The sequence below is a fragment of the Halichoerus grypus genome, chromosome 4 (genome assembly GCF_964656455.1).
Source record: "Halichoerus grypus chromosome 4, mHalGry1.hap1.1, whole genome shotgun sequence".
In the NCBI taxonomy this organism is placed as follows: Eukaryota; Metazoa; Chordata; class Mammalia; order Carnivora; family Phocidae; genus Halichoerus; species Halichoerus grypus.
In genome coordinates, this window is record NC_135715.1 from 40,633,289 (window position 1) to 40,705,377 (window position 72,089).

The window sequence follows — 72,089 nt, forward strand, 5'->3', positions numbered from 1 at the left end:
ACCACCTGCAGGGCTGGCTTCATGAGCATGAGACCTGTGCAGTGGTACAGGGATTCATGCTCTGAAGGTCTAATGCTCCTGGTCTAATGCTCTGCTGTCTCCTCCTTGGAATTCTTAATAAATTTATCTTTGAACTTTTGTGCTATAAGTTCAATGGGACAATGGAGCATGTGTGAGAGCAGAAAAGATACAGGCATTATGTATTTATTGCTGTTCCTTGCTGCCCTATTCACATAGAGAATGTCCAATGTCCCAAGAGCATAAAATTACAGTAGATTCATGATGCATCTAGGTTCAATAAGACTCTAAGCAAGTGCAAAGGAAGCTTGTTTAAATTGACTATTGATTAAATGAAAGCAATGACAGCCTTAAGAGGTTGCAACTTTCACTTTGAACAAGAACTCCTTCAAATGCAAAAAAAAAAAAAAAAATAGTCATTGGTGTTCTAAGAAACATAACCACTCAAGAAACCCTATCATATCATTTATTTATTGTATTACTCCCTGTATTATCCAACCACTTACATAGAAAATGATAACACAGAAGGAAAGGGAAATATAAGGCAGCCCACATTTCCTTTTCCTTTCAATCCTTATTCATCAGTAAGCCACATGTAGAGAGTGTTGGTAGAATGTGCACATGTCAAAAAGTAATAATCAACTGAGTTAGTTTTGCAGTGTTTCCACTGTCTGTTAAGAACAAAATACAAATGCATGTATGCAGTACAAAAAAAACCAAATTGTGTAATTTCATATGTGATTTAGATGCCCTTATATTTGAATTTTAACCCAGTATTGTACATCATATAAAGAGGAATGGAAAAATTTATGCTAAAATATTTAAAATTTTATTTTTTATTTAATTAGATTAAACATCAAATAAAACCCACCATGTCCAGATGTCCCGTTGTGTGTGAAAGAGAGATGTAAAAAAAAAAAGGAAAGCACTTCAAACTATAGTACCTTTTTTTTTTTTTTTTAAAGATTTTATTTATTTATTTGAGAGAGAGAATGAGATAGAGAGAGCATGAGAGGGGGCAGGGTCAGAGGGAGAAGCAGGCTCCCTGTTCAGCAGGGAGCCCGATGCGGGACTCGATCCCGGGACTCCAGGATCATGACCTGAGCCGAAGGCAGTCGCTTAACCAACTGAGCCACCCAGGCGCCCCTATAGTACCTTTAACGGTAGTTTTTTTTTTTTTTTTCCTACTTTTTGAACAAGGGGTCCAGCACCTTCATTTTGCACTGGGCCCTGTGAATTATGTGGCCAGCACTTATGACCTTATCTGTTAGCCTCCACTGTTAGGACTCAAGTGAGAATCCCACATGCTTGAAGACAAGTCCTCCCTTGACTTCCATGCTTTCTTTGACTAAATCAAGGGAGATCCAAAGTGCTTCAAATGGGGAAGAAGCTAAGAGTCAACTACTGGTTAGTTGGACTCCACACAGCCAATGTGAGTGTTCTGTGAGCCTCACCCATCTTGAATGACCACCACTCTTTGTCCCCTACCTTGCACTAACAGATTCCCCTGTATGATCTGCCTTGTGGAGTAGTAATCTCCTATTAGTTTTAATTCATGTTTAAAACTTAATTTTAGGGCTCCTTCCTTATCCCCCCATTCTAATCCCTACAATGGTCTATACACTTTTCTTTTTTTTTTCTAAAAATATTTTAATGAAAAAGTTATCTCTCTGTAAACATTTCATTATACTACAAATGAAACATTTGAATCCATTGCAGACCACCTCTTAAGTCTTAAAAATCAGGGTAAAACATCGAAATTTAAAAGTAATCTTGAATATTATACAGGCTAACAATCCTTATACATTAATTGATGTCTCAAGTAGTTGAATAATTCGCAAGTATACATGTTCTTTTCTAATCCCATCTACCACTCTCCATAACTACTGAGCTTAACTGCTGTAACTACTAAAACTGTAAACTAGAATTCATGTTTGGTAACTGAAAAATAGTCTCCTTCCTCAAATTCTTCTGGCAATATTCCCTTTACTTTCTGGTCCTGAAAACTGGGTCTTTTCAGAAGATACTGCTTTCCATTAATTACCGTAAGTGGTAGCCTCTTTTGTTTCCATAACCCTTTGCACCAGTAGGACTGTAAATGGGGAAGTTTGTCTTAGACCATTCTCTTCTTGTCTTCCCTACTGACCTAACATATAATTAGACTTGTCCCACCACTTTCCCTCCTTTTTGCAGTACTCCACAGATCTCTCTCCTGCTTTACCTTTTGAAGATTTTAGCTCTAGGATCATTTTCACCTTCTCTAACACAACATCACTCATGTACTAATTGCTGGTTATTTAATCCATGTTGTCAGTAAGACCCTTTCTAATAAGCTTGTTCTCCTTCCACTTTAGCCACTCATCTTCCCCATGGTCATCCTACGCGAGGCATTGTCATTACAAGTATGGTAATTTGACTTCCTATATAGTATTGATTTAAAGTATCTCATTCCAAAGCCACTACCTTCTATCTTCCAAGCTCACTCACTCTAGGAAAACTCTCAATTATCCTTGGTCTCTACCAAGGAATCTGCTGATCTAACAGCCTTTTCTTTCTCATCTACCTCTTCAACCAACCTGAATTCCATACTTAATTATTATTAACTCCCTAACATAATTCCCGGACATCCTTGCTCCAAGTATTACATGTTATGGAGATATTAAGTCATTTTATTTTGAATCAATGAATATCTATAACCAAATAATTTTCAACAAAATTTTGACATGTTTTAAAAACACAATTTATGGCTTGATCTTTTTAAAAGTTGTAAGGAAACTAGGAAGCTCTGGAAAGAGTAAATATGCAGGATTTAGTTATGAATTGACCCATTTATAAAATCGTATTCAATTAATATTCAAATTATATCAATGGGAGATTTTTATAGATAAAATCAATTAAACCAAATAATATTCAAAGGCAAATTATGGAGCAAATGAGCATGTTCAACAATAAGATTATCATTTGGAATTCTTTGTTAACTTAGGAAAATTCACATATTTCATTTTCCAATTAAGCAGCATACATACAGACAAGCCTAAGGCCATGATCCCCTTAGCAGCTCATTCCACTCAGAGCACCAAGAAAACAGACAGGCTGTTCATTCCTTTTAACATCTCTTGTATAGAGCATAGCAGCCGCTGCTGTGACAGGCTGTCTGTCTTGTCATTTCTTTATGTATTCATTTTTACAGCTGCAAACAGAGTCTATTCTTGCAAGTAAGAATTTGCATAGAAATTCATCTGAATAAAGCAGGCCTCAAATATTGATATTAATCCATATACAAAGCTTTTACATTATTTTTGAACAAGTGTTTTGTTTTTGAAAATTAATTACTTTGTACAGTAATCACATGTAGTGCAAATTAAAAAAACTTGAGTTACAAAATATTTATAAAATTAACTGAATAAGAAGTATTATCAAAGATTACATGGCACTTTTATATATATATAATATATACTATATATTAAATATATTAAACATATTGTTGTTAGGAAAAACCACTTGAAGCTTGATTTTACCTCATTAAAAGAACAAGAAAATAAATGGGCACAAGTAGATAATGAAGCAAAATTATTTTTATTATCAAAAAAGAAAACCTGAAGTCTTAGTAACTATACTAAAGTGTTCTAATTCTCATTTAGAGAACTATTTCCATTAGAGATAAAATAATACACTATTAAGCATCTTTATTATGCTAGAATTCAATAAAATTTAGATAATGACCAATATCCCACCATCCAGTGATGCCATGTTGTAAGAGCAGATAAGTTAAGAATATATAACTTTGAGAGAAGTCATCAATATTTTAAATTATTTTCTTAAAAGTAAAAAGAGGTCTCAGTAAAATGTGTATGAAAGTAAAATAATGCTGTGACAAAAAATGTTACTTCTGCATTCAGGTCTGCACACTGCATCTTCATTTGCCGAGTTCAGCATGCAGAGTAGTGCAATCTAATCAAAAGAGTGCTGGATTTCAAGTCAGCAGACATTGATGCTACCATAAGCTTTGGGTCTAAAAATACCAATCTGTAAAAATTATATAATATCATCACCTTTTACACTTATTTTAAAAATAAATAGTATAGGTCAACTAATCTTTGACAAAGCAGGAAAGAATGTCCGATGGAAAAAAGACAGTCTCTTCAACAAATGGTGTTGGGAAAACTGGACAGCCACATGCAGAAGAATGAAACTGGTCCATTTCCTTACACCATACACAAAAATAGACTCAAAATGGATGAAAGACCTAAATGTGAGACAGGACTCCATCAAACTCCTAGAGGAGAACACAGGCAGCAACCTCTTCAACCTCAGCCGCAGCAACTTCTTCCTAGAAACATCGCCAAAGGCAAGAGAAGCAAAGGCAAAAATGAACTATTGGGACTTCATCAAGATAAAAAGCTTTTGCACAGCAAAGGAAATAGTCAACAAAATCAAAAGACAACCGACAGAATGGGAGAAGATATTTGCAAATGACATATCAGATAAAGGGCTAGTATCCAAGATCTATAAAGAACTTATAAAACTCAACACCCAAAGAACAAATAATCCAATCAAGAAATGGGCAGAAGACATGAACAGACATTTTTCCAAAGAAGACATCCAAATGGCCAACAGACATATGAAAAAGTGCTCAGCATCGCTTGGCATCAGGAAACTCCAAATCAAAACCTCAATGAGATATCACCTCACACCAGTCAGAATGGCTAAAATTAACAAGTCAGGAAATGATAGATGTTGGCAAGGATGCGGAGAAAGGGGAACCCTCCTACACAGTTGGTGGGAATGCAAGCTGGTGCAGCCAATCTGGAAAACAGTATGGAGGTTCCTCAAAAAGTTGAAAATAGAGCTACCCTACAACTCACCAATTGCACTACTGGGTATTTACCCCAAAGATACAAATGTAGTGATCCGAAGGGCTACGTGCACCCCGATGTTTATAGCAGCAATGTCCACAACAGCCAAACTATGGGAAGAGCCAAGATGTCCATCAACAGATGAATGGATAAAGAAGATGTGGTGTATAGATACAATGGAATATTATGCAGCCATCAAAAAAAAAAAGAAATCTTGCCATTTGCAACGACATGGATAGAACTAGAGGTATTATGCTAAGCGAAATAAGTCAATCAGAGAAAGACAAGTATCATATGATCTCACTGATATGAGGAATTCTTAATCTCAGGAAACAAACTGAGGGTTGCTAGAGTGGTGGGGGATGGGAGGGATGGAGCGGCTGGGTGATAGACATTGGGGAGGGTATGTGCTATGGTGAGCACTGTGAATTGTGTAAGACTGATGAATCACAGACCTGTACTTCTGAAAGAAATAATACATTATATGTTAAAAAAAAAAAAGAAAAGATAGTAGGAAGGGAAAAATGAAAGGGGGGGACTTGGAGGGGGAGACGAACCATGAGAGACTATGGACTCTGAGAAACAAACTGAGGGTTTTAGAGGGGAGAGGGGTGGGGGGATGGGTTAGCCTGGTGATGGGTATTAAGGAGGGCACGCATTGAATGGAGCACTGGGTATTATATGCAAACAATGAATCATGGAACACTACATCAAAAACTAATGATGTAATGTATGGCGACTAACATAACATAATAAAATAAAAAATAAAATAAAAATAAAATAAAAACAAAAGAGTGCTCCTTGTGAGAAAAAAATAGTATATTTTATATATTATTTAATATACTATACTATTATAAAAATAATAGTATATTTATTATTCAGTATTCAATTTTAGAATGGAAAGAAAGAATCTGGGATCACTTAATCCATTATCTTAATAAGAAGACACTACCATATTAGTTGGATGGAGATTGGAGGGGAAAGCAGGGGGACAAGGGGGGACAGAATTTAAATTTTGTCAATCAGAGCCTAGAGCACTCTCTATTTTATACCATTATTTAAATATTATCTTCTACAATGTAGAAGTTACACCCTGTAACTAAAAAAAAAAAAGCAATGATTATAGAAGGATAATTTCTAGCAGATGGAACTATAACCTGTAAACACATTCATTATTTAATCCTGAATGGATTTAATTTTACACATATTAAAATTATAAAATTTGGGGCGCCTGGGTGGCTCAGTTGTTAAGCGTCTGCCTTCGGCTCAGGTCATGATCCCAGAGTCCTGGGATCGAGCCCCGCATCGGGCTCCCTGCTCCGCGGGAAGCCTGCTTCTCCCTCTCCCATTCCCCCTGCTTGTATTCCCTCTCTCGCTGTGTCTCTCTCTGTCAAATAAATAAATAAAATCTTTAAAAAAAAAAAAATTATAAAATTTGACAAAAACTATGATATCTGAGACCTGACAAGTTAGGGTGAAATAACCATATCATAACCACAAATTATGATGAAATGTGATTAGTCATGGTATGTAACCCAGTGGAGCAGATTTAGAAAAGTACTTATTAACTTTTTCCAAATATCTTAACACATTCAGACTAATGAGGATGAGTTGATGGAATTAGTAATTTGTTACACAGTGAAGATTATAAAGATGACGACCCCTACATTAGACAAAGATATGTAATCTAAATCTGAAACCATCCTTGAAAGCTAAAAGTCCTTGGGAGGAACCAATAAGTACACAGCAGAAATTTTCTAAAAACATTAGCCGTTAAATACCTGTAAAGTCCATACTACCTAACAATGTATAATGATTAACAACAGACTTTATACAAATCTTCACTTTCTTAAATTCTAGGCAATATCACTTCTTTGTGATATAACTTAGAATGTATACAAAATGATGTTATATAAAGGTATATTTGTAACTGGAATTATGATTAGATCAGTGGTACTAGGAAATGGTTCTTATACGTGGTAAGGTATTTGGTATCTTAAAATGATAACGTAATTGTCTGGTTTGTAATAAATTTAGAAGACATTAAGATGTCTGACAGTATTGCATTACATGACCCCATGGTCCTGCAAGCTCAATTGTCATATAAGGGTTTTATATTCCTTTAAGATATCTTATTTTAAACAACACAATGATTAAGAAAGATAGAAAGATAATAACTATTATTAGTATTTTCCATCACTTAAAATATGTTTATGAATTCAACCTGAAGAAAATTACTAAAATTTTAAAAAGGAAGGAAAGAGCAAATGAGAAAAGAGAAGAAATATATAAAATAATAATTCCAACAACATTTCCTTTTGGGAAATACGAAATAGTCTAAATCTGAAGCAAGAGTGAAATGGAGAAGTAAATTTTGTGGTTTCTTTATATTAAAATACGATGCAGCTTTTAACAATAATCATTAAATATTGTTGAGTAGTGACTCTATTACTACTAAAGTTAAATTATATTTCATATTGCTATTAAAGTTTTATGTACTATTTATATATTATTATTAAAGTTGAATATATATATGTATATGTGTGCATGTGTGTATATATATGTGTGTGTGCATGTGTGTGTATGTGTATATAGTTTTTGCCCTGGCGAGGCTGTTCCTCTTTCTACATTCTCCACTAAAAATTTTTTTAACTTTTATTTTCCACAAGTGTAAAATTATTTTAGATTTCCTTGCAATTTACTTCTAGTCATTTGTTCACAATTGGATTACTGGATCAAAATTCTAAGGATTATACTCAATCTCCAAAGGTTGTTAATTGGAATAATACCATCTGAAGCAACATTATACATGTTACACAGTAATGGATCAATGAATGTTTTAGCTCCTAATAAAATAAAGATTTTCTAGTTGTGAAAATAAGAGAATTTATATGCACTTAACATATAAGCATATTAATTTCTTTTTTTTTTAAGATTTTATTTATTTATAAGACAGAGAGAAACACAGCAAGAGAGGGAAGACAAGCAGGGGGAGCGGGAGAGGGAGAAGCAGGCTTCCCACAGAGCAGGGAGCCCGATGCGGGGCTCGATCCCAGGACTCTGGGATCATGACCTGAGCGAAAGGCATATGCTTAACAACTGAGCCACCCAGGAGCCCCAAGCACATTAATTTTCTAAAATCAAGTCTAGAGAAACTATAAAAACCTGTAGTTTTTTTAAAAGACTAAAGAATTTTCATAACTATCTTGAGCTAATTTCAGAAAATAACGGAAGGTTTTAATCCTCGGTGATGTTTAAGATTCATAGATAAATAAGAATTAATTTAGTTGATCCTAGCTTCCAAAGTTACCAATTAATTTCAATTATTCATTACAATTTTACTCCTAACAATGAACTTGATTCTTCCATCGGCATTAACTTCTTTTTTCTACAGGCTTGGGAGACCCCTTTCTTCCACCTTCTCATTCCAAAAACCTGTCATTTCTGCTTTGTCCAGCACTAGCTATATCCAAGAGGCTAGGTGCCAAGAAGTTCATTTTGGCTCTGGGTCATATATTTTCTGCATATAAAATGGTCCAACTCTTAGGAGAGAGACAGCATGCTCCTAGGCCCACTTCTCAATGCCTAAGGTAAATTGCTTTATGCTCTGCCTAAAAAATGTAGCCCACGTTAAAAGAAATATATGACAATCAGTGTACATTTAAAAATCTTTTTTCTTCTCCACTGGAATTTCAGGAGGCAACTTAAAAAAAAGGGAAAAAACGAAAAATAAAATTCTGAGTTCTTCCTATGTACCACATTATCATAGACCATTTAAATTCAATACTTAATACTTAGTTCTCAAAATCACAATATGAGGCATAGAACTGTACATTATGGATAGAAAATCTAAGGCCCACAGAATTTATGAAATCTGTCTAGATGACACAACTAGTATATGATACACTATAATAATTATACTAAACAGATGTAATATCATAATAGGTGTAATATGATAACAAGATATCAGAAAAAGTACAATATAATACTAATTATATATAAGATAATAATGTGTAATTAGCTCATACCTTCCTAATTGGAATGAAATATTTTGACATGTCCATTATATCTTAACTTAGTTTTCACATTGTTTCTGTACGTGAACCCAAGTAACTATAAGCTAATCTCTGAATTATTTGTTAAAGTCAGTAATTCACTAAAAATGTGCATTTCTCCTGAATGAAAAAATAGGAGGGTATGTAAGTTTCAAAATTATCATAAATAGGTGTCACTGTTAAAAATTATTACAATTTTGTAGAAACACCAATTTATAACATATTTTCAGAAATCTAAAGATTTTTCCCAATTAGCTATGAGGTATTCTCTCACTGTACTTGATCATGTAAAGAATGAAGAACAGGCACAAGTTGTATAAATTGTGCTCTGTGCAAGGATGGCCAGCCAAAGGGTTTAGTAATAGGTCTTCCTGTGAAATTATATGGCGTTACATCCATAAAGAAGGGCCACTTTTTAAAAAATCATTTACAAAAGGTCACATCTTGCAGATATGTACCTACAAAGCCTGAAACCTTCTAAACATTTTTTTTCTAATTTTAATGAGGCACCATAGGGCCTCGAAACAAATTCAATAAAAAAATTGTATTTTTCATGAATTCTTTTATGAAAACTGGACAGTTGGGGTATTTAAAATCACAGAGATTTTCTTTGCAAGTTATCACTGTGTGTGCAAGGAATTGCTGCTGTGCCCATCTTGTACAAAGCCCCCTGAGTATGCCTTTCACCAACTAACTAAAAATGGTGGTAAAATATATTGCAAAATCTTTTTTATTGAAACACTGAGAACACCAGAAAGCAAGAAAACCTCAGGGCCAAATATGAAGTGAATTGTTAATCTAGAGAGGCAAACTAAAATTTAAACCAATGCTGGCCCTGGAGGCATGCACCAGCCCTGGTGATACTGAGATTCTATTTCTTATGGACAAAATGCAGGGAAAAAAGACAAAACCCAGTACTCACTCAAGTTGGGCAATTTGAAGCAATCCCCAGTATAAATCTGGAATCAAATAGACCTATCATATGAGAATGACCTGGACACGAAAAGACTTGTGAGTTTCAAGCTTCTTGCACAGTCATAGAAAAAATAAAATCAGAAGCTCTGAAAAGCATTACCACAAGCCAGCCTGTCCACACTTTTTAAAAAGATTTTATTTGACAGAGAGAGAGAGCACACAAGCAGGGGGAGTGGCAGGCAGAAGGAGAGGGAGAAGAGGGAGAAGCAGGCTCCCAGCTGAGCAGTGAGACCAAGGTAGGGCTCCATCCCAGGACCCTGGGGCTCTATCCCAGGACTCCAGGATCATGACCTGAGCCGAAGGTGACTGAGCCACCCAGGAAACCCCCCATCCACATTTTTGAAGCCTAAATTCCCAATATCAGTCTAGTCTAAGTAACCTCAAACTGAAATTTTATTTTGGGTAATCTACAGTTACATGGCTGAAACAGATGAGAATATTCATTTGTATGTACCTTCAACTCAGATAACATTTCAAGTAAAATAAGTTCAAAGACAAAAATTAAAATAAGAATTTATAGGGAAGGAAAACAAGAGAAACCACAATCAGACACTTTTTTTTAATACTGGAATTTTTAGAAACAATACAACACAAGTATGTTGTGTTTAAATATTATTTAAAGAAATAAAAAGGAGTGGGAAATAGATAACACTTTATTATTTTATTTTTACAGATACAAAATTTAGCAAGCAAATTTCAACAAATAATTGAATAAATCTAGAAATACAGTATTGAAATGAATAACTCAGATGATGGGTAACACATTACTTTAGACAAAGAGGAGTTTAAAAAAATGAACTAGTATTTAGAACTGACAAAATTATTCAAAATGCAACAGAGACCAATCAAAAACAGGCATTTGTTAAGAGACACAAAGGGCAAGCAAGAAATCTAAGATACACTGAACTGGATTTCTAGAAATCATTAACCATTTCTTCAAATTGATAAAAGACTTTAGTCTTCATAGGAAGGACAATGATATTGATATAGAAAAATTAGAAGATATTTGTAGTTCAAATGAAATTCGGACCAGAGAGTATAAAAGCAGAGAACAAAGAATAGATTTCCTAAAAAAATAAAAAAATCATCGACCAACACCAACAGTGGAAGTTATAAGTCACGAGAATGTCTAAAATCTACAACAAAAATAACTATTAACCAAGAATCATATATCACACACATTCTATCTTTTTAAATATGACAAAATAAAAAAAATTCAGAAAACAGTGCTTTTGTCAAAAGGCCAATAAGTTCTAATGGATGTGATTTAGACGGAAAGAAATAACCCCAGAAATAAGTTCTATGATGCAAATAAGAATGAAAATAAAACAGACTAGAACAGAATAAAATAAAATATAAAATAAAATATTTAGGAAGTCTGTCACTAACGAAATATAAAATAATAATATAAATATAAAATGATAATATAAATATAAAATATTGTAAAATAAAATTATTTTATATTATATGATGTTATTAATAAAATAATAATTATTTTCATATCTAATTTGCAAGTTCAACAAAAAGACTAAAGAAAAATACTTGACTTAATATCATTCACATTGGAGGAATAGTGTGCTGAGTTAAATGACTATGTTTTTTACAATTTGAGAAGGAACAAATTTTAATCACTCTTAAGCTGAGTGTACATTAAAAAAATATAATTACTAAAAATAGAAAAAGTAGGTATAACTATAAAGTGGTTGGAGAAAAAAATGGGATGAGAAAAAAATATGAGAGCCCAGAAAAAGACTAATCACAGTGACAGAAATCACCGGCATTTGCTTAGATGGGGGGGGGGGGTGGGGATTGCCTGGGAAGGGGCACAGAGATCTTTTTTATGTGTGATGTAAATAGTCTCTTTCTTAATTATGGCAATCATTTCATGGTGAATTTGTCAAAATTCAGAACTGAATACTTAAATTGGACTTTGTTGTTCGTAAGTTACATTTTGATATAATAATTTTTTAAAGTCCACTAAATAAGCTGAGAAGCTGAGTGGACAATGCTAAGAACTGCACATACTAATTTAGAAGAACATACTTTTAGGTATCTTTCAGAACGGAAAAGGGAAAGGCTAATAGAAACCTTTCCATCCCTCCTGCGTATCTCTTTCTTGAGAAAATAGCATCAGTAGTCAGCTGAGTAAGTCTTCAGAGACACTGGGTTCTGAACAAATCCCAACTATAATAATAAATATACTTTCTACCAACAGTTCCTCTTTGGCCCAGGGGAATATAGTAGTTCAACTCCACAACTTCTTTTGCACAACTTCTTCAGTTTCACCTCCCCCAGAGTTACTTTTGTATTGATTCCAAAAGGACTCCACACTGGCAGCCTCCAGCTTATGAAGCTCCCCTCTACCAGACAGAACCCATTCACTAATTCATTGATTCTATTGCTGAGGCAGCTATTTCCCAAATTCAGCTTTTTATTCTATCTTACAAATTCTTCCCTGCCATTTAGCTTTCTATTGCATGTGCCAAGCACCAGTCAACAGCACTCTTAAATTTGGGGACACATATCAAGCATTCCAAGAAAGAAGCTGACAATCCCAAACTTGCTGTGAAAGGTTAGTATCTAGTACAGCTCATCCCTGACCAACTTTGGATGGCAGAATTAAGAATCCCAGCATGTATTTATTCACAAAAATCTCTGTAAATCCGCTCTCTCTCTCATATCTCTCAAAGGGGATTGAAGAGTCCTTGAATTGGTTCTAGGATATGTTCTTTGTCAATTTCACTTAAAGTGCTCTGTCACACATTCACATTTCAGCTATCATGTTGTTACCAAAATTGAAAGTAAGGCAGGTAGATATAGGAGGATAAAATTGAATCTATTCCATTAACCAGTAAGTCAAAAATACATTTCTTCCTTATGTCCTGTTTGTATCATAAAAAGGGGGGGAGCAACTAGTGTTGACTAGTAAATTGGGAAAAGTTTCACGGAGAAGGATATATTGCAAAGATACCTTGGGAAAAAATAGTTTATAAGAATAAGTGGAAAAGAATGTTTTAGACAGAAAAAGGAATGATACAAAGAGCATGAAATTATTCTTGGAAGAGCAAACAACTATAGGAAGATGGAATGTAATTTTGTGGGAAATTCAGAAATTGTAAGACAGAAAATTTAAATGGGAAAACATGTTGAAGTGTGTTTATTGCTATTCTAGAAATTTTAGATCATGTCATATAAAAATGAAGTTTCATAGACAACCCATCGGTGACACTTAAAACATGGGCTGTCATTTTGTAAGCACTCAAACATATGTGATTTATTGTGATTACAATAATTATAAAAACTTTTAAATCACCACATTACAACTTTAAATGTGTATTTTGAAACATAACTCTGACAGCACTGTGAAAGAAATATGAATTGAAGAAACCAGAGACAGAGATGTCGGTTAGAAAATCATTTCAATGGATTATATGAAATGGTGAGAGTCTGAATTAGGGCGGTGGCCAATAATAAGGAGAAAAGATGAATTAAATTATATGAGCACCAGTGTATGGGGAGATGTGAAATGCAAAAATGGCACCTATCCTTTGTGGGGAATTTGTGGAGACGTAGTGCCCACAGCCATGTTCTTTTTGTTTTATTTTGGTTTTGCATCTTGTGAAAGAACAATAGAGTGAAAAAAGTGAATTAAAAGAGGTAAAATGTTGCACTGAGTTACATGTACAGACAAGTTTGGTACATCACAAATCCACATGTTTTCTGTGGCCCATGAAGAAACTGCAAATGGTAGAAGCATCCCTGGATAGCTTGCCAGCCTTTACAAGAGCCCTCAGCTAAAAATAAGATGGACCAACTCTCTGACCTTCCAGAAGACCTTAATGGAGTGATTCTGATTCCAGAACAGGTGGGGAAAAGCCATTTTCCTTTATGAGATCCCACATGGAAGAAAGCCATGAGAGAGCACACAGAGCACACAAAACATCAAATCCATTGCCCTCAAAGGCTTCGGTTGATTCCTATCCACATAAGAATAACATCCCTGAGTTGGATTAGCAGCAGTCCCAACAGTTTTGCAGAGTCTGTGCCATAGAACAAAAAAAAGAGATGACCCACTCCCTATCCACTAAAGTCTCTCCAGCTATAATTATTATTAATCTTCTCTTTCTATTTTTTGTGGAAACTCTTGAGTTTAGAAACAGGACACATTAGATGGAAGGAAGAGAGCATTTATTAAGAGAGGAAACTGGAGAGAACTTTGAAAAAAATGACTGCCCTGCTGATTTCTGTTGAATATATGTTTTCTAAATGAATATATTTCTACACATACACATACTCACACATAACTAAATATATACTTACATATATTCTACACACACACACAAATATGTATATATATACATAATTTTCTACTACCCAAAATGAGGAATTGTAAATTAGTATATACATATAAGAACACTTTGGGGTGTTTAGGAGGCACAGTCGGTTAAGCGTCCAACTCTTAGTTTCTGCTCAAGCAGTGATCTCAGGGTTGTGAGATCAAGCCCCACGTCAGGCTCCACTCAGTGTGGAGTCTGCTTGAGATTCTCTCTTCCTCTCCCTCTGCCCCTCCCACTCATGCTCTTTCTCTCTCTCTCAAATAAATAAATAAATCTTAAAAAAGCACACTTGTACACATATCTGATAAAAGATATATAGTTGATCCTCATTATTCACTTTTGTATTTGTGAATTTGCCTCCTGGCTAAAATTTGTTACCCCAAAATTGATACTCACTGAGCTTTCTTGGTCATTCACAGACATACATAGAACAGCAAAAAATTTAAGTCACCCAAAGGTGCACATTCCCAGTTGAGGTCTAAAAAGGCAATGTTCTGCCTTCTTGTTTCAGCTCTTATACAGAAACAACCTGATGATGGAGACAATAGGGGTAATGCAGTGTAGTATATGAAAATCTGGTTATGGATACAGTTGAACAGGGTTCAAACCTCATTTTCTCTTTTGTAAGATAAAGAAAACAAAATCTATCAGGATTAGTTGTTTTTAGGATATAAGATTATAATGAATGATTCTAATCATTTAAGGAAGATATAACAATTCAACAGAAATTCTTTGAGACTATGGAATAAAAGGGAACTCCTACCAATTCATTATATGAGGCCAAAATTACATTGATACCAGACACAAGACAGTATAAGAAAACAAAACTACCAAGCAATAAGTTTTATGAATAAAAAAACGAAATTAATGAAAAAAAATCTAAAAGAAAAAAAACCTAGCAAGACAAATCCATTATTATTTATAATAATATTTAAAAGAATAAATAATATTTTAGTAGGATTAATCTTTGAATAAAATCTGATTCGGTATTAGAAAATCAATGAAATTAACCATATTAACAAAATAAAGGGGAAATACTATATTAACATTTTAGTACATACAGAACAAAAATTGATTAAAAATCAATATGAATTATGATAATAGTTCTCTGTACCCTAGCAATAGAAAGAAATGCCCACATTGTAACATCATAATTAATGCTCAAAAGTTCAATGTTTTCCCCTATGATCAGGAACAAGGCAACAATGTTTATTCTCATCACTCACATTTTACAACCCATGGAGATATTAGCTAGGGCTAAAAGGCAAGTAACAGAAATAAAAGGCAAACAAATATGGAAGACAGAAATAAAACTGCCTCTTTTCCCAGCTTCCATGAATCTCTGCATAAAAACACACAAAGAATCTACAAAAATCTTAGATAACTACAAAATGTGTTTAGCAAAATTGCAAGGCCAGTGTAAAAAATTAAATCATAATTCTCCATAATAGCAATAAAAAATTAAAAAGTGAATTCTCAAATAGTTCATTTTACCACAGTGTTAAAGGATAAACTGAGGCATAGTAAAAAATATAAGCTTTTATTTGAGGGAAGATCAATTCCAGTACAGCAGTGCCAAACCAGAAGTGGTTAGGAATGCGCCAGGGACAGGAACTAGGGGCAAGACTTTTCTAGAGAAAAGGCAGGAGTAAAGAAATAAAATTATTTGATTGACTGTAACTTAATAGTTGGGAAAGCCTCATTGGCTGTTTGTGATTGGCTGTCCTTAAGTTTTGGTTTCTTAACTTTGAGGCATTTCAGGTTTAGGATTTGGTTGGCTTATATAGGCTAACAAGGCATTCAAGCTAGTTTAGTCTAATGATTTCCTTGTCTGATTAATTTAACAATAGCACCCCAAACATAAAATATTTACATATAAGGCATATAATATAGGTAACATCTGTATTCTGAAAACTGTGAAATACTAATGTAAAAAAAAAAAAAAAAAAAAACTCAGATGACCTAATAGGGAGATATAGCATATTCATGGATTAGAATATTCCATATTGTTAACATGTCAGTTCTCTACAAACTAATTTATAGATTCAGCACAATTGTAATCAAAATCTCAGATTTTGTATAAATTTTTGTATAAATTAACAAGCTGATCAAAAAAGTCATAAGAGAAGGAAACAGAATGAGGATGATCAAAAGAACAAAAAAAGTTGGAAGATTCTGACCTCATGATTCCCAGGAACAATATAAAGCTGTACTGGTCAAGACAGTTGTTTTTTTTTTTTAATAAAGGATAGACATCTAGACCAATAGAAGAGAACAGAGATTCCAGAAGTAGAGCCATGCAATATTATCAATTGATATGAAAAATAAGAAAGGTCATTCAATAGAGAAGAGAGAACAAACATCCTTTTTAACAGATGATTCTGGAATAACTGGATATGCATATGAAAAATTAACCCTGATTCTTATTTCACATAGTAGACTAAAATTAACTTGAAATGGATCATAAACTTAAGTCCAAAAATAAAACTATAAAATTCCTAGAAGAAAACAAATGAGAAACTTTTGTTTTGGGGAAGTTTTTTGAGTACTGATTGAATTTCATTGCCGGTTACTGGTGCGCTCAAATTTTTTATTTCTTCCTAATTCAGTTCTGAGGGGGGTTATATGTTCCTAGGAATTTATTCACTTCATCTAGGTTGTCTAATATGTTGTCATATAATTTTTTTCATAATATTCTCTTATAATCCTATATGTTTCTGTGGTTTGGTCATTTCTCCTATTTAATTTCTGATTTTATTTCAATACTCTCTCTCTTTTTAATAAGTCTAGCTAAAAGTTTATCAATTTTGTGGATCGTTTCAAAGAACTAGTTCCTGGTTTCATTGATTTATTTTACTGTTTTTTCATTTCTACTTCATTCATTTCCTCTCTAATCTTTATTTCCTTCCTTCTATTGGTTTAGTGTTTTGTTTGTTCCCTTTTTAGCTCCTTGAGGTATAAGGTTAGATTGTTTGAGATTATTCTTGTGTCTTGAAGTAGCCCTGTATTGCTAAAAAAAATCCTCTTAGAATGGCTTTTGCTGCATCCCAAAGATTTTGGACCATTGAGTTTTCATTTTCATTTGTTTCCATGTATTTTTTTATTTCCTCTTTGATTTCTTGGTAGTCTCATTTACTGCTTAGGGCATGCTATTTAATCTCTATGTATTTGTGTTCATTCCAGATTTTTTCTTGTGGTTGATTTCTACTTCCATAGCACTGTGTTCAGAAAAGATGCACAGTATGACTTCAGTCTTTTTGAACTTGTCGAGACATGTTTTCTGGCCTAATATGTGATCTATTCTATAGTATCTTTCACATGCACTCGAAAAGAATGTGTATTCCTACTTTTTTAGGATGGAATGTTCTGAGTATGTCTGCTAAATCCATCTGGTCCAGTGTGTAATTCAAAGCCACTGTTTCCTTGTTGATTTTCTATTTGGATGATTTCTCCATTGATGTAAGTGGGGTGTTAAAGTCCCCAGTGATAGTAAGGACTATGATTACTATCATAGTAATACGATTACTATTGATTATTTCTTTTACATTTGTTATTAACTGCTTTATATAATATTTGGGTGCTCCCATATTGACAGGGAGCAATTGTTATATCCTCTTGTTAGAGTGTCCCCTTTATAATTATATAGTGTCCTTCTTTGTCTCTTGTTATAGTCTTTGTTTTAAAGTCTATTTTGTCTGATTTAAGTATTGCTACCTGGTTTTCTTTGGGCATCCATTTGCATGATAAATGTTTCTCCATTCTCTCACTTTCAATCTGCAGGTATTTTTTGGTCTGAAATGAGTCTCTTGTAGGCAGCCTATAGATGGGCCTTTTTTTTTATTATTATTATCCACTCTGTCACCCTATATCTTTTGACTAGAGCACTTAATCCATTCACATCCAAAGTAATTATTGATAGATATGTACTTATTTCCATTTAGTTACTTGTTTTGTGGTTCTTTCTATAGATTTTCTCTGATCCTTTCTCCTCTTGCTCTCTTTCCTAGTTTGTTGGCTTTCTTTAGTGATATGTTCAAATTCCTTTACTTTATTCTTTGCATATCTATTACCAATTTTTGATTTGTGGTTACCATTAAGTTTGTATATAACATCTTCTGCACATGGGGCGCCTGGGTGGCTCAGTCGGTTAAGCGGCTGCCTTCGGCTCAGGTCATGATCCCAGGGTCCTGGGATCGAGCCCCGCATCGGGCTCCCTGCTCGGCGGGAAGCCTGCTTCTCCCTCTCCCACTCCCCCTACTTGTGTTCCCTCTCTCCTGTCTCTCTCTCTCTCTCTGTCAGATAAATAAATAAAAAATAAAATCTTTAAAAAAAAAAATAACATCTTCTGCATATAGCAATCTATATTAAATTGATGGTTGCTTATGTTTAAGCCTATTCTTTACCTCTCTCCTTCCCACATTTTAGTTATATGATGTCATATTTTACATCTATTTTTTTTTTTTTTTTTTTAAGAGAGAGAGGAAGAGAGCAGCAAGCACGGGGTGCAGAGCAAGGATGAGAGAGAGTCTTAAGCAGGCTCCAGGCCCAGTGCACAGCCCAACCTGGGGCTTGATCTCATGACCCTGAGATCATGACCTGAGCCAAAATCAAGAGTCAGACATGACCAACTGAGCCATCCAGGTACCCCTTACATCCTTTTACTTTATGAATCCCTTCACTGATGTTTTTACAGAAATATTTATTTTTACTGCTTTTGTATTTTTGCTTTTCACACTCTCATTTATGATCTTATTTTCCACCCAAAGAGTCCCTTTTAATATTTCTTTAATATTTATAGGAATGGTTTAATTTTCCTGAACTCCTTTAGTTTTTGTTTATCTGAGCAACTCTTTATTTCTCCTATTTTGAATTATAGCCTTGCTGTGTAGAGTATTGTTGGCTGCAGATTTTTCCCTTTCAGCACTTTGAATATATCATGCCCCTTCTTCTGGCCTGCAAAGTTTCTGCTGAAAATTTCACTGATAGCCTTATGCGGTGGGGGGTTCCTCCTGTATGTAACTGTCTTATTTTCTCTTGCTGCTTTTTAATTTTTTTCTTTATCACTACTTTTTGCCATTTTAATTCCTATGTGTCCTGGTGGGGTAGACCTCCATGGGTTGAATTTTTGGGGGCTCTCTGTGCCTTCTGGACCTCTCGGTATCTGTTTCCTTCCCCAGGTTAGGAAGTTTTCAGCTATTATTTCTTCAAATAAATTTTCTTCCCCCTTATCTCCCTCTTCTTCTGAGATCCCTAGAATGCAGATGTTATTGATGCTTGATGGAGTCACTGAATTCCCTAAGACTATTCTCAATTTACATAATTTTCTTTCTCTCCTTGGATCAGCTTGGTTACTTCCATTACTCTGTTTTCCAGGTCATTAATTTGTTCTCCTGTTTCATCTAGCCTACTATTTATTCCATCAAGTATATTTTTTATTTCATTTATAGTGTTCTTGATCTCTGACTTTTGTTTTATCTCTGTATTAAGGTTCTCCCTGATGTCCTCCAATCTCTTCTCCAGTCCAGTGAGTATCTTTATGATCATTACTTTAAATTCTCTCTCAGGCATATTACTTATACCCATTTTGCTTTCATTTCTTGCTGTGGTTTGGTCTTGTTCTTTTCTTTGGGAAAGTTTCTCTGTCTCCTCATTCTGTCTGACTTTCTCTATTTCTGTGTGTTAGGAAAGTCAGCTACTTCTCTCGCTCTCAACAATAATAGTCTTATGAAGAAGAGGTCCTGGGGTGCCCTACAGTAGAGTGTCCTCTGTTCTCCAGGTTCCTGGCACTTCAGGGAATGTCTCCTATGTGTGTTGCATGTACTTGGCTGTTGAGTCTTGTCTCTTTTTTCCTGTAGTCCAGTTGTCTGACAAGGTCCTTTTCCTATTGTGGGCAGTGCAAGCAAGTTAGGTAAGGAGTGTCAGCACCACACTGGTTCCCACAGGTGGCCTTTGTTTATACTAGCAAGCAGGGAAGGGATGTGGCACCTGCCAGCTCCTTTGTTCCTGGAGGGATCTCCCCAAGATCCCTGCCTCTCTGGGTGGTACTCTGAGATGAGCAAATCACTCTCCCTCCTGTCAGCCCTAAGCATTTTTCAAACTGCTAGTTCTATGATTTTTATACATTTTAGATACAAGTAAGTATAGGTAAATATTTTTTCCATTCCAAGGATTATTTTTTCATGTTATGGATGATGTCTTTTGAAGCACAAACTTTTAGTTTTGATAAAGTTAATTTATCTATCATTTCCTTTGTTGCTTGTGCTTTTGGTATCCTATCTAGAAAAATATTGTTTAAACCAAAGTCATACAGATATACTATTTTCTTCCAGGATTTTAGTAGTTTTAATTCTTACATTCAAGTATTTTATCCATTTTAGCTTTTATGTGTGCTATGAAGTAGGGCCCCAAATTTATTATTTTGCATTCTGAATTATTTTGCATTTGGTATCCAGTTTTTTGAGTACCATTTTATAAAAAGACTATTCTTTCCCCAGTGAATTTTCTTGGCAGCCATGTTGAAAATCAATTGACTATAAATATAAAGGTTATTTCTGAACTTTTAGTTTTATTCTATTAATCTGTATGCCAATCCTTATGCCAGTATTATACTGCCTTGATTACATAGCTTTGTAGTAATTTTTAAATTGTGAATTGTGAGCTACTCAATTTTGTTCTTTTTATAAATTGTTTTGAACATTATTGGTACCTTGCATCTTCATATAAATTTTAGGATCAGCTTGTCAATTTCTGTAAAAAAAAAATACCTAGGAGTTTGACAGGAATTACATTGAATTCAGAGATTAATTTGAAAAGTATTGCTTTCTCAGCATTGATAAATCTTCCAATCAATTACTGTGAGATGTATTTCCATTTATTTATGTCTTTCATTTCTTTCAACAATGTTTTATAGATATCAGTGTACAAAATGTACAGTTCTTTTGTTAAGTTTATTCCTTTTTTGCTTATTGTCAAAAGGATTATTTTCTTAATTTCACTTTCAGATTGTTCACAGCAAATGTATAGTAACAGAATTTATTTTTGTGTATAAATATTACATCCTGCTACACTGCTGAACTTATTTATTGGTATGTACAATTTCAAAAACTCACCACTTTAAGAATAAATGTTACAATTTAATTGAACCAAGAGCATAACATATAGTGTTTTAGTGAAAGTCTCTTGGATAGTACCCTGTTGTAACTGTTATTTGAAATTATATCAATCAGGATTCAGTCAGAAACAGATAACACCCCCCCACCCCCTCAGAACACACACATACTTATTTACCAGTCTCTCTAGGGCTGTTATTTTTGTGTCTGTTGCTGGAACTTTTAAGTCTGCATGGCAGGCAGGTGGGAAGGGAAACTGGACATAAAATGGGGAAGCATGAACTCACAGGGATGTATTTGTACCCATCAGTCTCTCCTTGACTCCAAATTTGATGACAGTGATATTCTGTGGAGAACCTGGAGCCCTTCATCACAGAGCTAAATACATAACTTGGCCCAGGAATCAGAAAAGCTAAAGGAGGTTCTATGCAAATGTGGAGCAGCTATAGGCCCAGTTGTGCCACTAAAGTAAATCAGAAGATAAATTACAACCTGCATAATCTGCAACAGCACCTAGCAACCTTTTATCAACCTTCCAAGTACAAAAACAATATGGCTGTCAAGATAAAAAGCTTCTGCACAGCAAAGGAAACAATCAACAAAACTAAAAGGCAACCTGCAGAATGGGAGAAGATATTTGTAAGTGACATGTCTGATAAAGGTTGGTATCCAAAATCTATACAGAACTTATCAACTCAACACCCAAAAAACAAATGATCCAATTAAGAATTGGGCAGAAGACATGAAGAGACATTTTCCAAAGACATCCAGATGGCCAACAGACACATGAAAAGATGCTCAACATTATTCATCATCAGGGAAATACAAATCAAAACCATGGTGAGATACCACGTCACACCTATCAGAGTGGCTAAAATTAACAACACAAGCAACAACAGGTGTTGGCGAGGATGGGGAGAAAGAGGAACCCTTGTGCACTATTGGTGGAAATGCAAACTGGTGCAGCCACTCTGGAAAACAGTACGGAGATTCCTCAAAAAGTTAAAAATAGGGGCGCCTGGGTGGCTCAGTTGTTAAGCGTCTGCCTTCGCCTCAGGTCATGATCCCAGGGTCCTGGGATTGAGCCCCGCATCGGGCTCCCTGCTCGGCGGGAGGCCCGCTTCTCCCTCTCCCACTCCCCCTGCTCGTGTTCCCTCTCTCGCTGTGTCTCTCTCTGTCAAATAAATAAATAAAATCTTTAAAAAAAAAAAAAAGTTAAAAATAGAACTACCCTATGACCCAGCAACTATACTACTAGATATTTAACCAAAGGGTACAAAAATACTGATTTGAAGGGACATGTGCACCCCAAGGTATATGGCAACATTGTCAACAATAGCCAAATTATGGAAAAAGCTGATGTGTCCATCAACTGATGAATGGATAAAGAAGAGGTAGTATATACATATACAACAGAATACTATTCAGCCATCAGAAAGAATGAAATCTTGCCATTTGCAATGATGTGGTTGGAGATACACTGTAGTGTGCCGAGAGAAATAAGTCAGTCAGAGAAAGACAAATACCCTATGATTTCACTCATATGTGGAATTTAAGAAACAAAAACAGATGAACATAGGAGAAGAAAAAGAGAGAGGCAAACCAAGAAACAGACTCTTAACTACAGAGTACAAACTGAGGGTTGCTGGAAGGGAGGAGGGCGGCAGGATGGGTTAAATGGGTGATGGGTATTAAAAAGGGCACTTGTGATGAGCACTGGATGCTATATGTAAGTGATGAATGACTAAATTCTACTCCTGAAACTAATATTACACTATATGTTAACTAACTAGAATTTAAATAAAAACTTGAAAGAAAAAAACAAGATTATTTTTCTATCCTGAGTTGTATGAGTTCTTCATATATTTTGAATGTTTACTCTTTTACAAAATGTCATTTGTGAATATCTTCTCCCATTCAAAAATATGTGGCTGATGCTTCACTTTTGCTCTCCAAATCTCATACAAAATTATTATTAGGTATTATGTTAGATAATTATTAGAAATTAGGTTAGTCTAGCCCATTTGACACATTACAAAGCCACTCCAATGAAATACTGAAAGCTATTTTTAAGAACAAAAATTTTAAGGCAGTTAAACAAATTGCATCAAAAGTTTTTGAAGAAATTTAGACAGGCTGACTTATCTGCTATCAAAACTAGCATTGAGAGTTATTTAGCATATTATTTTACTTTGAGCAAGACAAAAGTGACATATTCAAGGCTGTAATCTATCCTCTACTTTTACCTGTCTATTCTAACTAAATAGTTCTGAAATCTAGTTCTTATTTAATTTGTAAATCTCAAATGAACCGTGGCTGAAATATAATTTCTAGTAGTCTTCTCTGGAGTCTAGTGATGTTGCATATTTAAATTTCTCTTAGTCATATTGCATTTTGTTGAACCTATTATTCACAATAGAAACTGTCCTAAAGCCAAGCAAACAAAACACTTGTGATGAGAAGTTGGAACAAGCATTAGTCTGAAATTTACAAAACAAAGGAAGAAAACTTGCAATGTTTGCTCTTTATTTTTTCCATCTAAACGTTATACTTTTCTGATGGTATTATCTTCCCTTTTTCTAACAACAGCAAATTTTGTTTGGGCACAGAACTAAATTAAATCTCAATGTGGTTTGCAAATCGTTATTCCCTTTTACCCAGGATTATGAAATACTGAATTGGCTTACAAAGGGCACATTAAAGAAAAGTCACGTTTGAGTAGACTGTCTTTTTAAATTTAAAATTAAAAAGTAATCCGTATTTCTTAATCTTAAGTGAACCTCTCATTTTTTTAAAAAAGTCTTTTATATACTGATCAATAAGTAGGTCAAAACTAAATTTAAATCAGGCTTTCATTGAACTCTGAGTTTTTAAAAATTATATATGTATATAATTCTTATATAGAAATTAAAATATCCAGTATCATTCCAAAGCAAAACTCTCAAATATACCCTGCATTTGGAATGTTTAAATTATAAAGGGCCAGATGGTAGATTCTTTGGTAGAGAATTCTTTTAATTAAAAATATAAGTACAAAGAGATCATTTAATTTCTTTAGACATGTTAATTAAACACAAAATTTGTTTGATTACAATATTGATTAAATTAATATTTAACATGCATATGTATTTTTGCCAAGCACTGTTAAAACATATGTATCAATTTCATTCATATTCTATTTTTACTCATTTATGCATTAATATTTTTATTATAAATTATTTGTCAGTTATATTTTATTTTATGAGTGTTTATGGTAAATGTTGGAACTGATGGAGATTTGGTCCATTACAATTTATTCCTATAGCCTATCTTTAATTCAAGGATCATTGATTTAATTGATTTTAACACCTCCCTTTTATTTTTTCAGAACATGTGCTATCTGAGTCTTATTGAATTTGCGAGGTTTATGACCTGAATAATGACCCCAAAGTGTGTATGTGAAAAATGTAGAAGAACTAAATCATATTTTTTTTAAATTTCAATCTGGTATAATTTTGTTTATATAAATGATCACATAAAATTATCTGATTTCTTCAGAAACTTGTTTTGCGATATATCTTAAGTTTTCATAAAATGTCAGAATTTTGTATTTATTATATTTATTTATTTATAATAATGAGTAGCAAATAACTGGGGGATGCAGATGGAATTCATGAGTATACTGTTAGGTAGAGCTGTGATGTATTCATAATGAATAACTAATTTGACTTTATTTGTAAAATATATTTAAAATTTTTTTCTAGCTTTAAGTGACCTGCTCAAGAAAGAAAACACCTTAATATGTTTGGGAGGAAAAGAATGACATTATTAGTTACACTTGAGTATAACTAACTAGCTTTTGTTTTTCTAACTAACTTGTATTTGCCAAGGTCATTTTTAGGGGGAAAAAAGTGTTTTGCCGTAAGTGTAGAAAAGCTATTGAAATTTCACACCTGCATGGGATAGGTATTGCACTTCATAACTTTACTGAAATCAAACCAAAATATTTCTCCCATTTTGATAAAAAATAGTTTTCTCCCAGTAGGGAACTTACAGGATAAATCTGTTCAATGTGCCAGGAAGGGATTTATGACCTGGCTTCTATTAACAGAAATGGGGTGTCTTGCAGCTGTATCTCCATAAGTTGCACTGAAAAATACCTCTGTTAAGTAAAGATTCAACCCAAGGGTTAGTTTTTACTGCAAGTTATAAACTTCAAGAAACTGGGTATATAATGGAAGTGCTAACACAACCTTAAAGATAGCTGCCTGAACGGAGCAACTATAATACTCCAACTCCTTTATTTCAGAAAGTGTGAGTGTTTATGTTGCCACTGGATAAAAGAATTGATGTGGAAATTACTCATGCTTGGTAAATTGCATGGTAATAAAAGAAAGTCTTGCTAAATAGAGCTTTGGGTAAAATGGAATATGGAGTCAATTTTCCCTACAAAACCATTTTTACAAGTTTTATGCTTTACTATTTATGTTCTACAAATCCTGTACCTTGTGTCATTTATCAGTTCTGCATGTCATTTGCAAACAATTCAGTGATGAAATAATTTATATAACAATAATAAGACAGCCCACTTTGAATTTTCAGGAAGCAAATACAATGGCAAGTGATAAACAGTTTTTTTAAAAATAAAGTCAGATTTTCCATTTTATGATCATTCAAGTTTTGAAAAGTGTTTTGAAAATTGTAGGTATCCATGAAAGAGTTTGTAACATTATGTTAAATGTCAGCTTATATATTGTAGAAAAGCAGAGATATATATCTCAAAAATCCCATATAAAACATTAAAAATATACAACATAAAATCTCACTTTTTATTTAATTTCTCCAAGAATTATATTACCTTAATTAAGAATACAAAATTTGTTAATAAGCCTAGTTTCTTTTTTTTTTTTTTTTAAGTTTTTATTTATTTATTTGAGAGAGAGCACATGAGAGGGGGGAGGGTCAGAGGGAGAAGCAGACTCCCTGCCGAGCAGGGAGCCCGATGCGGGACTCGATCCAGGGACTCCAGGATCATGACCTGAGCCGAAGGCAGTCGCTTAACCAACTGAGCCACCCAGGCGCCCAATATGCCTAGTTTCTTAATTTATGAATAAGTGTAGTACAAAGCTTTACAAAGTAGTATTTAAAATGTTGGAAATGAATTATTCCCTTTACATGATTATAACTGAAAAACTTTTGTGTAATTTGTATATAGCGAGGCTGTGGGATGACAACTATGATACAGTACTTGCTTTCAAGGATTTTAGTCTAATGGGAGACAGATATGTGAGACATGAAAAAACACAAAAGAATGTGATATGCTCTCTTATAAGGATATACTCGGGATAAAAAGAAACACGGCTAACAACTGATAACAATATTCTTGGGATCAGAAGAGGAGGCTAATGTGATGGAATATCCATCATGAGTCCTGAATGATAAGTAATAACTCATCAGGTAGATAGGAAGGACATTTTGAGGGGGAAAGGAGAGGAAGAAACAAATGGGAGAAAACCAGCACTCCACAAAGTATATACATCATGAAGCATAAGGTCAGGTGACCACTGCTAATATATTCATGTAGATGGGTAGGATGCTAATTTATGATACCCTGAGGAAAGTTAGAGGCTTTTAAGATGTGTGAAGAAATTTTGTGCATTTTCCTATATGAGATAAATATAATAGGAAAAAATGAAATCAGAAAAAATAAAAGTGAGAGGTGATTACATTTTTTAAATGAGATCAGACCCTTTACATACCTAATGAAACAGTCTAAAGGGGGTTCAAGAGTAGACACAGACTCAAGACATAGTTTCAAAGAAGACACAAAATACAGACTGGATATCTTTTTAAAATTTTTTAAGATTTCATTTATTTATCTGAGAGAGAGAATGAGAGAGAGAGCATGAGCAGCAGGCAGGGGCAGAGGGAGAGGGAGAAGCAGGCTCCCCACTGAGCAGGGAGGCTGACGGATGGGGGGCTCCAATCCCAGGACCCGGGATCAGGACCTGAGCTGAAGGCAGATGCTTAACCGACTGAGCCACCCAGGTGCCCCTACTGGATATCTTTAATAAAGATTTTTCTTTGTATCTCCTAAAAATTTAAGTTCTAAGTATTTGAAAAATTATGGTCAAGACAAATAGTCAAGTGTTTACATACGATAGACTTGCATTTGAATTCTGTGTTGAAATCCATTAATTTATGAATTGTTTCCTTTACCAGTTATTGGCTATATTATAGGAATTTTGCATTAATTAAAAGGGAAGCATATGTAGAGTGTTTGGCTCATAAGACATATTCAATAAATGAGCCTCTCTTTTTATTTAATGTCAATACCCACAGTGTTAATCTCCTTTTTCTTTATTCTTTAAGTCCACTAGACAGTGGAGCAATTGCCCTTTTAAAGTGCCTGTCCAAGATGTTCCACTGAGCTATGACAGATGGAAGCTCAGTAGCAGTCATGCAGAACATTTGCCAAATAGGATAGTCATCTGAAAAAGATGGCAGTAATAGAGTTCTTCTCCGCAGGACCCAAAGACCTACTGCCATTCACCAATGATTGTGGAAAGTGCCTGGTGATTCTGTGTCTATAACAATACCACCAAATATTAGACATTCTTTGCTAAAGACACTAAGAAAAGAGAGAAACTGACTTTCAAATTAGGAAGTTAGATCTCTCTTACCCTCACTTTTGCTCTCTCCCACTCCCCCCTCCCTATTTTCCTCCCTCCCTCTCCCTGTCTTTCAAAAATGAAATAAAGAACATTGAATGAGAAAATTAAAATTTAGCAGAGGAACTATTTCAGGTGAAACATAAGGAGGGTATTCTCAACTTCTTCAGAGATAGATACTAGAATGTTCAGATAAAAATCATAGACCCTCTGTGACTTAATATTTAGAAAATAAAAAAACAGACAACCATTCTTCTGTATAGTTTAGACCACTGATATGCTCACACTGCTTTTTCCCACTTTCTTCCCTCCCTCTCTCCCTCCTTTCCCTCATCTCTCCTCTCCTCTTTTTCTGCTTCTTCTCTTTCTCTCCCTCTTCCTTCTTTTATTATTCCTCTTCATCAGTCTTTTCTTAGAAAAAAAAAAAAAAAGTATATGTGATTCCAGTCTCTTCTAACTTTTCAAGTCTATCTTCCCTAGATACTTTTCATTATCCTGCCTTGGAAATGTTCTAGTACTTTCAAAGGCTGACAGGTTTTCTTGTTCGTCAAATACTGAGATATTATAACCAATGATTCAAGTAAAGACTAACTGCATGTCTCAAAGCTTTAACCTAATATTGGTATTTGAACCTTTTTTTGGGAAAAGAATAGGACTGTAGTCAGTGAGGGTGGGAAATATAAAGATCTCGGTAGCACTTAGGGCTGGGAGACTCAAGGACTTTTTATCTATTTGTTATTTGTTTTTTTAAAAATATATTTAGTATGCCATCATTTCAAAGCATTAGAGAAACTGGCAAGAAGTTGGGTAAAAGCCCTGCTCAAATATAGAGGACTAACAATAAACCTAAAATAGCTCTCATGTACTGAATGTTTACTATATACTAAGCTATATACTAAGCACATTGCTAACCATTTTATTGGCATCATTTAATCAATTCATATAACTATTCTTTTTTATAAGTACTCTCATTGCCACTGTGTTCTAGTGAGAAAACTTTTAGAGAAACTAAATAATTTGCTCAAGGTCAAATGTTTAGTTGTTCTAGAACCATGCTCTTAATAGCACACTATACTATCTTCCTTAATATTAATTAAATAAATCCTAAAGAAAGACTTCCGGCCACCGTGCAATGCTTATTAATTAACTGGCCCTTTCTTGATACTGTGATTGACACCAAGATTCTTCCTTCAGAACTGAGACATACATTCCCTTAGCAGCAGGAAGTTATGGCTGCTGAAGGCTCAGGGTTGAGTTCCTTCCTAGGAATTGCCCTTGAGGAAAAGTACTGTCTCACCCAAAGTTATGACCCCTTGTTAGAGGCAATCTACATCTAAACCATTTTATATGGGTGTTCAAAGTTTCAGCCCCTTTTCCCCAATTCAGGACAACTCTGAAGGGTTGTCTCAGGTCCCTATTTCCCTACAGAAGGGGCTGAGGATTCTGTTGCAAAAGGATCCCTATTCAACTTTCCCCTCTACTCTATCCTGCTTCACTCACTTTCTTGGAGGTGTCATTCCTAAATGTACTGCCCAGTAACCCTCCTGCATGTATTAGCCAGCTCAGAATCTGTTTCCATAGAAACCAGCCTAAGACATTTGGTTGCAGAATGGTTCCAGAAAGAAAATTTTAAATGGGGGATTTTGTGGCTGGATCACTTGCCAGAATTCTGACTGTAAGTACTCAATCACTGATAGTAAGTAGATTTATGATAGCCCTTGGACTTTTGTAGCAGAGCAATTGCTATGACTTCCACTGCTGTTGAACCTGAATGGGAAACCTATAGATGGGAATGAACTGACTGGTGCAACAGATTATGCATCTGAAAGGTAGAGGCAATTAGTAATTCTAAGGACTACAGAATCATATAGTATTGTTGGATGCTATCCATGCACAATGGAAAGTCAATTAAAGGCTGACAATGTGAAGTGTGAAAATCAATGTGATTCCTTGGCAACTTACAAAGCTGATCTCATCTCCTGCATTTGAGGGGCTAAAAAACAAGAACATCTGTCTTAGACCATAAACAGTGAAGCAGAAGAGCTCCAGTGATGTTTGAATTCTCAACCCAATCAAGTCTCTTACAACAGGATCAGGGTCCTGGTTAAAAAGAAATGGAATGAGTTCATTTAAGAATCATCAAATCCCAGATTTTTTTGAACCCTCTTGAAGTGCTAAAGTAAAGTAGCTCACTCTTTCTTGTTAAATACTAAAACCATCGCCAGACCTTGCTGCAACAAGAGTCATCTGCTCTGGAAAGAAATATGAACTTCTTTGAAATGTATTCCCATTTTCCCTCCTGGCCATAAGAAAATAACCATCTCAGCCAGAATGGAAAAGTGCTGGATCAGTTGAGGAAGGAAGAAACCAAATGCCAAAAAAAGCTACCAAACAAGCCAACATGTATTAGCTGGAGCCAGGAGAGCATGTGTAGGAATGAAATCTGAAGGTGATGGATCAAGGGGATTAAAATATAAAGTTGAATATGGAAGGGTTTATCAATATGGGACAATCTCACAGATACATGTTTTATCACTCTGGTAAAGATTCAGAGAGTAGATGGGTCTTGGAAGTTTGGAAAAAGCAATGGCTTACTTTAAGTGATATAAAAATTCCAGAATAGAAGACAGTGGAGGAAGGAATCAAATTGTACAGAGATTCTCTCACACTAGAGTGGATATACTATGCAACATCAGAAAGTCCACTATGACTACTTTCTATGGGAAAACCCAAAAGGCACAGCACCTACCAAAACATTAAGGAATTTTCTGTGAAGGGGAACGGCATGGTTAAGAAGCTCAGTGATGATTGTTTATCACAAGGCAGGGCTGAAAATAATAAATCCTATTATAGAACTGGGCTGCTTACTAATAAAAGGGATGAGGTCTTGAAGTTATCGAAGCCATGTGGCAGCATTTAAACTTCAGAATTCAGGTGCAATTATCATAATGAGTAATAAGGCCACCATGGAGACTTGAGGGAATGGATTCAAAGAAACTAGCAAAGAAACTTAAAACATAGTGTTGCTTAGCACAATGTTAATCAGTAGCCAACAAAGTACTGTTTAATTTATAAATCAAAAGAAATAAAAGATGGATGATCAGGTGGTGAGGGAATCTTGGTCAACAAAAAGTCACATTCACCTACTTGGCTTGAAAATATGAAGCAGGTTTCAGACACGTCTTGGGGAGAAACAACATCCTCAGGAGGAAGGACACTCTAATACCACAGTAAGTGTGTACAATAACTATTACCCCAGATCTCCCCAAAAATGCCTGTTGCAGTTTACTCAGCTAACTGTACACTGGGAAAAGAATGCCTCCATCCAGGGCAAAGCAGATGCATGTTTACTACCCATTATCAAAACCAGTGCCCAACTCAGCTGCAAAGCAAACCCACTTTGCTTTACATCAACCTGGATCACTCTACATCTTCCCTTTAAAACTTGGAGAACAAGGAGAACCAATGCAAACATAACACTCATGCTGTTTGCTCTACTGTGTGTACTCAGTTATTTGCCTTGAACTCAGAAACCTTATGTCTCCCATGGCAGGTGAAAGCTCAGATCCTTCACAGTTCTTTATAGGCTGCTGACAGAAATTTCAGTTTACTTGCCTAAAAAGTAAGAGCTATCATGGTGGAAGAATCCAAAAGAGGCCTCTGAAACTACCCCTCACTGCCAGCCAAGAGAAAAATCCAAATTAATATCACATCCAAGAGGAAGTGGTAGAGATTTGTGCCACCCTTAAAGACAAAGATGCAGAGTGGTGATCCCAATTACATTCCTATTTAACTCACCATTCCAGCCTCTTAAATAAAACAGATGGGTTGCTGGAGTGGTGAGGGGTGGGAGGGATGGGGTGGCTGGGTGATAGACATTGGGGAGGGTATGTGCTATGGTGAGCGCTGTGAATTGTGTAAGACTGTTGAAAACCAGACCTGTACCTCTGAAACAAATAATACAGTATATGTTTAAAAACCAAACCAAAACAAAACAAAACAAGAAGATAGCAGGAAGGGAAAAATGAAGTGGGGGAATCGGAGGGGGAGACGAACCATGAGAGACTATGGACTCTGAGAAACAAACTGAAGGTTCTAGAGGGGAGGGTGGTGGGGTGATGGGTTAGCCTGGTGATGGGTATTAAAGAGGGCATGTACTGAATGGGTCACTGGGTGTTATACGCAAACAATGAATCCTGGAACACTACATCAAAAACTAATGATGTAATGTATGGTGATTAACATAACATAATAAAATTAAAAAAAAAAAAAACAGATGGAAATAAGAATTTTCTTATTTTAACGGTAAATGGGTAAGTGCCTCAGCTACCGCTTGAAGAGATCATTAATGAGAAACAAAAGGTTCACCTACAGAGGTAAGCCACCTAAACCAGCAGAGGTGACAGCCAGTATGAAGGGAATCTTGAAAAGGTACGGTGGAGGGGAAAAAAAAAAAAAAATGAGTATTATTTAAGGCCTTGAGACCAACTGCAGTGGGGAGAAAGGAGATTGTAAATAATCCTAGTAACCTGTATATTATACTTTTTCCTTGGAGATGAAATGAAATGGAATCCTGGAGAATCTGAACCAGATGGAGGGAACTTGCTATTAGAAACATGCAGATCAAAATGACACAAAGTGGGGGCTCTAATGGGTACTAGGATACACTACACCTGCTTGAGTATTGGCTGCTGATAGCTCAGACCTGAGGCTTCCTCCTGGAATTTCCCTTGCCAGGTCAACCTGTGTTTAAAGCATAGGTGAAGCTGGGCTGCAAAGGCCCAGACCTCTTGTCTCAGTTTTGGACAGCTCAGCCCTCGGAATCAGCTGAGATCTTCGCATCACAGTTTAACTTCACACTTCACTCAGTCCTGCTTCCCTCACTTATGTACACTTTGTTCCAACTACACCCCTAAAAGCCTCCTGTGTGCAAATATTTAATTCAGAACCTTCCCCCCCCAAGGACTCAGTCTAAATACCCTCTAACTTAACATCTATGAAAGAATTATGTATAAATACTCATGTAGACAGTAAACATGCCTAAAGGCAAGCCATATACTTTATGAAATATCGTGTCACTATAGATCTCTTTCATTCCTGAATGAACAAACAGGAAAAAGAATAGCAAAAGGAAATGCATAAAATAATACTACAGAGAGATGGAAATGAAAATGCATCCAAAGATTCAGAAGAAGATGATAGTAGTGAAGTTTTTATAATCAAAACCAGAAGAAATTTTAGAAAGTTGCTTGGTTTATTGCAGAGAGAATTTATTGATTTTTTAATTTGAAAGGAAAATCCAATAAAGTATACAAATAAAAGAATAAAGAATTTTTTTTTTCATTTTCTATGGCTTGCAAAAATAATATGACCTATAGAAAACAGTGGCACAAAGCTGGTTATATCTGGATAATCTCATCTACTCCCAAAACTTCAACACATACTTATCTTTATGAATACCAAATCATTTTTCTTGCCCACACCTTCGCCTGAGCTTCAAACTTTGATACACAACTGTCTACCTTCTATCTCCACCTGAATATCCAGTAGGCATCTCAAAGTCAATATTTACAAAACCAAATTATTTCTTCAATGTTACTGTCTCCCCATTTCTTCTCAAACTGCAATTCTTCTAATTTTTATAAAATCAGTTGATACCAAAATACACAACTGCTGTAAAAGTTTGAATCTTGTTCTTGACTGTGGGCTTCTTCTCATCTTCTATATCCTATTATTTTCCAATTCTAGCCAATTTGCATTCATTAATGTCTCTCCTTTCTTCTCTCCCTTATACCACAGGGAATTAGAGCATCTTACCTATAAACGGAACTACTATAGCAGCATCCTTAGCTAGATACTTGTTTCTGGCTCTTTATTCAACATATCCTTTACATACATACCACCAGCATGAATTCTCACCCTGATCAAAATTGTTTAATGATCCTCCATTGCCTTCAGAATAAAATATTCCTTAGGATTCCATACAAGACCCTTTATTATCTAGTGCCTGACTGACTACTGTCCCATCTCTTAGTCTCACCACCCACCTCCTGTAGGATTATTTACTGTTCAGGATTTGAATATGACAATTACTTTTCCATCTCGCTTCAAGACTCAACTCAGATCCCTTCTTTTTTTGAAGCTTCTCTAATCCACTAGATGCAAAATCAGTAAATTTACCAAAAATCAGTTTTCACATCTATTTTTTCTTTTTTATTCCTGTAACACTGGAGATAGTCTCTCCTCCATAAACCCCAACACTTCTATATGCTGTATAAATTTCATTCATTCTGAAAATAAACTTCAAATACAGATGAAAACTACAAATTACATTATTTCAATGTGTTTTAGCTAAAAGAAAGGTGATTTTCCAAAAGCCTGTGATATCTTCCTATTTTAGTCAAATTATTCTCTGACATTTAAAATATAAAATCATAGAATGTTCTCCTGAAAATAGATTCATTTATATTTTAAGTTAAAAGAAAAGAAAAAAAAAAAGCATGTGGGACCCATGTAAAAAATGGAGTCCTAGCCCATGTCTGGTTAATAAAGGATCTACTTTGTTCTGGTGTTACTCATTGTAATTTGCAAACTGAAATCATCTAGTTGAATTACAAATAGTCAATACATGTCCAATAAATCATGTGATGTTGAATGGGATATTTCCTAAAACTTAAAACACGTAATTAACCATAATTTTCATAAACTTCACTCAGAACATGTTTGCAACAAAACTCAGCTCATGCTTTGGAAACTTTGTATATTATTTCTAATTAAACCATTCTGGCTGACTGCCATATCAATTTATGTTAGATTATTTTCCATTACACGTCCAGCCTTCCACCTTTTCAGTAAATGTACAAGTAACAGAATGTTACATGGAAAGGTTCAATTTGAGCCACCTGGATTCCAGAGATATGACATTCTGATGTAAGATGATAGACTTGAACCTAGAAAATTATAGAACAAGTTTGCCCAAATCAAAAATATAAAGTACAGGCAAAGGGGAGATCCAGGAAAAAGACTGTGAAGAGATTTACTGGGAGAGAGCTGTTGTTATAAAAAGGTACTATTCCACCAAGGAAGAAAGAAAAGACGATGGCATTCTTCAATGGGAAGAAACAGAGACCAGAAGTAACACAGATTAACTACTTAGGAAGAATAGCAAAGGTAGGTCTCCACTGTATCTAGGACGTAATAGTACATCCGTCTGAATGGGCACCAAATTTTTAAGGATGTTTTTCTGAATCAAAGATAGAGGGTCACCTGGGTGGCTCAGTCGGTTAAGCGTCTGCCTTCAGGTCATGATCCCAGGGTCCTGGGATGGAGCCCCGCATCGGGCTCCTGGCTCAGCGGGGAACCTGCTTCTCCCCTGCCTGCCATTCCCCCTGCTTGTGCTTGCTCTCTGTCTCTCTGTCTCTCTTGCTCTGTGTCAAATAAATAAAATCTTTAAAAAAAATAGAACTCATAGTAAATCATCCTTATCTGAGTCCAATTTACATCCTGCAGAAAAAGACTACATAGAAAAAAACACTAGAATTTCATGTATGAGTGACTGCAAAGAGCAACAGAAAGTCAAGGAATGAAAAGGAAGCTCTCCTTTAATGACAGGCACCAACACTAACTTGGGATGGTGTTTACCCAATGAAACTGTCATATGTCAGCAACTGTCATATTAAGTACGCTTTGTCCACAGAGAAAGGTGATGTCTTGGAAATTTCACATAAGAACCTCTACCCATATTTGACCTTCCTTCCTAGACTATTCTTCAAAGGACTCTACATGAAGGAGGGGAAAATATTTGGCATTAAATTAACTTCACAATTTTATTTCCTGTGATTGGAAACTCTAAATACTGAGTTCAAATTGTGTTTGAAATTTTAAAAGATTTTAGGAATTTCCATTTCTTAAGAATGACTGGAAGTGATGAAACTTGTCTAACTTTTCACCAAAGGCCAGAGAAAAACTATTTCACTGAATACATTTTAAGGAGGCAGAGGGAAGATAGAGTTGTGTTTTTATTACTGACCTTGAGTCATGCTCATTAAGCACATCAATGATAACTTTATTTATCCCTGCTGTCTCTTCTAACTTGAACCTCCCTAAATCTTTGGCCCCATTCTATCAAGAGTTTACATTAATTAATTTCTTCCACATTTAAAATAAAATAAAAATGTTGAAACTTTTATTCCTATTTATCAACTGCCTCAACTCCATTCTCTTCAAAGTCAGGATTCTCCAAAGATGAGGCATTTATAGTCTGTGCTTCCTTTTCCCCACTTTCCCTATACCACTCTCATCAATACCACATATATAACTCTCATATGTAAAACTTCATTTTCACAATTCCCATTTGTGTGTGTATTGTGTGTGTAAATATATATATATATATATATATAAATATATATATATATATATATATATATATATTTAAAGATTTTATTTATTTATTTGACAGAGAGAGGCACAGTGAGAGAAAGAACACAAGCAGAGGGAGTGGGAGAGGGAGAAGCAGGCTTCCCTCGGAGCAGGGAGCCCGATGCGGGGCTCGATCCCAGGACCCTGCGATCATGACCTGAGCCGAAGGCAGCCGCTTAATGACTGAGCCACCCAGGCACCCCTGTATGTATTTTTTAAAGATTTTATTTATTTATTTGAGAGAGAGAGCACATGTGGGATGAAGGGCAGAGGGAGAAGCAGACTCCCTGCTTAGCAGGGAGCCCGATGTGGGATTCGATCCCGGGACTCTGGGATCATGGCCTGAGCTGAAGGCAGATGCTTAACCAACTGAGCCACCCAGGCGCCCCCCCATTTGTATTTTTAACAGAGCATTTAACCCTAATATTTTAAAAAGAAATTATTTTAGTTTTTAAACTTGCCTCACTACAGTTCTCCACATTTTGAGATGGCAACTCCTTTCTCCATTGGCTAAAATTCTTGATACCATTCTTGTCCCCCATCTTTGTCTCAACTCCATTATCTAATCCATCAGTAAATTCTATTCTCTACCTTTAAAATGCATCTAGATTTCTGCCAATTCTTGTCAATTCTACTGTAAACAGTCAGGTGTGAAACATCATTATGTCTTGGTAACTTTCTAACTCAGAGGATGGCCAATATTTTCTCTAAAGAACCAGATGCTTTAGACCTTTAGACATTTTAAATAATAAGTATTTTTACTAATGTATTTACTAATTTACTAATATATTTACTTACTAGATATATTTTATATACACTAAAATATATCTTTAAATATATTGAGGAACATGAGTCAAAAACCAGGATATAATGTAAGTACATTATATCCTGTTTAAGATTCTATTTATTTATTCATAAGAGATAGAGAGAGAGAGAGGCAGAGGGAGAAGCAGGCTCCCCGCTGAGCAGGGAGCCCGATGCAGAACTCGATCCCAGGACCCTGGGATCATGACCTGAGCCGAAGGCAGAAGCTTAACCATCTGAGCCACCCAGGCACCCAAGAGGAAATACTTTTATTGACAAAATTCAAAATATAATATTGAGTACATTTTTGTAATATATGTCTAATAATGACAAAATTGGAATTCTTTCCCTGTTAGTATTACCTATCAATAAAGTGATCCCCAGTGTTGTCCATAAAAAAAAAAAAAAAAAGCTGCTTGGGGAGACTGGGTGGCTCAGTCAATTGAGCCTTGGACTCTTGGTTTCTCTCAGATCGTGATCTCTGGGTCATGGGATCAAGCCCCGCCACCAGCTCCATGCTCTGCACTTAGCCGCAGAGTCTGCTTGGGATTCTATCCCCTCCCTCTCCCTTGCCCTCTGCTCCTTCCCCTGCTCATGCTTTCTCTCTCCCTCTCTCAAATAAATAAATAAATAAATAAATCTTTTAAAAAAAGATTCTTAGCTCAAAACCTTACAAAAATAGGCAGTGTGCCAGATTTGACCTCTGGAATGTAAACTAGTTTTCTAATTATTACACTTATATCTCTGGAGTCTTTTCATCATACAGCAGCTAGAATATTCCTTTCTAAAAAGTAAATCATAGGGGCACCTGGGTGGCTCAGTCGGTTAAGCGTCTGCCTTCGATTCATGTCATGATCTCAGGGTCCTGGGATCAAGCCCTACACCACCTCCCTGCTCAGTGGGGAGTCTGCTTCTCCCTCACCCTCTCCCACTCCTCTCCCCACCGCATGTGCTCTCTCTCTCAAATAAATAAAATCTAAAAAAATAAAATAAAATGTAAATCATAACTTGCCCCTCCTCTGCTTAAACTCCCTACTGGTTCCTCATCTTAGAATAAAACACAAAGATTTGACAATATCCTGAAAAGTCCTAAATGACTTTACTACTTTTTTATATGGACTTAATGCTTTTAGGAATTTTTTAGGAAACATTTAGGTTCACAGCAAAATTGAGGGGAAGGTTGAGAGATTTCCAATATATTCCCTGACCCCACATGCATAGCCTCCCCCTATTATCAACATCCTCCACCAGAGTAGTACATTTATTACCACTGATGAACCGCCATTAACACATCATAATCTCCCAAAGTCCATAGTTTACATTAGGTTTCACTCTTGGTGTTGTACATTCTTTGTATTTGGACAAATGTAAAATGACATGTATCCATCATTATAATGCAAAGTATATTCACTGTCCTGAAATTCCTTTGTGCTCTCTATCCTGCTCCACTGGCTTGTCTATTCTTTTTGCCAGTACTATATTGTCTTTATTACTCCAGCTTTATAGTAAGTCTTTAAGTCAGATAGTGTCAGTCCTCTATTTTCTTCTCTTTCCTACTGTGAGGGCTATTCTGGGTCTTTTCCTTCTCCATATAAACTTCAGTATCAGTTTGTCAATATCTACAAAATAATTTGCTGAGATTTTGATGGGGATTACATTTTATCTATAGATCAAGTTGGGAAGACCTGACATCTTGACAATACTGTCTTCCCATTCATGAACATGGAATATCTCTTCATTTATTTGGTTCTTCTTTAATTTCATTCATCAAAGTTCTGTAGTTTTCCTTATAGATTTTGTACAGATTTTGCTAGATGTATACATAAGTGTTTCATTTGGGGGACTCCTATTTTATGGTAATGTATTTTTAATTTCAAATTTTATTTGTTCATTTCTGGTGTATAGGAAAAAAATTGACTTTTTCATATTTAACCTTGCATCCTATAACCTTGATATAATCACTTATTAGTGCTAGGAGGATTTTTTTTTTTTAATTCTTTGGATTTTCTACATGGGCAATTTTGTTATCTGTGAAAAAAGACAGTTTTATTTCTTCCATCCCAATTGGCATACCTTTTATTTCCTTTTCTCACCTTATTGCATTAGTAAAACTTCTTATATGATGTTGAAAAAGAATAGTGAAAAAGACACTTGCCTTACACCTGATCATACTGAGAAAGTTTCTAGTTTCTCACCATTAAGTATGATGTGACCTATAGTTTTTTTTGTAGATAATCTTAACCAAGCTGAGAAAAGTCCCCTCTATTCATAGTTTGTTGAGAGTTTTTATCATTAATGAGTGTTGGATTTTGTCAGATGTTTATTCTGCATCTATAGTTACAATCATATGATTTTACTTTTTTAGCCTGTTGATATGATTAATTACAGTAATTTTTGAGTGTTGAGCCATCCTTGAATACCTGAGATAAATCACACTGGACTCTAATGTATAATTCTTGTTCTCTTTGGGGATTTGATTTACTAATATTTTGTTGAGAATTTCTGCATCTATAGTCATGAGACATACTGGTCTGCAGTGTTGTTTTCTTGTAATGCTTTTCTCTGGTTCTGGTTATGATAGTCCTGGCCTCATAGAATCACTGAGAAAGTATTCTCTCTGTATTTATCCTCTGAAAGAGATTGTAGAGAATTGATACACTTTTGTCCTTTCATGTTTGGTAGAACTCACCAGTGAACCCATCTGGGCCTGAAGCTTTCTGTTTTGGAAGGTTATTAATGATTGATTCAATTTCTTTAATAAATATATTACTATTCAAATTGTACATTTCTTCTTGTGTGAATTTTGGCAGACTCTCTCCCAAGGAACTGGCCCAGTTCATCTAGATTATCAAATTTGTTAACATAGTTTTTCATACAATATTAATTGTCCTTTTTTAATTTCCATGGGTTCTGTAATCCTGCTTTCATTTCTGATACTTGTAATTTGTGTCCTCTCTTTTTCTCTTAGTCTGGCAAGAGGCTTGTCAGTTTTGTTGATTCTTCCAAAGAACCAGCTTTCAGTTTTATTGATTTTCTCTATTGATTCCCCCTTTCAATCTCATTGCTTTCTGCTCCAATTTTTTTTTTTTTATTTGATTTGTTTTGTTTTGTTTTTAGTTTCCTTTGGTGGAAACAGAGACTACTGACGTTAGATATTTATTCTTTTCTGATATATACATTCAATGCTATAAATTTTCCTTTAAGCAGTGCTTTCACTGAATTCCACAAATTTTGATAAGGCTATGGTTTTCATTTTCATTTAGTCCATTTAAAAAATGTTTTTAAATTTCTCTGGAGATTTCTGTTCTGACCCTTGTGTTATTAGAAGTATGTTATTTAATCGCCACATATTTGGGGATTTTCTAGTTAGCATTCTGCTATTGAATTCTAGTTTAATTCTATTGTGGCTTGAAAGCAGACATTGTATGATATTTATGCTTTCAAATTTGTTATGTTTTATGGCCCACTATGTCATCTATTTTGGTTAATATTCCATTCAAGTGTGAAAAGAATGTACATTCTGCTGTTGTCAGATTAGTCAACAGATGTCAATTGCATCCAGTTGACTGATGGTGCTACTGAATTCAACTATGTCTTTTCTAATTTTCTGCCAGCTGGAATGGCCCATTTTTGAGAAAGGGGTGTTGAAGTCTCCAACTATGATAGCAGATTCATCTATTTCTCCTTGCGGTTCTATTGGTTTTTGCCTCACAGTGCGATGCTCTGTTGTCAGGCATATACTACTTCAGAATGATGTCTTTTTGGAGAACTGACCTCTTTATCGTTATGTAATGCCCTTCTTTTTCCCTGACAATTTTCCCTGTTTTGAAGTTTTCTCTGTCTGAAATGAATATACTACTTGTGCTTTCTTTTGGTTAGTGTTAGCATAATGTATTTTTCTGCATCCATTTACCTTTATATATATGTGGCTTTATATTTAATGTGTGTTTCTTGGAGACTATATCTATATGATATATAGATAGATGATAGATAGATGTGTAGATGTACACACACAGATAGATGATGATGATGATGATAGATATAGTTTTTTGATACAGTGTGACAATCTCTTTTAATTGGTGCACTTAGACCATTGACATTTAGAGTGATTATTGATATAGTTGAATTGATATCTACCATATTTGTTACTATTTTCTATTTGTTGCCCTTGTTCCTATTTTTGTCTTCCACTTTTTTTTTCTGTGGTATTAACTGAACATTTTATATGATTTCATTCGCTCTTCTTTCTTAGCATATCAGTTATACTTTTTTTGAAACTTTTTTTTAGTGGTGCCCTAGAGTTTGCAAAATATATTTACAACTAATTCAAGTCCACTTTCAAGGAATACTATTCCACCACACTGGGTAATGTGTGTACCTTATAATAACCAAATAATCCTAATTCCTTCCTCCATTCCTTGTATCACTGCTGTCTTCATCTCACTTGTTTAGAAGCATACACTATTTGTTAGTCTGAGAAAGTCTTTATTTCTCCTCACTTTTGAAGAAAAATTTGCAGGGTACAGAATTCTAGCCAGTGATATTTTTTCTCAATATTTTAAATATTTCACTCCACTCTCTTCTTGCTTGTATGGTTTCTAAGAAGTTAGGTGTAATCCTTATTTTTGTTCCTCTATAGGTAAAATGTTCTTTCCCTCTGGCTTCTTTCAGGGTTTTTCCTATCTTTGATTTTCTATACTTTGAAATGATATGCCTAAGTATAGTTTTGTTTATCTGTTGGCCATCATCCAACTGTTTGCAGCAGTTTTCTGATCTGTGGTTTGGTGTGGGAAAAATTCTCAGTCATTATAGTTTCATATATTTTTTTGGTTCTTTTCTTTCTTCTTATAAAATTCCCATTACACGTATGTTATACCTTTTCATAGTTGTCCTACAGTCTTTGGAGATAGTTCTGGGGTTTTTTTGTTTGTTTTTACAGTCTGTGTTCTCTTTGCTTTCCAGTTTTGAAAGTTTCTATTGATATGTCCTCAAATGCAGAGATTATTTTCTTAGCCATGTCTAGTCTATTAATAAGCACATCAAAGTCCTTCTTTACTTCTGTTACAGAATTTTTACTCCCATTTCTTTTTAGTTCTTTCTTAGGATTTCTATCTCTGCTTATATGCTCATCTGTTCTTGCATGCTATCTACTTTACTTATTAGAAATCTTCCCCATTTATTATTTGTTGCTATCTTTTACTCTTCCTATCTTTTACATGGCCTCCTTGGTATTTCTAGAACACACCACATTCTCTCCAATTTGGGGGATTTTCCACTGGCTCTTCTCTCTAGTTGGAACTTTATCTGCTAGTTGTATATATAACGTTTTCCTCCTCCTTCAATGAGTCTCTTCTCAAATACATCCTTTTTTTTTTTTTTTGGAGGTTTTTTATATTTATATAAGAGAAAGAGAGCATGAGTGGGGAAGGAGGGGAGCAGCAGAGGGCGAGGGAGAAGTAGACTCCCCACTGAGTAGGGAGCCCAAAGTGGGGCTCAATCCCAGGATCCCAGGATCCCAGGGCCTGAGATCATGACCTGAGCTGAAGGCAGACATTTAATCGATTGAGCCACCCAGGCGCTCCTCAAATACCTCCTTCTTAATGATTCTTAACTTAGCCACCTCTTTAAGATAGTAGCCTACCAACCCTGCCCTCTAACACTCCTGGCCCTGCTTACCTAGGTCCATTAATATTTTTCCCCATTGCATATATCATCTTCTAAAATACTCAATGACTAATTTATTCAATACATTTATTTTTTATCTATCCTAATGAAGGGAGAAAGGCTCTTCTTTGGTTTGTTTGCTGATGTTTCCTAGGAACTTAAAACAGTGCCTGGCACACAGCAGTTTCTCAGTAAACGTTTGTTGAATGAACAAATTAATATTTTATTCTATTTCATGTGGGCTTTTTCCCAAAGCACCAAAACTATACTCATTGACTGAGAGACCACAGATTGAGACAATTTATTCCTTACTTTATTATATCATTCTTTTTGAAATAGTTTATTTCACTGGTTTCATAAACTTCTAAATTTTTGTCTATTTTTTTCCACCAATCTCTGAACATATACCTCCTATGCATATGTGTTGTTTCTAAATTATATATAGGTACATAGCTATGTATATCTATATCTGTGTGTTTGTTAATAAATTACATATATACTCTTTATCATAGAGCCCTGACATTGGTCTTCTAAACAACTCATGAGTTTCCTCTCATATTATTGCTTCTTCAGTTTCATGCATTAGTCAAAATATCAGACATTGGCCATCAATTCAATAAATAGTCTCCATTCCGAAGGGCAGCTCCCAAACTCCACAAAGTATTTCCTCAAGCTGGCTTTTAGCTGAGCCTTAAACAAATTATTGCACTATTTTATCACACTGGCTGTTTTAGAATGATGATTCATTTTACAGTATCATGCCCATCATGTGGTTATTTTCTTTTTTAAAGCCTTTAATTTCAGCTAGCAACAGCCAGGCTATCCCTCAATATTTATACTTATTCTTTGTATACTTATTTATACATTACCACAGCCACTGCAAAAGGCAACACTTCCACCTTTCACCTGTACCCATCCCAATCAACCACAAGTGAAAGCATGCAAAATTATTCCATATTACTTCTTGCCAGGAATCATCACGTCTGACGAGCATTCTTGACTGGTGAGTAATTTAGCTCTACAACCCTATTCTAAGTGTCTACTATTTAAAAGTATTTATGGTGCTCATTATCTTAGCCTGGGTTTCCCCCAAGAGCAGCACCTATAGTAAAGATTTATGTATATGTAGTCTATTTGCAAATGTTATATCGGAGAGCAGGAGTGGAGCAGAGTCAGAGATAGAGAAAAGGGAAATAGTTATCAGCTCATAACTTCTATTGGCCAATAGTCACCCCAACATTGCTCCCTATGCCTAAATCCCCGTCACTTTTAAGTCGTGCATATATGATTGAAAGGTGTGTTCGTGTACCTGAGATGACAGTAGGAAAGCAAAGACAGGCAAGTCATGGCTACAAAACAACCAGGTTGCACAAATCAGGTTGCTGTTTAAAGCCTGTGTGGAGGGGCGCCTGGGTGGCTCAGTTGTTAAGCGTCTGCCTTCGGCTCAGGTCATGATCCCAGGGTCCTGGGATCGAGCCCCACATTGGGCTCTCTGCTCCGCGGGAAGCCTGCTTCTCCCTCTCCCACTCCCCCTGCTTGTGTTCCCTCTCTGGCTGTGTCTCTCTCTGTCAAATAAATAAAATCTTTAAAAATAAATAAATAAATAAAGCCTGTGTGGAAATAGACATTGTAGCAGTGGCTGCAATAGGATAAGGCCTAGAGGATAGGATACTGTATACAAAAAAGAACCAATGCACTGCTTACTACAAACTCTATTATATATTTAGTGTTTTATGTTTTGTTCTCCAACTTGACATATTTCTGTGAAGCTTAGGTCAGCCCTGTTCACTGATATTGTGTGTTAATGCCTAGAACAGAATATTTTTTAAAATATAGTTCTGTTCAATGATATTTTAAAAGAAAAATGAAATGAGACAGCAAAATTACTTTTATTCTAAATTCTCCAGCATAACTGTTTTTAAAAATATTTTCCTTACTCTTACATAAAATGTAGTTTCACTTCACAAATTGCCCAATTTAACGTCTAATAATACTAATGAGCTATTTGCTGAAAGATTTAAAATGTTAAATTTTAAACAAAATAGCAAATATTTTCATAAGGAGGAGGTGCAGAATAAAGTATTTTAAGCTTGAAAAAAAGTTAAAAGAAGTATTTTAAGCTTGAAGAAATATAAATACACCTTATGAATATGCACTTACAGCACATTTTTTTTTAAAAATTTAAAAACCTAAATCTTACCTTTTATGGGTTCTCATAGGTAGTAATGATAAATAATATATGTAGTCTTACTTGATTTTTCTAGAATTTCTCCAAGCAAAGTAAATTATATTTTCTTAAGGTATATTGAATGCCTTTCAGGTATCAGAGGTATCTTACGAAATTTACTTTGGGGATAATTTTATTCATGCATTTATTAGAGACCAGGATGTTTGATTTAACCGCATGACTTTACATACAGGATATTATTATCATTTATACTCTTAGTACAAGGTTCTGTATAATGGGGTTTTGTTATGTCAACACAGTATATGACTTCTGCACTTCCACCGGATATAAAAAACTTCACTCTACCAGTTGCCTGTTACCTACCCACAAAATGAACATTCAGCATTCTGCTGTGCAAAGTTATCAATATTTAACCAAAACTGACAGTATACTTGAAAACCAAGTGAACCAAGACTCATGGCGGGCAAGCTGAAAGTCTTCTTTACATGACATACACACCATAATAACCAGTGATCTATACAACTATAATGTGCTTGGGTCACTCAAACAAATGGGGACAAAGTTTTGGCTTTCATGGGTAGAAATACTGCTTTAACTCAGGGAGTTTGACGCAGAAAAGAAGTTAATTGCATTTGAAAAGAATTTGAAAATTATATTCTCCTATGACCTTGTGGATTTGCACATTGAGGCATTATTTCCATAGAGATCAGTACCATAAAGGACCCCTAAAGATTGTACTGATTAGTAAGTTTAAATCATATCAAAGTAAAGCAGTCATTTTTTTTTTAATGCCAGTTTAGCACTCCGTTAAGAAAGGCTTCTATAAAACCTCACCTCCCTTTATAAGCAGAAATTTCCAGGAGAACTAAAAGAGCATATAAGTGAGTGGGATAGGTTAATGAATATATGATATGAACCAAAATGCACTGAGTTTGATATGTTGAGCACTAGTTTTCCAAAAGGAAAAATGACCCTATCAAAAAATATTTCCAGTCTAACTATGTAATGGAAAGGCAAGGACACAAAATGCTACCAAATGATCTGCAACCCAAGATGAGCTACAGAAACCTTCCTCATTTACTTTTAACTTATTTTTCCTTCCATCACTTATTTTTCTCTACTCCTCTGTTTACTCTTTCATTTTAAAAAAGGGGACAGAGCTGATTGAAGACGCACAAGTCTCTTGCCCTCTTGAAGCTTTCTCGTGTTCCTTCCTTTTTCCTGGACTGCAGTTGCCTATTTTTACATTGATATTTGCTTCCAGCCCTATCATTTCAGTAATATCTAGACTTCCTAGATGATCTATTTGATTTTAATTTTAGGTCTCTCTTCCTGGCACAGTTTGCCGTTCTAGTTTTGTTAACTCCTTTGATTTCAGTTAAACAAAAAAACAAAACCATACAACAGCAACCAAAAATTCATCATCACTGTAGTGTTAGCTGCAGCCGCAGCAATCTGACTCGCATGTGCTGCTCTCTCCCAACCAGGGGGGGCGCTCTGGCATCAAATACTGAGCGCTGGTTATACACCAAGCAATACAGTCTGTAGTCATTCTACCTACACGTCAATTTCAGAAGCCAAAATTTATTGGTCTTAGCATTAAGTTACTTTCTAGATGGAAACCCTGATGGTTTTAATGAAATAATCAGGGCCAAGGTAATAATAAAAATAACTATTTCACCTTTTAGTTTGTAGGAAAGAAATTAGTGTTTCTCCCAAATTATTTCTTGAACATTTGATTATTTTTAGAATTTATTATCAAAAAATTGTGCTACGATGACAAAATATTTTCATGTTATGGTGAGAAGATCAGCTTTCCTCTCCTCTGTTAAGCACTATCAATATAATGCAATTCACCTTGTTATTTGTCTACATGTTAAAAATATTAAACAAAATATAGGGTAAACAAAACTTACAAGTGTCCATAGTTGCAGTTTTATTATCTTACCATTACAGAACAACAGTGTTTCAAACCTGCAAACAACTTCTCTTCGTGACTGATGTCACTACTATTTAGCCCTTCGAGGTTAGCATTTATTGATTTTGCTTTTACTTTGATTGGATCTTACCTACCTCGGTGCTTCAGTAAATTGAAACCTTCTGCAGTTCATGGAAGAAAGCTAAGAGCAAGGCTATGAGAAAATGTACAGTGACCTCAATTTGTTTCAGACTATATTGGTAAAATCATTGTCACTGTGTTGCAGAAGTGACCTTAACTGGATTTGTGTAAATTCAATCCACAATATTCTAGACAGCTGATGGAAGATTGGCCTTAAATGTAAGAATTAAGATAGTTTTAAAATTAAAAATGCAAATATTTGTGGCAGATTTATAAAAATATTTTAACATTTTCACATGCATTTACTTCTATATATTCATTAAATCAATTCAACAATTTATGTCAATATCTATTGTGTGTTGGGCAATGTGCTTACTGTAGGGGGTTACAAAACAAAATACCGTGTAGTTCACAAAATAGTAAAAGATGCACTATAAAGTTATTTATTAAAGGATGTAAAGTTAATTAAAATTATGATGTATTATTACAAACTACAAACATTATGAAAACTGTAGAAGCACAGATTAAAAGATGACCATATAAATCTTTGTGCAAGCTGAGGCTCTTTTGTGAGTAAAATGGGAGTCATGCTGGGACAACAAGGGTAAACAAATTGTACACAGAAACTGAAATAATGGGCACACTAGCCTGGTAGAGGTAGAAGACTCTACAAGGAACTTACACTTGAACTGGGAGCTACTCAAAGAGAGTGGGCAAAAAGGAAAGGAAATTCAAGGCATATAGCACCTAGCTTTGAGAAGAAGCTTAGAAGGAAAAGGACTTGAGAAATGTGATGAATATAGCAAAAGATATAGTGGCAGATACAGTTTGGGGAAAATTGAGGCCAGACAGTGAAGTTTATTTTCTATTATGTGCCCGTAATTTGATATTAATGTTGCCCAAGTATCAAAGATAATTGAAAGCACAGCCAAGTTGCCAAACCCTGCTGCCCACTAGAATCAGCTGGTAAACTTTAAAAAAACTCAGAAGCCTAGGTTGCACACCATACTAAGTCAGAATGTTCACTGGTAGAATCCAGACATTACTGTTTTTAAAGATTCCAGGTTATTCTATTTTGCATCCACATTTGGGAACCACTGGCAAAAGCCAGACTGTAACATCTGTCAGGGCTCCTGGAAACTTCTGGAAAAATTTCATAACAGCATCCAATCATATGGGCCTTTTATATATTCCTCCAAAAAGCCAGACAAGAATTTGAACACATTTATAAAGCCTATTTATTGTGACTGAAACACTCTTTAAGAAGATATCTTGCATGAGACTCTCCAACTTTATTCAGATCTCTGTTCAATGTTATTTCTCCAGAGAGACATATCCTGACCACCACATCTAAAATAATCCTTTTTACCCAATAATACAAATTTGTCTTATTACTTATAGTTATTTGATATTATATCATGTATTTATTTAACTATTTACTCTCTGCCACTCGTATTACTAGAATATAAGCTCATTAATGGCAAGGATGTCATAGACAAATTTACTTTCATATCTCTAAACAGTGGCTGGCACATAGTAAGTACTCAATAAATTCCTGCTAAATGAGCAAATTATTCTGAAAGTCAAGGATGGCAAAGTAACCATCCTGAGTCTCAGAATATAATTAGAATGTTCCCTTTTTCCTAAAAAAAAAAAAGACAAACTCTCCATCACTATTAAACTTGTGTTTTATGATTTCTCTGTATTTGAAACTGATGTGAGGAAATAAACTTTATTTTCTTCTCAAAGGGTTGTATTAAATATAATGGAGATTTGAAGTTATAGAAATAATCTATAACCCTTTGCTGATTTGCTCAATTTGTGGCACATTTGTTTGTTTTTACCAAAAATTAACTGAAATGAAAGCTGCATGACCCCCCAATGACAAGGCACCCCCAACCCGACATGAATCTGGTATTTTGAACCAATGTGACAATCCTGCCACAATTTTTACTTTTTTTTTTTTTAATTTTTTTTTATCTGCCACAATTTTTAATGGGCATTGTAATTTTATTTGTTTAAAAACTTCCAGATCTTAAGAATTCAATATAGCTTCTGTACCAATAAAATGAAAATTAAAATAATCAGAAGTATACAAATCCAGTTTTTATAATTTAATATTTTTCTCCCTTTATGAATTTAGATGCTCTGAGATCGGCTGACCAACTCAACCCAGTTTGCCTGGGATTTTCCCAGTTTTAACTTTCTAAGTACCATGTCCAGCAAAACTTCTCAGTTCTGAGCAAAGTGAAACTATTGATTACTCCAATACTTGGCTCATATGGCTACCTTTTAGGTAACATCAATTTATTTGCCTTGCCTCTATGACTGAACACTTTAATTTGAAATGTTTGACTTCATGAGCTCTCTAGGTCAAAAAAACCATCTAATTCTTCAGTACAGCTTCAAATATTGGTAATATGATCCGCATGCAAATATTCCAATTTGGGCTGTTAAAATACTCTACTTATAAGTATTATAAGATACTATCATAAGGAGAAGGAAATGGTGACATATTTGCATAAATATTTATATTTACTTGTGAAAAAAGAGAAATTTTCTGTCAGGTTGAGATGTAAAGGGGGCTCTGAACAGAGGAGAATTAGATTCAAACCAAACAATCATGGGCAGGACAGTCACCCATCATCCCATTACTTCTGCAAAATCTTTTAAGAACTACAATTACCAGAATAGTTTTGGACGTGTATTAAATTTGCCTTGGTGACTCAGTCAATTTTTGTCTTGCATTTCACCATTTCTCTTTTTTATATTTGAGATTGATGTGAAGGAAAAAAAATGAGTATAAATTAGGTGAATTATAAAATTCATTTAAAATGTACACATCTGTATGAATATAAATATATATATGAATGCATTTGTACACATATATGTATGCATATATTATTTACTTATAACATCTTTACCCAACCCTAAACCTCACATATTTTTGTAAACCACAGACAAATTCTGGTTTCTCTGAAACAACTCAATCGCCATCTCTAGAGATCAACTTCTTTCAAAACAGTATGATTGATCTACTCAATATCAGTAACTACTTCCTAGTAATAAAAAGCTCAGTCCCATATGCCTTTACAATCATTATCCAAACAAAATGAAGTGAACACAGCCTTCTTTTCTGCTCCCTCAGGAAAATGGGAATCTTGCTTTTCCTCCCCTGAGACATTTTCCACCTTCCCTTTCCATTCCCGTTATGGAGGCTTTACAGTCTTCATCAGGTGTATCAAATTCTTTCTTGGTCATAAAACACATTTGATCAAATTTTAAAAAATAAACATTATACAATGTATGCTCTCAGAAGCCAGTAAATAACAGAAAGATAGCTAGAAATTCCCCCAAATACTTGGGAATGTAACTGTATCTTCTAAATTACACTTGGGTCAGGAAGAAGTCTCAAAAAAGTTTTCAAATATTTCGAAAAAAGTGAAAATGAAAACACAACCTATCAAAATTTGTGGAATGCAGTAAAGGCAACGCTTAGAGATAAACCTACAGCATCAGATGTCTTATTAGAAAAGAAAAAAAGGGGTTTAATGTTAATAAGCTAAGCTTCTACTCTGGGAACCAGAAAAAAAGAAGAGCAAATTAAATTCAATGTAAGCATAAGAACAGAAACAAAACCCAAGAGCAGAAATCAATGAAATCAAAAACAGGTACACAACAAAGAAAATCAATGAGACAAAAAGCAAGTTCTTTGAAAAGACCAATAAAATTGATGCCCACCCCCAGAACTTAACCAAGAAAAATCAGATAAGATACAAATCACTGATAACAGAAATGAGAGGGACCATCACTAGCGATACCATGCACATTAATGGTTAACAAAAAAATACTATGAACAACTCTAGGCCCACAAATTTGAGAACAGATGAAATGTACCAATTCTTTGAAAGAAACAATCAATCAAAAATTAATAAAAGCCGGGCACCTGGGTGGCTCAGCCGTTAAGCATCTGCCTTCGGCTCAGGTCAGGATCCCAGGGTCCTGGGATTGAGCCCCACATCAGGCTCCCTGCTCAGCAGGAAGCCTGCTTCTCCCTCTCCCACTCCCCCTGCTTCTGTTCCTGCTCTACCTATCTCTCTTTCTGCCAAATAAATAAACAAAATCTTAAAAAAATTAATAAAACATAAATGAATACGAATAGGCCAATATCTATTTTAAAAATTGAACTGACAATCTTCTAAATTAAGAAGATAGGAGCCCAAATGTTCTTATTGGTGAACTCTACCAAAAAGTTAAGGAACAAATTCTATCACAAAGTCTACCTTTTTTTAAAAATCTGATTTGGGAAACAGAAGCAGAGGGAACATTTCCTAATTCATTCTATGAGTCCATGATTGCCCCAATACCAAGGCAGACAACAAATTACAAAAAAAAAAAAAAAAAAAAAAAAAAGGAAAACTACAATAACTCTCATGTACATAGATACAAAAATCCTCAAGGAAGTATTACTGAATCAAATCCAACAATGAGTTAAAAAATTATACACCATGATCAAGTAAGATGTATTCCAGGTATGCAATTAATTGTTTTTTTTTTTTTTAATGTAATTCATCCACATCAATTGGCTAAAGAGAAAACATCATATGATCATAGAGATGTAGAAAAAGCACTTGACAAAAAAAAGGAAAGGAAAAGAAAAAGAAAAGGCATTCCACAAAATCTAGCATTCATGCAGGATAAAAACTCCCAAAACACTAAAAACAGAGATGAACTTCATCAACCTGGACATCTCTAAAATCCTACATCTAATATTATACTTAGGGTGAGAAACTAGAAGCTTTTTCACTGAGATCAGGAACAAGGCAAGGATGCTCCCTCTCACCACTCCTTTTCTACATTATACTGAGAGTCCTAGCTAATGAAAATATACAAGAAAAGGAAATAAATATTGGGAAGAAAGAAATAAAACTACCTTTGTTTGCATATGGCATCATTATTTATATAGAACATTCAAAAGAATTGACAAAAATAAGTGCAAAGGAAATCCAACTGAAAAAGCATAGTCTTTTCCACAAATGGTCCTGAAACAGCTGAATATCTGCATTTAAAAATATTAATGTACAGGTGCCTGGGTGGCTCAGTCAATTAAGCATCTGCCTTTAGCTCAGGTCATGCTCCCAGCGTCCTGGGATCGAATCCCATGTTGTGCTCCCTACTGAGCAGGGAGTTTGCTTATCCCTCTCCCTCTGCCCCTCCCCTGCCACAGCTCATGCTCTTTCACTCGCTTGCTCTCTCTCAAATAAATAAAATCTTTAATAAAAATTAATGTAGCCACAAACCATATGTCTTTCATGAAAATTAACTCAAAATAGATCATCAACTTAAATGTAAGTGGAAAACTATAAAACTTCTAAAAGATAACATGTGGAGAATATAATGGAGAAAATCTACGTGACCTTCTTTTGACAATGAATTTTTTGACATAACACAAAAGCACAATCCATGAAAGGAAAAACATCAAAGTTGGACTTCATTAAAATGAAAATTTTCTGCTCTGTGAAAGACATGGTTAAGAGAATTAAAAGATAAGCCACTACTTGAACAAACTATTTACAAAAGACATATCTAATAAAGTACTTGCACCTAAAATGTACAAAGAATTGTTGAAGCTCCCCCATAAGAAAACAAAGAACCCAATTAAAAAGTAGCAAAAAATCTGAGTGGACACCTCACCAAGGAAAATAATGCAGATAGAAAATATGAATAGGGAAAGATGCTCATCACCGTATGTCTTTAGGGAATTATAAAATAAAACAACAGTGAGATAACTACTAGGGAACTATTAGAAGGCTAAAATCCAAAACACCAATAGCACCTAATGCAAGTGAGGATGTGGAGCAACAGAAATGCACATTCATCGCTTGGTGGAGATGCAGAAAAGTGCAACCACTTTGGAAGACAGTTTCTTACATACAGCTAAACGTAATTTTACCACCCACTCCAGAAATCAGTCTCCTGGGTATCTGAAAACACCCACACAAAATACGCACACAAATATTTATAACACCTTTATCCATAATTATCAAAACTTGGAAACTGTCAGTGTGTCCTTCAATTTAGGTGATGGACAAAGTGTGGTACATTCATATAATGGAATATTATTCAGCTATGAAAAGAAATGAGCTATCCAGTCATGAAAATACAGGGAGGAACCTTAAATACATATCGCGGAGTGAAAAAAGCCAGTCTGAAAAGGCTATATACTATATAATTTCTATTATAGAACATTCTGAGAAAGACAAAACTAGAGAGCAATTAAGGATATCAGTGGTTGTTAGAGGCTGGGTGGCAAATGAAAGGATGCATAGTGGAACACAGGGACTTTTAGAACAGTGAAACTATTCTGGATGATACCGTAAAGGTGTATACATGACCTTATGCACTGGCAAAATCATGTAACTGTACAACACAAAGAATGAACCATAACATAAATACACTTCAGTTAATAATAATAAATTGACATTGGTTTATTAAATGTAGCAAAAATACCACATCAAAGCAAGATGTTAATAATAGAAGAAACTGTGGATTCAGAAAACAGAATACATAGGAACTCTTCACTCTCTGTTCAATATTTTGGTATACCTTAAACTGCTCTAACATATAAAGTCCACAATTTAAAAAAAAATGCTGCAATATGCTAATGTCTTATAATTATAAAAAGAAATAATTATTAAAACGTGGACTGTGACCATCGTGTTTGTCATTGCTGCCATTCATTAAACACTAAATTGTTGCAGAACCTTGTAATTTGAAACTTGACACAATTATGATTCATCATTGCTCTTAAGACAATGAATTATTTACTATGAATTTTATTTATTTCTCAATTTACCTAACATTTTACTAAGTTAGCTTTCATTGGTCACAATGAGGAAGATAATGAGATACAGTTACTTCTAACTTTAGTCCCAAACTAAGAGTTAAAAAATTAAGGTATTCAAAATGTATAAGCAGGATATTCCATAAAAGCAGTGATTTCTTACTTTCCATGCAGGCTAATTAAAAAGTAAAATATTTATATAATAATTAAAGTCCACAACATTTCATTAGTTTTGTTTTGTTTTCTCCTTATTCTGAATTCAGTAATAACAATTACCCTCATATATAATTGATGGGTATTATAAATTTATTGTGTGTTTGTTACAGGAATATTTAATTTAATAACAATAAAATTTAGGTGTCAAAAAGTGAGGGACAGAAGAAGAGGTAGTTGGAGCAGCAAAAATGGTAGGGTCTGACTGTTAGGGAGCAAAGATTCTTGAATAACGTATCTGACATGTTGAAGAATCTATCTGAGTATCTCCCAATGGATGAAGAGAATTTAGAATCTGGAGAAAAATTAAAGGGATACAAAATGCAACCTGACTTACTGAAGCATTCACTGGCAGAGACAAACATTGTTTAGATGTATTTAACATACCCATCAACAATTAAACAAAATACCTTTACTTAAAAAAATTAGTTTTGCATATGTCAAAGCTTTTATGCATATTACTATGGCTATAACTGCATCTGATTCAGCTGCAATTTTATGCATATTACTACAGTCATAATTTCATCTGATCCAAAATGATTCACAATATTCAATGTTTTATTATACATTTGCGTCTTCTGAACTTACACATTCACATACAAACAAAACTGAGACTACAAGAAGAATAAAAACATATTTTCTATTGTATATTCTAATTGCTCCATGATAAAGGATTTTAGTTTGTTTTTAATCGTAAATTTTCACCTTTACTTTTGTTTTCTTTCACCTTTTATATAAAATGCAACTCTACTATCTCAAATCAAGTTATGTTCATCAACTAAAATCAGATTATGTCTTACTGCAAGGAATATGATTGATGTAAAATGACAAGGGCAGCCAAATATGACACATCAGCTTCAAAATATTAAATGCCTTTGTGGATGAAAACAAAAATAAAATGCCTGTTTTTTTTAAGGGCTTAGAGAAAATAAATTTAAATTTTTGGTCAAAGCCAAAAATTTTATTAATTATTACATTCCTAAGCAAATATATTCCAAATTCAAATATATAAGAAATATAAAAAATAACAAATGATCCTCATTAAAACACATTTAATCTAAGTCCCATTTTCAAGGAAAATATTAGAAGATAATAAAATTGGAAAAAAAAATTAACAACAAATTAACAATTAGGGAATATTTTTAACTAAACATATGCTAAGATAAAACTATTCATATTTGACCTTTCTGAACATCACCTGTTTCTAGCCTTATTTAATTATGTGCTTTACTTTATGAATTACATGTGAAAGTTAGTACTTTGTAGGAATTACCTAAAAATTTAAATGAAAAACAAAAACATTTTTAAAATAGTGGCATCACACAGTTTTAATTACTGTGGAAACTGCACTAATTGTAAGATTTTGTTTTGAAATAAATATATATACATGCACATATACCTATATATGTGTGCATATATATCTGTATATATGTGTGTACATATATATATATTTGTACAATATATACATGTATATACATGTGTACAATATATACATATTGACTATGTATGTGTGTACATAGTATATATTTCCATATATATGCTATCACTGATCCTAGAATTTAGTCTCTTTTCTTCACCTCCTCTCTGTCTTAAATACTTTGCATATTCCAAAGATATTAGCATGTAGACACAGTTTAAGAATTAATTTGCACAATCCCATAATATTTCACATAAAGAGTGCCTGGGAAGGTGAGTTGCCCGTGGTTATAGAGCTAGCCAAAATGATTGTTCATTCCAACATTTACTGTGTATAATATAAACTCAGAGTTGTATATGATATTTTCATTATAAGAAGTAATCAGGATCTAAAATAAACTAACATAATGATAGTTTTATTAAATATGTGGGCCACCACAGCCTCATAGGATTAGACATAGTGTATTCTGTATTATTAATGCACAAAAAACATTTCCACTATACATATGTGTATACATACACACAAATAAACAAGATACAATCTAAAATAATGTAGCATCTCTGACTATTTATGCTTCAGTGATTTTTAGAAATGTAAGGAAAGTGTTAAGTACAATAGCATACATACTGTTAGGTGCTGATTAAGAAGGCATAAAAGGTAACATGAAACAGAAAACAACACTTTTGTAATCCAAAGCTAGTATATCTATTTTCTAATGCTGTGCTGAATAAAATAGAAGACAAAGTCATTAAATCTATATTGTAATTTATTTTTATTTTCTCTTTTGTAGAAGATTACTATAATATATTCAGCCAGCTAACTTCTCCGTATTTAGAATTTAGAGAATTTAGAAATTCTCTCTATAACAATAATGATAATGATGATGATACTATAGTTTTATAGAGTATTTGTCTTCCAAGATGCTCTGTGCCTATGTGTACATTGCCTCATCCATTCTAACAACATTCCTGTGAAGAAAGTGATGTCAGGCATTATCTTCCTCATTTGCCGTACATGTAAAGGCAGCAAAGTGAAGCTAAATGACTTACAGGGTCATTTACAAAACTGAACTCAGAATCTAGGCCTACTGATCTCAGTGTTTTCAGCTTTCTAAGGAATTATTCAACCTATTCAATGTTCCCTAATAATAGGTGGCTATATCTTGCAAATAAAGACACAGTATAAGGATGCCCAGTTAAATTAGAATTTCAAATAAAAATAAATATTTATTTAGTATAAGTGTATGCTATGCAATATTGGGGACATATTTATATGGAAAAAGAACTGTTGTTTATCTGAAATTCCATTATTTTTTCTGGAAATCCTAACCTGGTAAACAGAACTAAAACGTGAAAGCAAGTACATAATTTAACTAGCGACACACACACAAAAAGATACATTGAACTATACCCAAATTAAAAACGTTTGTTCTACAAAGATACTACCAAAAACTGAAAAAAAAAAAATAACCCACAGAATAAAGAAAATACTTATAAATCATATATCCAATATAGGAATTTTATTCACTTTATATACAGAACTCTTATAACTTACTTATAAAAAGACATAAAATGCAATTAAAAAGAGTTTAAATTATTTTAAAAGTAACTTGAATAGTTATTTCTCCAAGGAAAATATTTCAGTGACCAAGTTGCATATGAAAAGATGCTCAATATCATAGGTCATTGGAGAAATTCAAATCAAAACCATATGAGATACCACTTCATACCAACAAGGAGAGCTAGAATAAAAAAAGACAAAACAATAACAAGTGTTGTCAACGTGTGCAGTAATTAAAACACTCATACACTGACAGATGGACTATAATATAGTACAGCACTTTTTAAATGCCTTGACATTTCCTCAAATGTTAAACATAGTTATCATACGACCCATCAATTCCAGTCCAATTTTATACCCAAGAAAAATTAAAATATATGCCCAGAAAAGTATTTTTACTTGTATATCCATAGGAAGATTATTCGAAATAGCTAGAAGTTGGAAACAATCCAAATATCCATTAGTTAATGGTTGAATAAACACAATGTTGTATGTATCCATACAATAGCATATAATTTGACACTAAAAAAAATAATGTGTTGATACATGCTACAACATCGATGAACCTAAAAAACTGTAACATGAGCCAATCACTAAAAACTCCATATTATGAAAATACGTTTACAGGAAATGTCAAGAACAGAGAAATATACACAGGCAGACATTTGATGAATGACTGTCTAGGACTAGAACATAGGAAAATGGGTGGGAAGGAGAATGACTGTTAATGAGCATGAGTTTCTTTTTGGGTAATCAAAATGTTCTTTCTAAACTTAGACTGCAGTGACGGTTTCACAACTCTGAATATACTAAAATCACTGAAATGTATAAATAGGTAAATTTTATTCCAAATGAATTATAAGTGAATAAAGATGTAAAAATTAAAAAAAAATACTCCCTTCAAGGATTTTTATGGTTTCAGTCTCACATTTAAGTCTTTAATCCATTTACATTTTATTGTTGTGTATGGTGTAAGAAAAGTGGTCCAGTTTCACTCTTTTGCATGTAGCTGTCCAGTTTTCCCAGCACTGTTTGTTGAAGAGACTGTCTTTTTTCCATTACATATTCTTGCCTCCTTTGTCGAAGATTAACTGACCATTTAAAAATTTCTATGCTCTCTGTTCTGTTCCATGGATTTATGTGTCTATTTTTGTGCCAGTACCATACTATTTTGATTAATACAGCTTTGTGGTAAATCTTGAAGTCTGTAATACCTTTTGTTTTGTTCTTTTTTTGAAAACTGCCTTAGCTATTCAGGATCTTTTGTAATTCCATACAAATTTTAGGGTTATTTATTCTAGTTCTGTGAAAAATGCTGTCAGTATTTTGATAGACATTGCATTAAATCTGTAGTTTGTTCTGGGCAGTATGCACACTTTAACAATATTGGTTATTCCAATCTATGAGCATGGAATATCTTTCCGTTTGTTCCTGACATCTTCAATTTCTTTCATCAATGTTTTATAGTTTTCAGAGTACAGGTCTTTCACATCCTCAGTTAGGTTTATTCATTACATTTGGTGCAATTTTAAGTAGGATTGTTTTCTTAATTTCTCTTTCTGCTACTTCATTATTGGTGTATAAGAATGCAACACATTTCTGTACACTGATTTTGTATCCTGCAACTTTACTAAATTCATTTATTAGTTCTAGTAGTTCTTTGGTGGAGTCTTTAGGATTGTCAATATATAGTATCATGTCATCTGCAAATAGTGAGAGTTTTACTTCTTCCTTACAAATCTGGATGCCTTTTATTTCTTTATGTTGTCCAACTGCTGTGGCCAGGACTTCCAGTACTATGTTGAATAAAAGCAGTGAGAGTGGACATATTTGTCTTGTTGCCTGACCTCAGGGGAAAAGCTTAGTTTTTCACCACTGAGTATGATGTTGGCTGTGGGTTTTTCACATAAGGTCTTTATTATGTTGAGATATGCTTCCTCTAAACTGACTTTGTGAGGGTTTTTATTATGAATGGATGTTATACTTTATCAAATGCTTTTCTGCATCTATTGAAATGATCAGTTTTTATCCTTAATCTTATTGATGTGATGCATCATATTGTATATATTATATATCGTATTTGTAAATATCAAACCACCTTTACATCTCAGGAATAAATCCCACTTGATTGTGGTGAATGATTCTTTTAATGTACTATTGGATTTCGTTTGCTAATATTTTATTGAGGACTTTTGCATCTATGTTCATCAGAGATAATGGTCTGTATATAGTTCTCTTTTTTATAGTATCTCTATGTTGTTTTGGTATCAGGGTAATGCTGGCCTCGTAGAATGAATGTGGAAATTTTCCTTCCTTTTCTATTTGTTTGGAATAGTTTGAGAAGAATAGGTATTAATTCTTCTTTAAATGTTTGTAGAATTCGGAGGGAGGAGGAAAAGATGGCGGAGGGGTAGGGAACCCTATTCCAACCAGTCCCTGGAATTGAGCTGGATATCTACCAGACCACTCTGAACACCCACAAAATCAGCCTGAGATCTAAGAAGATATATCTGGATCTCTACACACAGAATATCACAGGCGGTTGGTTTCAAGGTATGAAGCAGGTAGCCGTGATTCCGTGGGCAGATATCCGAAGACAAACGGGAGGGGGAGGGAGCCATCGGGATCCTGCACCACTGGTGAGCCAAAGCCTCCCGCGCTGGGATGGGGAACAGACTCGCAGACCACTAGCAGCAGGGAAAGGACTTTAGGGCAGCCCCCCGGACTGAAACCTGGAGCAGCGGGGCCGCCCGTGCAAACTGGGGGCGGCTGGTGGTTTTAGAAGCACAAAGGGCAGAGATGTGCCCCGACCTGGAGGCAAGGACTGGGACCACTGCAGAGGGGCACACAACCCAGGACACTGCAGTTTTTAGCAGCACAGATAGAAACGGAGACAGTGTGGCCTGGAGAGCTCACTGAAGAACAGACTGCGATCTCCCTGTTCTGAGGCAGAGGGTTGGAAACAGTCTCTTCTGCTCTGACTCTCCGAAGAGATGCAGAAAGCCACCAGGGAAAGCCACCAGAGAAAAGCCCCCCAAACTGGTTTTCACTGAGCCCATCCCCCCCCCCACAGGGGGCAGGGCAACTCTGCCCAAACAGGGTTGCCTGAGTAACAGCATGGCAGGCCCCTCCCCAAGAAGATGGGCTGGGAAAACAAGAGGTCAGCAACCCTAAGGTCCCTATGAAACAGGTGCATCTTGCTTGGGTTGTGGTCAATAATTTGGACTCTGTACATTCCCTCAACCACCCCTCAACAGAATGACTAGGAAGAGGAACCTTCAAAATAGGAAAGACTCAGAGACTGTAACTTCTGCCACACATTTACAAATGGATACAGATGTCAGAAATGCACTTCAGGGTAACAGTTATGAAGAAAATAGCTAGAATGGAGAAATCAATTAATGGCAACATAGAGTCTCTAAGGGCAGAAATGAGATGCCCTTCAACAGATGAATGGATAAAGAAGATGTGGTCCGTACATACAATGGAATATTACTTAGCCATCAGAAAGGATGAATACCCAACTTTTGCATCAACATGGATGGGACTGGAGGAGACTATTCTAACTGAAATAAGTCAAGCAGAGGAAGTCAATTATCATATGGTTTCACTTATTTGTGGAACATAAGGAATAGCATGGAGGACATTAGGAGAAGGAAGGGAAAAATGGGGGGGATCGGAGGGGGAGACAAACCATGAGAGACTTTGGACTCCGAGAAACAAACTAAGGGTTAGGGGCAGGGGGTGGGGGGATGGGTTAGCCCTGTGATGGGTATTGAGGGCACATATTGCATGGAGCACTGGGTGTTATACGCAAACAATGAATCATGGAACACTACATCAAAAACTAATGATGTACTGTATGGTGACCAACCTAATTTATATATATCTTATATTTGCATGATAAATGATTCTCCATCCCCTCACTTTCTTTTTTTTTTTTTTTTTTTTTTAAAGATTTTATTTATTTATCTGAGAGAGAGAATGGGAGACAGAGAGCATGAGAGGGGAAGGGTCAGAGGGAGAAGCAGACCCCCCGCCGAGCAGGGAGCCCGATGTGGGACTCGATCCCGGGACTCCAGAATCATGACCTGAGCCGAAGGCAGTTGCTCAACCAACTGAGCCACCCAGGCGCCCTCCATCCCCTCACTTTCAATCTGCATGTGTCTCTAGGTCTGAAATGAGTCTCTTGTAGACACCTATATATGGGTCTTGCTTTTTTATCCATTCCATCACTCCATGTCTTTGGATTGGAGCAGTTAATCCATTTACATTCAAATTATTGATAGGTATGCTTATTGCCATTTTGATACTTGTCTTACGGTTGTTTTGTAGTTCTTCTCTGTTCCTTTCTTTTCTTGCTCACTTCTCACATTTTACTGGCTTTCTTCAGTGATATATTTAGATTCCTTTCTCTTTATTTTTTGCATATCTATTACTGGTTTTTCATTTGTGGTTACCATTAGGTGTGTATATAACACCTTCTGAATATAGGAATCTAGGAATCTATATTAAGTTGATCACTTAGGTTTGAACCCATTCTTTATTCCTCCCTCCCCATGTTTTATAGGTATATGGGGTCATACTTTACATCCTTTTATTTTGTAAATCCCTTGACTGATTTTTTTATACTTAACTTCAATGCTTTTGTGCTTCCTACTTTTCTTACTCCTACATATAGTCTTTCCTTTCCACTCAAAAAGTCCCCACTAACATTTTTTGTGGCGCCGGTTTAGTGGTCATGAATGCATTTAGTTTTTGTTTCGGAAACTTTTTTTTTTTTTTTTTAAGATTTATTTATTAATGACAGAGAGAGAGGGAGAGAGAAAGCGTGCAGGGGGTGGGGAGGGCAGAGGGAGAAAGAGCAAAAATCTCAAGGAAACTCCACAACCTGAGCTGAAACCAAGAGTCAGATGCTTAGCCAACTGTATTACCCAAGTACCCCTGTCTGGGAAACTCTTCATCTCTCCTTCTAGTCTAAATGATAGCCTTGCTGGATAGAGTATTCTGGCCTGCAAGTTTTTTCCTTTCAGCACTTTGAATATATCATGCCTCTTCTTCTGGCCTGCAAAATTTCTGCTGAAAAATCAGCTGATAGCCTTTCAAGGTTTCCCTTATATGTAACTTTTTTTTTTCTCTTGCTGCCACAAAATTGTCACTTTATCACTACTTTTTGCCATTTTAATTATTATGTTTCTTAGTATGGACATCCTTGGGTTGACTTTGTTGGGGCTTCTCTGTGCTTCCTTGATCTAGATTTCTGTTTCCTTCCCAACATTCAGAGTTTTCAGTTTATTTATTCAGGTAAATTTTCTGCTAAGTGGAGAGTGCTGCTCTGTGCTGGTTCCTGCCATTGTCCTTGTATCCAGGCTTGGGGGCATCAGAGGAAAAATGGCACCCATCAGCTTCTTTTCCTGGAGAAGTCTCCCAAAGATCCCTGCCCCTCCAGGACAAGTTCTGAGATTAGTAAACAAATTTCCCTCCCATATACCCCAGGCATTTTTCAAACTGTTGCTTCCATGCTGTATCTCCATAGGAATTTTTGTTATGCTGTTTCTTTGCAGGCAGGGACTCAGTTTCCTATTGACTTCCTGGTTCTCCCAGAGCTGAGCACACTGATTTTTGAAGTTCCAGGTGTTAAGCACTGTTGATTTTTAAGAACTTTTGTGACACAAAATTATGCCCCCCTGGTTCTCATGTGGGTTCACCATGCCTGGGGTGCTTGGTGTGAGGGTCTAATCCTCTCCCCTCTCCATGCCCACAGTGTCCCTCCCTCCTGTGGACAGTTGCACAGATCCATTTAGCTCCTGACCACATGTCTGCCCTTTCTACCCTATTCAATGTGGTCTCTTCTCTACATTTAGCTGTGGAGAGTCTGTTCTGCCAGTCTTCAGGTCATTTTCTGGGTTATTTACACTGTAAATGTGAGTGTTATAGTTGTATCCATGGGAGAGGTGAGCTTAGGATCCTTCTACACTGCCACCTTCCCTGGAAGTCCTCCTATAACATCTTGATTTCAGACTTCTAATCTCTAAAACTGTTGTTTTAAGCAACCAAGTTTGTGCTGTTACAGTAGTCCTAAGAAACTAAATACACATACACACATGTATGTATACATACATATATATGCATATGATTATAACTGATATTAAAATAACATCTATCTGACTCCACACATGATCATAAAACATATAGTTCATATGAATTGCAAATAAAGCCATAAAGAAAACTCATCCATGATAGCAAGTATTTATAGTATAAGTATTTGTAAGTATTTATCAGTTCAAAGGTATGTACCTTCAAATAAACTGTGGCCTAATTTTGAATCTAACATGAAGTCAGCTGACATTATTTTATTTTAAATATGTTTATATTAAGATACCCCAAATTCATCAAATATAATGTATATAATCTAGATAAAAAAATAAAGCTTCAGGAGGATGACTTTCAAAGTTCATTATTACATCTGAACCCTGAAAACATTTTAGCACAGTGCATAATAGAGTTTCATCAGTTTATATCTAAAAGGTGCTGAAAAAAGGTTCAGACAAAAAAAGGACAAACAAAAGAGCAAACTAACATCACCGTATCTATAACTTTGATATTATTTATCTAAACTTTCAAACTATAATATGTAAAAGAAAGTTTTGATATAAAGAGCCAAGTAATTTCTATTCATTGATTAAGTAAATGATGAAAATTATTAATTTTTATTATGTCCACAAAAAAGAAAATGTTATCTTAATGCTGACAGTTTTGCTAATATTATTTTATAACAACCATATTCCCTAGATTTATAAAGAAAAACATAATTTTAAAGCCAACTTAATATTAAACCTACTGAAAATTAGACTTTTTTGCTTTTATACCTTTATCCATTTTTTGATTTTCTAAAAAACTACTTGTCATTTTAAACTAATATGAAAAAAAATATTTGCAGTGTTTTCCATTGTATTAGAAATTAATGACTTTTTGTTTGCATAGAATATTTTATCACTAGGTGTGGGAATACAGAATGCTAAATAACTGGTAAATTTGATTATTTTATTTGTAAGCAAGATCAAATTTCTTAATATAATTTCATACTATAATTCCATAATATCTTAGACATATATTAACACACTCAAACACACACTACAGATAGCAACTATGTGTGTGCGAAAATATATCTGTATATGTATATTGTGTGTGTGATATAAGCGCATGTGTGTGTAATGTCTATCTAAATGTTCCTGTTTCAGTGGATGCATTTATTTGAATACAGTGGTAATCAGTAACCACTAAAATAACTTTAGATTATTTTAAGAAATGGCTTTTCAATTTTTTTTTTTTTTTTTTTAAGATTTTATTCATTTGACAGAGAGAGACACAGCGAGAGAGGGAACACAAGCAAGGGGAGTGGGAGAGGAAGAAGCAGGCTTCCCAGGCTTCCTGCCGAGCAGGGAGCCCGATGCGGGGCTCGATCCCAGGACCCTGGGATCATGACCTGAGCCGAAGGCAGACGCTTAACGACTGAGCCACCCAGGCGCCCCTGTGGCTTTTCAATTTTTAATAATTTATCCTTTAATTATTTCTTTTCTACATGTATTTCTCAAAAATAGAGACTAGAGAAACTAGGCAAAAAGATGCATGTAAATCCATAGGTATTGTGTTAAAACCAATCATAAACATACTGTGAACTGGTGTTAAGTTATATACCAGGCCAGTTTCAGAAATGATCAAATTGTGTAAGGATAACTGACACCTGTAACAGAGTAAACACTGTGTTAGGATAATAGGGTGCTGACAGGGCAGATGCCTCCCAGCTGAATCATTTTTCCATTCCTGGAAGATTTTGAAATGGAGAATTAAGCATTGTCTACCTCAGGGTTACTCAGTCAGAATGTATTTCTGCAGATGAGCTTGCTGATATGACACAGAAACACACAGTGATAAGTCTTATAAGAGTCTCAGTGCTTGCAGGCATGAGTCCTGCACATTGAGCCTGGGTCAATGCTACATCCTCAGTTTGTTCTAGACAATGGCAAAAAAAAAAAAAAAAAAAAAAAAAAAAAAAAAAAAAACCCGCCATGTAGCTGTAGAACAATACTTGATGGGAAAATAAGCCAAGCATTTTACTGTGATGTCTTATGACACAATTGAGAAATGAATCCTTTAGGGGGCCTGTGGAGGAATTCATAAATACATAAAACAGTTAAGTCTTTGGAAGTATATTACTTTGTAGGATTAGATTTAGAAAGGGGGCAGGCTATAGCTTTCTTATATATAAGAACTTGGTGACTAAAAACAAGACTTTTGATAAATAGCACACACGTAATGGCAAATAGCAAATCAGGAATCTTTAAACTGGTGTTTAGCCAGTGTACTTCCAACATTGGTTATTATCAGATCATCTAAGTCAGAAAAGTTAAGTATTTCTATTTTCTTCAGTTAAACTATAAATATAGGAAAATTCCTACTTGTTCATGTGTGGTTATTCACTTGGAGGATATTTTATGTTAAATTTTTAATCCTAAACTAACTTCCCTCAGCTTCCAGAATGCAGAGATCATCCTTGCCTCATCCATAATACAAGTGTTAACAACAAGGCAGACAATTCCAGCTTCAATTCGAGCAAAACATATATCAGATGATTATTTATTCCACAGCTTCAAATTGTATTAAATATTCCAAAATGAAATGTAAATGGTTTTAAACGATTTGTTTTTAGAATTATGCATACCCCCAAATACATGCACAGAGAAAAGAGATTTATCCATATCTGTGAACATAATTCTCTTTTACTATGCAATTCTGAAAATGAACTCTCTTAACCTATAAACACCAAAACAAAAGCATGTATAAATGCTTTATCTCTTCAACTATATTATATGCATCAAGTTGGCCGAGTACTTGCAGCAGGTATAATAATACTTTGAGCATAAATGGTACTCAAAAAGTACTGGCTGAACTATTAAAGTTAACCACACATAAGTGTTTCAGATTAAATTGAGAAAATGATTGATAGTTTATATAAATGAACATAACATGATATGGCTGTGCTATGTTGTACAGAAGTATTGATACAGCACATAATAATAGACAAAACTGTATAAAATACCAAAGGATTTGTTACAGATTCCTTTTATTAACCTAAGGAAATAATGAAAAACACATGGCTTCTTTAAAAAAAGATAAGGTCTAGGAAATGCACTTTGTAAATGACAAAAGATATGGATGGTTCTTAAAATTTTGGGTAATTTACAAATATTTTTCTCAAAAATAATAACAAAAAAGAGATGTGAGGTGCCTGGGCAGCTCAGTCGATTAAATGGCTGCCTTTGGCTCTGGTCATGATCCCGGGGTCCTGGAATCAAGCCCTGCGTGGGGCTCCCTGCTCCGTGGGGAGCCTGCTTCTCCCTCTCCTCTCTTTCTGCCCCTCCTCCCACTCATGCTCTCTCGCTCTCTCTCTCACTCAAATAAAATCTGTAAAAAAAATTAAAAGTACTTTAAAAAAATAGATTTGAAATTACTCATTTCCTCATACTAAAATGTCTAGAAAAAGTAAGCTATATAATTTTGAAATATAAAATTTAGAAAGACATACATGTATAAGTATTAAAGTCAGTTAATTATTAATATTAAGATCACAAATACCAATTAAGATAAAACAAACAGGCAAAAAATAAAAGAGGCGAATAAGTGTAGTCAAATAATTTAAATATTAAACTCTGGTGAACATCATCAATGCCTAAAATTAAAATAGTATAATAATTTGTCAGACACTTAGAATTTTTACCTTAACTTCTTGAGAAATAATGCATGAATATGACAGAATAAATTTATATTTCAATCAAGACTCCCCTGATGCTACCTCCTATCTTGGGGATACACAGCTGAAATACATTTTTTTATTTCTTTACAACTAGCAGGGACCACATGTGTAGTTCTGGACAATGGACTGTAAGAGTTATGGTTATAGTACACTTATGGTAAATTAAATTAAATTACTATTTAAAGTAATTAAAAAGTCAGTAGGTGGATCACATCATTAGATATTCAAAAGAACTAAAACATTCAGAAGAGAAATGTATACAAACAAAAATATTTTAAAATTACTACTTGCTGTGTTCCTCATCCTGTCTTCTTACCTAAAATAACTAAAAATAAATTAAAAACAAGAAGCTAAATAATGAGTAAACAAGATCTGGCTTTAATAAATATTTATACCTATATAACATAAGTATAAATACATGTATCATGCATGTACACACACATATAATATCCTACGATACCCAATCACGGTATCATAGCAAAAACTTGGAACAAGCTGAAAAAAATTATATTACCTTGAAGAATTTGTATAAGGAGAGAGAAATTATTTAGAACAAGAAAGAGACATGAAGGTCATTTCTTCATGCACATGTTCAGTGATTGATGGCCTGCTTTTGAAGAGTTTCCTGCGAATCAAGAAAAAGTGTTATAAAGAAATCACAAGAGTGTAATGAATTATAGTTAGAATGTAAGGGAAAACTGTGTAGTCCAGCTCACGACAGAATTCATTGAAAAGGAAACCTGAATACAGAAAGTTATAAATGCCCATGGTACTAATCAAAAGTTTACTGGCGTCCTTGAAGAAATATAGGTAGGAAATGGGGAAGAAAAAGTAATATATTTACATAAAGTCCCTATTGCACATGATAAAATCTCTTAAAATATTTGGGAAGTTAGTAAGACAAAGAAGTATTTCGTAAGTGTATGCTTCACAGAGGCTGTATTCCTGGTTCTGTCCAGACTTTTGAATATCTAACATAGGGATACTGCTCTTGTGCATTCTGTGTTACCATTTCAAATATCAAATGTGAAATTAGTATTTTTAAGAAACACAGAAATCTCTTATGTTGTGAGATTCTAAAATATTTAAACTACTTTAGAAAGATTCAAATTGCTTATAAAACAATGAAAATGCACTGATAAATGAAGTCAATTTTATTTGGGGAGCATGATATGAAGGCCCAGAAATCTCTGGGGGTCCCAGAGCTAGTACTAGAACAAGTTCATACCCAAAGTGGCAGTTTGTATGTTTACCTGTGAGTATGTGGGTGTATCTGTATGTGCATGCTTATATGTATCTGTGTGTATTTTTGAAGAGGTACCAAATATAAACGCTTTATGATATGCTGTCTTATCTAATCCAATTGTCAGTTTTAATCCATCTGTGTGAGCTATGGAAGACTTCAATAAAGTATTGCTGAGAGAATGAAAAAATACAGTTCACAACAGAAAAGGTCACAAACTACTTTTCAACCTGTAACTACCACCAACAACAAATTACCTCTAATTAGGAGGACAATTGTAAAAAGAACAAAGCTAACAAAATGGGAAAAACCTAAAAGGAGATAGTAAACAAAGGGTAAAGAATGCTGGTTCCCCATCCCCCAAATACGGTAACATTTTATTTGCCTGAAAAGCCAAATGGACACCAACACAAGTCAGAAAGGAGAGCTTACCAGAGTGAATATTTCAAATTGTGTTCTTTGTCTATTTCACTGATGACCTAGTGGAGTTGAACAAAAACTTTATTTCTGGTCTTCCATCTACATTGACATTTGTCTGTCTAATGATGGATACATGAATGAATGGAATTTATCTCCTAAAAGTGCTTTGTGAATGCTAATAACCAGCTTATCGAAGAATCTATCCCAGGAAACTGAAAGGTAGCCCAAGTTTTACTCTATGTCACATCCATCAGCAATTTCAAATTTAAGGTAGGTTATCTCAGTGTCAGATTAGCAGAAACTGCATAGTTTTTAGAACCCGAAGGATGTGTTTGAATTCTGAACGCTGAGTCTTAACTTTAAATAGCACGTGTTATTTATTTGACTTTTTAAGCTTCATTTGCCATCTTTGTAAAACAATTATGTTAAAATTCATGATTCTGGGCGCCTGGGTGGCTCAGTTGGTTAAGCGACTGCCTTCGGCTCAGGTCATGATCCTGGAGTCCCTGGATCGAGTCCCGCGTCGGGCTCCCTGCTCGGCAGGGAGTCTGCTTCTGCCTCTGACCCTCCCCCCTCTCATGTGTTCTCTCTCATTCTCTCTCTCTCAAATAAATAAATAAAATCTTTAAAAAAAAAAAATAAATAAAAAAAATAAAATTCATGATTCAAAGTTAAAGATACAGATATCCCTGCTTTTTGAAAGTTTGTGTTACTCCATCCACCTCACCTTTAGAAAGGACCTACATGAATACCTATTTTCACTAACCAAAAGAAATCTGAAGAGGATCTTTGCTTTTACAAAAAAAAAAAAAAAAAGGCTAAAGCAAAAACAGCATTCGTTGTTTGTTTTGCAGCAAGCCATTACAGAGTGAACACACATTCTAAGCAGTGAGAATGGCACTGCCACCTCCTTCCCTGGGAACTACACTCAGCACCTGAGCATGAAGCCACCAGAGCTTCGTACTGTGACTGTGAGCATCTGGTTTTTATTTCCATTTACTTTGTGCATCCATTAGTAAGATGTGTCCTAAGGTGTCAGAAAAGCCTAAGAGGTTATTTTGGGGGTCTGGAAATGCTCAAAAAATGTTCCATTTAAATTAATGGCAATTGCTTCTTCACTTTACTACATTTAGCTTATGAAAGTTTTCATAGCAATGCTCTACTTTCAGATAGTGGGGAAAACCTGTATAAGGATCTGGGATATAAGGATCTGACACAGAATGTTTCCTGATAATCACTTAAAAGTGAAAGTCATATTGTTATGATCACCACTGCAAAATGTTATTCTCTACTTTACTGTTGTTATTCTTCAAATAATGAACAAACATCTTAATATGATAGGAGGGTCCTTTGCATTTTGTATCTAATTTTATTTTTTATTTTTTAACTTTGTCTTTAATTTTATAAAGTGATTCAATGGCTGAAATTGAGAAAATAAATAGTCTCAGTAGCACTTCATTCACCTCATGAAAAACAGGATCTGAGGCCTGGGAAAATGAACAACCAATGATGGGACAGAGTGTGGGGATCCTTGAAGCATGAAAAAAGAGAAGCCAAATTTACCTTCAATTATGCTGACATATCTAACAATTTCAAATGGATGTCTAATGGCAATAAATGAACATAGCAGAAGAGAAATATTCTTTTTTTCAGATAGTAATGAGAGAAGGTGGAATAAAACATGGGGAAAATGTAGATGCTTAAATAAATGTTTTTAAAACTTCAATTATGTCTATCATTCTTATATTTTTTTATGTAATTCAACAGGTCATTCAGCTTATTTTGAGAGTTTTCACCAAGGCTTAATATTTTAGTAGGGCTAAATAATTGCTAGTGCTATGAAAGTACCTGCTAACATAAAATATTGTTCCTTTATAAGCATTTAGATGCATTACTATAATCAAGCTACTTCATATATTTTAGGGTCTATCAAATAAATTGATACTATATGTGGATTTCTATCATAATATCCTGTTTGTAACATACTGTTCACCAATCCATCTCTCAAACGAATAGTTCCCATAAGTCTGGATCTTTATAAAAGAAGACATTTCAAATCTCTCTAATAAATCAAAGTAAGTATTTTTGGTCTAACTTTTAGCAGGTATTAACAGAGCAATCTGTTTATTTTCTTTTGTTTTTGTTTTAAATCCTCAACAAATATAAAATCGTAAGCAACAGTAATACCCTAGTAATCTTAATTAAGATTCTATGACCCAAAGCTTTTAATGCACAGATATTCAACTAGTAGTCACATAAAGCCATAACATTAAGGGGCAAAACAAAACAAAACAACATAACAAGAACAAAATCTAAAGCACTCACAGATAACATTTGTCAGTCATTTCCACTTATTTCTTTGTATGGTAAGCAAATTAATGAAAGAAACTGAGGGCAGTGACCTTCTCCTTCTCTTTCACTCTCTCTTTATTTTTCATTTCAGTCCCCCAAGAGCCATGCTTTACTCAAAGACCTTAAAAAGTAGATGAGGTTAGAAGTCATCACTGATGATGATCTCATCTTGTTAGTATTGATTACCTCTCCTGTTGGTAGTAATCATATGAGTTGGTTACAAAGAGTAATTCAAATTTGTCCTCACATCATTAACTCCAGATAGGTGGAGAAAAAACTGGCCTTAGTCCTCTCATTCTGCTTGAAGTTCAATAGGAACAGGAAAAACTGGATTAGCTTTTTCACCTACCCAACAGGCTTTTCTTCACCCATTTTGTTTCAGCCATTTGGGAATAGTACTACTCACATTTTCAGAGATCCATATGTTTTTAACTATATCCAACAGACTTGAAGAGAACTACCATAAATAAATAAAAATTGCCTTTGAGAAAGCAGCCAAAATTGCTTCCTATGGGGCGCCTGGGTGGCTCAGTCGGTTAAGTGTCTGCCTTCAGCTCAGGTCAAAAATCTCAGGGTCCTGGGATCAAGCCCCGCATCGGGGGGGTGTCCCTGCTCAGCAGGGAGTCTGCTTCTCCCTCTCTCTCTGCCTGCCACTCCCCCTGCCTGTGCTCTCTCTCTCTCTCTCTCTCTCTCTCTCTCTCTCTCTCTCCCTCTCTCTGACAAATAAATAAAATCTAAAAGAAAAAAAAAAAAAGTCCACTCCTATATTTCTGCTTTCTAAGCAAACACACAATTCTTCTTTAATTTTACTTTCATATAATAATAATTAAGGTGTTACTGAGTTTCCAAACTTCTATATATTAGAATCAAAAATACATTTAAACTCAGAAGAATGTTGCTGCCTCCAGAAAACCCCTTACATATCTGTAGAAGCAGCTGTCCTCCCTTGGCCAGTCTACTACTGTCTCTGTCTAATTCACCTGATGCTGACTGCTACTTATGCCCAGCCTCAGGTGTTTAAGTCACAACTTTCAATGTTTTCCATGGTGCAAGTCTATATAAAAGAACAGTTTCTAAACTGTATTTAAAATGT